General features: G+C 41.9%; 1 protein-coding gene and 1 pseudogene across 1 annotated transcript; both read right to left on the bottom strand.

Annotated features, from left to right (window-relative positions):
• Positions 1-2,764: 2,764 nt before the first annotated feature.
• On the bottom strand, positions 2,765-2,859 carry LOC149302482 (small nucleolar RNA SNORA35; annotated as a pseudogene).
• Positions 2,860-28,273: 25,414 nt separating this feature from the next.
• LOC149302481 (hormonally up-regulated neu tumor-associated kinase homolog A-like) lies at positions 28,274-58,136 on the bottom strand. The gene is made up of 10 exons (XM_089482562.1): positions 57,900-58,136; positions 51,592-51,884; positions 50,287-50,342; positions 49,903-50,041; positions 48,018-48,145; positions 47,004-47,139; positions 39,146-39,323; positions 38,334-38,520; positions 37,220-37,290; positions 28,274-28,333 (listed from the first exon to the last, which is right to left on the bottom strand). The coding sequence occupies exons 1-10, from the start codon at positions 58,134-58,136 to the stop codon at positions 28,274-28,276; spliced, it is 1,485 nt and encodes a 494-aa protein (XP_089338688.1).
• Positions 58,137-72,089: the final 13,953 nt, after the last annotated feature.

Raw genomic sequence — 72,089 nt, 5'->3', positions numbered from 1 at the left:
GCTGCTGCTCTAAGATTTGCTCCATTATGGAGTTCCAGCAGGTGACTAAGCCCTGAACTAGACAGTTGTGGGGTAAACCTGCCTTTTCATACTTCTTCCTTGGCTGCTGGCTTGCCTCCACGCTGTGGTGAAAGTGCCCGGCAATCTTGGAGCACTTTTCAATCAATTTTGGAGACCTACACAGCTCTTGCCATCAGGTGTAGTATATGTCCTGCACAATGCAAGCCCACAAAGTCTCCATCTGTAACTGCTTTCACCATGTTTGCTACCCCATCAGTAACAACCATTCCAATTTCCACAATGACACACAAGACTAGTAAAGGGAGTAAATGACACTAGAGTCCTGCCTCCAGCTGCTGCCTGAAGGACTCCTCCTCAATCATGGAGAAGGAAGCACCTTTTAACAGCGATAACCTGACCAAGCAGTTGTGTCCCGACATGCCCCTTGAATGGAAAGCCACAAAGTGTTCTAGGGTAGGCAGGTGCAGTGGATGTCCCTGCCCCACCTGCCTCACTCCTCGAGAAGGCTGAGGTCTCACCACACCTTTTGCTCTGGCAGATGCTGCTGCTAATGGCGGATGTTGTGGGTTTGCTGTTGTCAACAATGCTTTCAGTCCCCCCCTTGAATCATATCTGCACAGAATTAGTGAGATGTCCTTTTACCTTAAGCCTGCTCACTGCCTTACAATACAACTTGCACCTTGCAGTGCACCCATCTCCCACATTCTCTAATTACGCCCACAGTTTATTACTACATTGCCCACCAGGCGAGGTAGCAGTGTTTCTTCCATAATTGCATTTGTGATGGTTGATATGATGGTGCTGGTAGTGCTGTCAGTGGATGTAGGGAAACAGACAAAAATTACTGGAAGATGTGTGGCTTGACTCCTCCAAGTCTGGCTCATAATCTAAATCCAGGTCTTTATCTACAATGTCATCGAAGGAGACCATATCCTTGTCCACAAATTAGAGGTTTAGTTGGTAGCATAAATGGGCAACTATCTTAAACTATCAATATCAGCCTCTGCTGTCACTGTTACTGTCTCACACCTCAACTCTCATCAGTCTGTGACTGCAGGTACTGACAAGTTAAATTGGCACTGGCACACTTAAATATCTAATGCTTGTCCCTTCCCCTCTCATTATTTTAGCCACTTATATGTATCAGTCATTGATATGTACCCTCTTACACACAGTCCCTTCCATTTTACCTCATCAACGAGAGCAAAAATGGCTTGTAATGGAGCTAAAACAGCTTGTAATGGCAGCTACACATGCCAACGAATGGGCGAATCCTAACAAAATTTTGGCACTTTTAGAATTCGTTTTTGGCAGTTTTGGTGGTGATTCCCCTCATAATCATAGATTTGTATGAACACATGAAACAGACAATATTAAAAAAAAAAGTTTGTGAGAATATGAATGCACAAGTCTACTAAGCAGTAGTAGCAGTAGTCTTCTTATATCGTAGTGTCACAAGTGTACCCTAGTCACTGATGCATTAAAAAATTTGATAGTTAAAAGTTATTGAGGAACTTATCAAAATATGTTTTCCTTTTTTTACTTTTGAATTATTTTTTTCTTTCTTTTGCGTTATTCACTGTGCTATCCCAACAGGAGCATCTTATTCTATTAAACAAATACCCGGTATGTACTTTTAGCTTACTTTTATTGTCTGCTGTTTATTTGTCTTATGTTTTCTTAGCTATAGCTGACGCTCCACCTGCTGGTGCTATCTGGATATTTCAGCCAAAAATGTAAATACATTATTATAATTTATTGACTTATATAGCACCGTATTCTACAGTGCTATTATTTGCATGAATTAATTACTGCATTACTGTTCAACTACAAAATCATTTCTATAGATTCACAGAAAAAAAAGCACAAAAACCCCCCACAAACACCTTTCCACCAAAATAAATCACAAATTGAGTTCAGCATGGTGGATCAGTGTGTCACAAAAAGACAGTCCATAAAGACATGGTCTGATGAGCTTGATGTGGAGGAAAAATGTGCTAAAAACGTATATTTCAAAGTTGTTTGCGAATCACTGCAACAATATCCTAAGGGTAGGGCTGTTTTTTTTAATTTTTGTACCCTACGTGACTGAGGCTGTTTTAAAAATGCTGCTGTGTTTCTGTTTAACTCTAATTTTCTTCTTTTTTTTATTTTGTGTACCCACACAAATGATATATATAGTTGTGACAAGTTATAGGCGCCTTATAAGAAGTAATAGACAGTGTAAAAAAAAAACAGCTAAATAGATTATACCCAATGGTTTTATGTTTTTTTTTGCCGTTTTTTGTAAGTTATAGGGCAATAAGTACAAGTCGCATTTTAAGATTTCCAAACCCTTCCCCCCCCCCCAAATCTGGTCATTCTGCCTCCATATCCTCTTTGCAACATCTTTGAAGTCGGTTAATTCAATTTATCCCCATCAAACCATATATTTTTTAAAACTAGACACCCCAAAGGTATGCTGGTATTTTAACCCTTTCCATGCACTAATTATACAACCACACTTTGTCAAACTTTGTAATAGTAATTTTTTTTCACACAAATTGTATTTTAGTTATAAATATACAGGTCCTGGTATGTGTCACTGTCAAACACCCCAATATGCGTTCAGCAACATCTCCTGAGTACATTGATACCCGACATGCATGGGTTTTTCGGGTTGTGTAGGGGATAAAAGGTAAAATTTGGGACATGCGTAATTCACTGTTTCAATTTGGAATTTTGACATCCGGTCAAAACTTTTTTTTGTACCCAACTTTGAGAAGGGGCAGGCTACAAGAAAGCCTGGTCTTTCTCCAAGAAGGGATTTGATCTAGCAGGGGACACTTGTCAGTGCAAATAAAAGCTCATCAAAATCCAAAAAGCAGTAAATGTAAAAAAATAAAAATAAAATACAAAATACAAAAGTGGAGCAGGAACAACAACAAAAAAAGGGCAGCTTTGTGGTACACCTTGACGCAGATACCAATGCAGAGTGCAGGTTCTCCAGGGCAATCTGGACAGTAGAACGTGGTGTCCTTTCTTTCCCCCCTACTGTAGCAGACTCCGCATCTATTTTGGGGATTCTGCTTCTTCTTTGTAGGAGGAATTTAAAAAATAAAATGGGTAGCCCCAATTCTGCTAGACTCCATCACCGCCCAGTGACCAGGTGCATCTTGGTACACGAAACCTGAAATTACTTGAAGCTGAAACTGCAGAAATGACAGTTGCATTCTGGGATTTTCTTCTTTGTGCAACAAAAAAAAGCATTGTTATACCATCTTGTTATAGGCCCTGATGCAGACTGGCTTTCTTACAACCTCAGCTCTGCCACAGACAGAAATCTCCACAGTTCTCTCATTGTGGATGGTGCTCAGCATGCACACTTCTTTTCTGTCCCTGAACTTCAATGCCAAGAGCTCCTCTTGACGTAGAGCTGAGGTCTCCCCCTTTCGTAGTCAGATTTGTGCCGGATGTTGTGGGAAACCCACACGGTTCTTTCTTATAGTACCGCAAGCTACTGTGTCAAAACAACACAGCAGTAACCTGGAGGGTCAAGGTGGATATCCTTTCCCTCGTATACCTGGAAAGCCTGAGTATACCCAGTCTCGCAGAGCTTATACAATTTGATTCCATACCTGGAGCGCTTGGAAGGAAAATACTGATTGAATCCCAACCTTCCTTTATACTTCATCAGGGATTCATCCACGCAGATATTCCTTCCAGGTGTATAAGACTCTGCAAACCTGGCAGCGAGATGGGTAATTAGGGGGCGGATACAGCCTGTCAAACTGTGGGTGATACTTAGGGGGGCACAGGCTGTTATCACTAAAATGCATGAAATGAAGGATCATTTCATACCTTCTCCTACTCATAGACTGGGTGTAAACGGGGGTACTAAAGATGGGGATGGTGCTCCAGTAGGAGCGGATAGTTTTTTTAAATAATTCTCATTAGCTTAGTTAATGCCTAGAATTTAAGAAATTCTGGCACGTCAATGGGGGCCCATGGCTGATTTGCAAAATAGGAGTCAGAGTAAGGGCCAGGGCCGGTCTTAGGGGTATGCGAACTGTGCGGCAGAAGGAATGAAGAGGAGGAGCAAAAGGGGTGCCGAGTGGTCGCACATGAAAACGTTTTTAGCAACCGCTCAGCCCCCTTTGTCTCCTCTGACTGCGGTGGTGGGAGCATGAGGCCTTGGTCGCAGTGCTGCGCTTCATGATGAGCGCCGGAATATGACGTCATATCTCGACGCTCAGCGGTGAAGCTGCGCACGCCGCAGCAGGACAGTGAATCTGAGGCTTGCACTCCCGATTTCGAGGCATTTCAGTAAAAAAAAAAAGTGAAGGAAGCGTGTGTTGATTGCTGGCATGGCGCCACCATATTTAAAAGACCTGCCGTCTTTTTAAATACCTAATATAAACGCTCCGGGGAGTGATCTTACCGCTCCCTGGCGTTTTTTTTTCTGTGTTGCTGAATGCCTCTATCTCGAGGCATTACAGCAACACCATCTGAGTGAAGAAAGCAATCCTTGAACTCATTTAGCCCCATGACGTGCCAGGCACATCATTAGTCGTCACCTGACCGTTTTTGTGTGACGTGCCTGGCTCGTCATTGGACGTTACGGGGATAAGTAGTTTTATAAAAAAAACAATAGCATGAAAATGGGTAGTTTTTTGGATTTATTAAGACTACATATCTTGTCACGTGCACAGTCCACCTCAAGCTAGCTACAAATGAAAAAGCTGAACCTTTGCCCCAAAAATATATAGTTTTCCATGGATACACTGAAAACCTTTCTCGGAATCAAGGGTAAACAAAAGAATGCAAGAATTGTTGAACATATCCAGGCCCCCGGGGGAAAAAATTGGTGAAAGCCCTGGCACCAAGAGGAACTCCCTCCCTTTTTTTCTAAAAATGGATAGCTATTTGAATTTTTTTGCCTGTCATGAGAGGCATCATGCCTCTACCACTTCAATCATAGTGTTTATCACTTGTCAGTAACTCTAGCTCCTTTATTTGACAATCTTGTTTGACAATCTTCTTTGATTTGCTAACAGACATGTCAAGTTACTACCATTTTTTTGTAATTGGCTTTGTGTTAAACAACCTTAAACAGTTTAATTCAGCTACCTTATCAGGGCTATTCCATAATTTCCTAAAGCTAACCCTACCATGAATCTATCCCCTTAAAATCTATCTTCACCCACATGTGGTAATTTAAAATCTCTAATCATCTTCTCCTCCAGCCACTTTATCATTGAGGTGCAGCCCATCTCTACTGTAGAGTCTGTAGCCGACAGTCCAGTTCTCTAAATCTAAACTCAGGACAAATAGTAGAATCTAATTAGGGGATTTTTTCATTAGCTTTTATAGATAAGTAAAAGATTTTTTCAGTAAATGTTAGAAAATAATTTTCATAATTTTTCACCATATTTTATTCTTTTTTTTATAGTAAATAGTAGACTTGCGCATTCGTCTTCGGGTGAACATGTAAACGAGCACGAAGAGGCCGTTTTTTTGTTCGTGCCGAAGAGAATACAGTGCCGGCAAAACGTAGGAGAAGACGAAGACTCACAACCACGAAGAATCGAAGATTCTTCGTGATCGTCTTCATTTTTGCCGCGCAGCCGCCAAAATTTCAAACAGGATCCTCGTCTCTCAAATCAGCTCAGTCTTGTGACGTCACGCTAAGGGTCTCGTCCAATGCCTGTGCTGCTGTTTTTTGAATTCTGAAAGCGCCTTTATAAGACCAGAGCTTGCCTGAGAGATCCATTCATTTTTTCGCTGTGACTGCTTTGGCAACACTACTGTGCTGCATCCGAGCGTTACAGAGAGATTGTTCTGTTCTGTGTGAGACTGGTAAGCCTTAGCCTGCCATTTCTCACAGTGTACTTCATCCTCACTTCAGTCCTACTGAATTAATATTTAATAATAATAATTTGATTAATGTAATAATTTTTTTATTTAACCCCTTAACGACAATTGCCGGTCCTGGCACGACACGGAAAAGCATGTGCTTTACGACAATTGACGTGCCAGGACCGGCACGTCTTTAAACGGGTGCAGAAAGCGATCTGTTTTCGCTTTCTGCACCCAAAAAACGTTGCTGAATGCCTCGACCTCGAGGCATTCAGCAACGCCGCTATCGGAATGAAGGGGCCATCTCTGGCCCCTCCACGGGGCGTCAACATCCGCCATACTTTGTATGGCGGCGGACGCCCGTATTAAAAGCGTTTAGGAGGCGATCGCCGATCGCCTCCTAAACTTAAATGGTGTCGCTGGAATGCCTCGATCAGGAGGCATCCAGCGACACCAAACACTTACCTTTCGATGGGCTGTGACCGCTCCGGAGAGCGGTCACAGCCGCAGCTGCCGATGATCTTCGCCATCAAGCAAGATGGCCGCTGCCCTGTAACAGGAACAAACAAATTTTAAAAGTTCGCTAGACGGTCCAGACCATCTAGAGAACTTTGGCTCCACTTGCAGGTTGAATACAGGTACTGCATTCACCATGCAAGTCAATGGAAGCCAGCTTTCTAATCACAGTGTGATTAGTAAAAATAAATTAAAAAATAAAATAAAATTTATAATAATTAGAAAAAAAATAGTAAAAAACTAGTAAAATGTAAAAATCATTTCCCACTGATGTCACTATCAGGGGAACCTCCAAGTTGAAAAAAAATGTTACATTTTTTTTTTTAAAAAGACAAAAAAAAATATATATATATAAAAAATATATTTTTGTGAGCAAGTCCTAAAATTAGCATATTAGCTTAAAACAATTCTCGCATTGAAAGAGTTAAAATACTGGCATATTAAATGCCCGTGGGGTGTCTACTTTTAAAAAAGGTATGATTTGATGGGGTAAATTGAATTGGCCAGGTTCAACAACGTCCCAATTAACACCGGGGGAAGGATGGCCACACACCTAATTTCCAATTAGAAAAATGCACACGTACCAAATGTGGCCTTTTAGTTCCCACAAAAATGACACACCCATGCATGTGGGATATCACTGCACTCAGGAGATGTTGCTGAACACATTATGGGGTGTCGTGTGACAGCGGCATATACCAGGAGCTGTAAATTCATACATAAAGTAGGTGTGTGTGGGAAAAATACACACACAAAAATACTACTGCAAACTTTGAAAACATGCTGGTGGTAAAATGTGTGCATGCAAAGAGTTAAAATACCAGCATTTAAAATACCCTGTGGTGTCTAGTTTTGAAAAATATATGGTTTTGTTGGGCACACTGAAATGGCCCGGCTCAAAGATGTACCAAATAGGGCATGGGCAGTGGATCCCCAAATGCCAAAGTTCAACATTGAAAAATGCGCATGCCCCAAATGTGGCCCTTTTGCCCCAAACAGCCAGGCAAAATCATTCATGTGAGGTATCGCTGTACTCAGGAGATGCTGAACACATATTGGGGTGTTTTGTGATAGTGACATAAACGAGAACTTTTTAATTCATACCTGAATTAAAATGTGTGTGACAAAACAAATGCAAAAAAATGACTACCACAAAGTTTGACAAAAACTGGTGGTAGATATGGTGCATGGAAAGAGTTAAAATACTAGCATTTGGAATACCCTGGGCTGTCTAGTTTTCAAAAATATATGATTTGATGGGGTAAATTGCATTGGCCGGGTTCAAAGATACCCGAAATGGCACATGAGGGGAAGAATTACCAGATTTGGAAAAAATGGCTTTGAAATAGCAAAACGCTACCTGTACTTATTGCCCCATAATGGGTAGAAAAAAGCAAAAAAACATAAAAACATTGGGTATTTCTAAACTCAGGACAAATAGTAGAATCCATTTAGCAGGTTTTTTCATTACCTTTTATAGATGAGTAAAAGATTTTTCAACTAAAAGTTAGAAACAGTCATTTTTTTCTAAATTTTTCACCATATTTTATACTTTTTTTAGTAGTAAATAATATGATACAATCAAAACAATGTCATCTAAAGAAAGCCCTTCTTGTCCTGAAAAAAACAATATCTAATGTGTGTGGGTTCAGTAAACGGGAAAGAAGAAAATTATAACTAAACACGAGCAGCGCAGAAATGTTAAAACGGCCATTGTCACGAAGGGTACAAAAAGTAAAATCAGCCTTTGTCACGAAGGGGTTAATTTGTCATCAACTGTGTAGTGCTGTTGAGTTGACAGTTCACTCAATGCCTCACTGGCACTGGGGTGCCTTTGCCCTGGGCTGGCACTAGTGCCTACTGCCTATCCTGCTTAAATAAAATAAATAATAGAATTTATAAATAATTTAATAGAATATATTATTAATAATTGAATACATATAAAATTATATATATATTTGTCAGTTATATATACTATAGTTAGTAATAGTATATTAGTGTAGAGTGTACTGTAGACATTCAAGACATCTACTAGTGTCTAATCTAAAATCATTAATATCAATAATTCTATAATTCTTATCTTAATAGTTAATTAAATTAGCTATAAAAAATATAATTAATAATTACTACTAGCTTATAGTTCAGCTAATCTATTAGTACTGGTGCTGCAGCTCTATAGTTTGTGCTTTGTTTTAGCAACAGCAAGAGACCAAGTCAATTTTTCTTAATTAATAATATTTAGTTTTATTTCATTTGTTTTGCTCACCTCAGTCCATCAGTGAAGTGAACTTGTTGGGCTAGTGCGTGCAGCCGCATAAGTGCTGTGTTCTTTTTTGATCAGCAAGCAGTGACGTTAACTGTTTTGCAAAGATTTTCTCATTTATTTTACATTTTATTATAATTTTATTAAAAAGTACCCTTAGTGTTTTGCTCACCTCAGTCCATCAGTGAAGTGAACTTGTTGGGCTAGTGAGTGCAGCCGCATAAGTGCTGTGTGTTTCAGCAAGCAGTGAAGCTAACTGTTTTGCTGTGACATTTTATTTTATTTCTAATTTATTTTCAAGAAAAAGTGACGACAACAACTGTACTAACCAAAGCTTCAAGCTACTAGCTGTAGTACTAAAATAATTCTAATCTTTAATCTTCTTAATCTATAATATATTATATAATATAATATAAATTCTAATTCATAATCTATAATATATAAGTAATTCTTTCTAATTCATAATCTATATATCTATAATCCATAATATAAGTAATTCTAATCTATTAATATAATATAATATTATATATAACTTAACCTCACTTTAGCTTAGTGGGCTTGAGAGCGTCTGCCTAGAGTTAGACTAGAATACTAATATAGCTGTAGGTTTAGCATAGTAGTAGGATAGGCTCTTAGGCCCGTGTAAATTCAAAGTCTTTAATTTTTTTTTATCCCCCCTTTTTTTTATTTTTTTTAAGTTTTTTTAAACACTACACACACAACACAAAATTTGAAATGGATCCTCCTTTTGGGACTAAGGAGGGACAAGCTCCATCTACCACCACCAGCACCATCACCAGTTCTTAGATGCAGCCTTTGCGTCAGTCTAGTCGGCCAAGTAGGCCAAGCTCTCGCTTATCATTTGGGGAAGCATTGCTTGAAGGATCATCAAGTAAAGGAAAGGCACCAAAAGCAGGCAGTAGTAGTGCGGCTAGGCCCACAAGCTCAATGTTTTTTTACGGAAAGCCTAAACCACCAGAAGCACGTTCAAATTTAAAGGGTAGCACAACTAATACTTCTACTTGCCCAGTGAGTAAAAAGAAGTGCCTTTTGCCCCAAGCAGCATCTTCCCCATCCACAAGCAGCATGCAAGGTACCAAGCAGAGCCAAATTAGCAGCAAGACTCAGAGGGGTCCCAAACCAAAGCGATCTCATTCCTTCGTAGGGAAAACCACCACCGCCTCTACCACCACTAGTGCTGCGCCTACTGTTCCCACCGGTACCCGCCACGCCATGTCCTCCTAGTACCTCTAGCAAGCCACCAAGTCCTTACAATATTTTTGTAAAGACAGTTAGAGAGAGGGCTACACATAGTGGAACTCCACCTAGCGAGGTAGCAGAGGAGCCTGAGACTGAGAGGCCAAGTGCAGAGTCTGTTCTTCCTGCTCGCACTACAACTCGTCACGAGTCTCACGACGATATCAGTCTTAGCTCCAGCCTAGCAGGAATTCCATTCGATCTGGCTAATGAAGAACTAGACTATGAGGTAGAGGAGATGAGTGGTCAGGAATCAGATTCCTCAGGGAGTAGTGTCCAAATGACTAGTGCACAATTTTCCCCTGAGCCTCCACCTTCTCCGCTACGATCATCACCATCACCACCACCAGCAGCAGCAAAACCTAGCAAATCTAAAGTTAAAGCAATTAGCAGTCCCACTATGGCCAGTACTGTTACCACCAGTCCCACCACCACTAGTTCTGCCTCTGTTCATCCACCCCGAGCAGTAGGAGCAGCACCCAAGGCACACTCCAAGGCTATGCGCTCCGCAATTTGGGAGCACTTTGAAAATGTTGAAGAAGGGCGCTATGGAAAGTGCAAACATTGTGGGAAGCTAATAAGCAGAGGGAAAGTGTCTGGCCATTTTACCAGTGCTAGCATGAAGCATCACCTCAGCACTCAACACAACGCTGTGCTATTGGGGAAAGATGCAGAAGTAAAACTTAGTGCAGGCAGCGTAGCTGGTGGCCGTGGAAAAACCCAAACAGCTGCTTCTGAGCCAATAGCAGCAGCAGCAGCAGCAGCAGCTAGTGCTGGCAGCCAGAGACCAAGGCAGGTTGGAGCACTGCATGTCCAGCCCACCCTGGAACAATTCCAATCCAAAAGGTCAATGCCCAAACAGCAGGCCAATAAAGTAACGTGACTTATTGGTCAGTTCATTGCTGTTGGAGGGGCATCCTTCTCTATGATCGAAGGGGAGCCTTTCAAACAATTGATGGCGGCTGTGGCTCCACAATATACAGTTCCGTCACGTTCCACTTTCAGCAGGAACATTGTCCCCTCATTGTATCGGTCCTGTGTTTCAGCGGTGAAAGAGGAGCTTTCCAAGGCTGCTGGTCAGTCTGTTCATTTCACAACAGATTTGTGGAGTGCACCTAGTGGGCAGCATGCCTTTCTTTCTTTGACAGCACACTGGTGGCAGCCCGGTGTGCCCAAAGAAGCTGCTGCAGCAGGCTACCGCTCATTCCTTCTCCATGCAGAAGTGATGGATGAAAAGCACACTTCCCAAAATATTCTGCATGCGATGAGGAAAATGTTTAGCCTTTGGGTGGGAGCAGAGGCAGGCACCAATGTTGAAGTTGGTTTTGTGGTAACTGACGGAGGTGCCAATATGGTGAAAGCGCTGCGAGATGGTCATATTGTTGGTGTGCGCTGTGCAGCCCACATCATCCATCTTGTAGTGAAGGCAGCAATGTCAGAAGGAACTAATGTGGCAGCAGTAGTTCTGTCCCGCTGCAGAAAGATCGCTGGGAACTTTCACCATAGTGTTAAGGCTAGCCAACTTTTGAGGGAAGAGCAAGAGAGGTCAGGTCTTCCCGTACACTGCCTACATCAGGATGTCAGTACACGGTGGAACTCCACGTTAGACATGCTGGAGAGGATTTTGGAGCAGCAGAGGGCAATCCATAATCTTGCTTCAGAGCACAATGGATTACATCTCCATTGAATAGGGAGGATTGGACAGTGATCGCCCAGCTAGTGGCAGTCCTTAAACCATTCAGGGATGCCACAGAAAATTTACGCTCAAACACTGCCAGTCTGGCCCAGGTAATGCCAGTGTTCTCCCATCTAGGCAGCAAGATGGATGTGTTCCTTGAAAACCGTGAGGCTGTTCAAGGTGGCACTCTACATCCTGACGTAGCAGCCATAGTCAGGAAGCTGAAGGATCTGCTAAACGTACACCTTCGCAAACGCATGGAAGAGAGTCCCGAAATGATTCTAGCGTGCCTTTGCGATCCAAGAATTAAGGGAAAGCTAGCTTTGAAATTCAATGTTCTCAGTAGCTACCGGGAGCAATTGGTCAACAAGGTGCGTGACTGGCAGCGTAAAATGGGAATGCTGTCCGAGGAGGGAGAGGTGCAGGAGGAGGAAGAGATTATGTGGTCTGCTGCATTAGCAGCAGTGCCACAAGCATCACAACAACACAGCTGAGTGGAGCAGCTGCGTTTTGGGAAGAGGCACTTGGGAGTATAGTTGGACCATCTGACAGGAGCTAGCAGCAGAAAGGAGAGTAGTGCTGCTGAAATGGTCAAACTTTACCTCTGTGAAGTTCCTTCTGCGCCTAATGTTGATCCTCTTAGCTACTGGGATGAAAAGAAGAGTGTGTGGCCTGCACTCTCATGGGTTGCGCAGCAGCTTCTATCATGTCCGCCAACCACTGTTCAAAGTGAGCTCGTGTTTTCTATGACTGGAAACATAATGAGTCCACAGCGCTCACACATGGCACCTCATCTGATGGAGCAGATTGCCTTTCTTAAATTCAATCTGCCCAAGTTGGGTTACCCAGCTCTTAGATTGGAAAGATTAATTTTTTTTTCTCTAATGTTTAAGATAGTTTCTCCCCCTGGTTGCACGTGTTTGTTCTGTGGCCTCCACCGGTGTAGCCCATTTACGCTAGGGCCTAGTGTCTGAGTTCTGGAAGTCCGCTCCCAAACGCCATGGACTGACAGACTTTGATGCTTTGCCCTGGGGTGAAACAGGTGAGCGGGTCGTTAATTGCCCATTCATTCGCCTTTCCCAATGCTGCTGCTGGTTGTGGTGCCAGCGTCTCTTCTCTGCCAGTTCGCTTCCTGGCTAGTGTCATGCCTCAAATGTCCAAAATGTTTAAGGTAGTTTCTCCCCCTGGCTGCGTCTGTTTGCGGTGTGGCAACGTCTGCTACCTCCACCGGTGTAGCCAATTTACGCTAGGGCCTAGTGTCTGAGTTCTGGAAGTCCGCTCCCAAACGCCATGGACTGACAGACTTTCATGCTTTGCCCTGGGGTGAAACAGGTGAGCGGGTCGTCAATTGCCCACTCATTCGCCTTTCCCAATGCTGCTGCTGCTGGTGGTGGTGGTGCCAGCGTCTCTTCTCTGCCAGTTCGCTTCCTGGCTAGTGTCATGCCTCAAATGTCCAAAATGTTCAAGGTAGTTTCCCCCCCTGGCTGCGTCTGTTTGCGGTGTGGCAACGCCTGCTACCTCCACCGGTGTAGCCAATTTACGCTAGGGCCTAGTGTCTGAGCTCTGGAAGTCCGCTCCCAAACGCCTAGGACTGTACCAGGGACACTGGACAGCAGCGACAGCAGAGGAGCGGAGACCAGCATGCAGGAGAAACAGGCACGGTATTTAGTTAATCAGTCCCAAAAACGAAGTCAAGAAGAAGCCAAAAATCGGTACACAGGTGTAGCAGCCGTATAGTCGCCAAGGCCAAGGAGGAACCAGAAGGATAAACGTAGGCAAGCCGGGTCTGGTACACGAAGGGTAGGTAAGTAGAGGAGTCAAGGCAAGCCGGATTTGTGAGGAAGTGAGGAAGATAGACAGATCTATACAATTAGGAAGAAAGAGGCAAAGAAAGTTATAAGATCTGCCAAATCACATGCAGAAGAACGAATTGCCCTCTCAGTAAAAAATGGAGATAAAACATTTTTTAGATATATAAATGAGAAAAGGAAAGTTAAAAAAGGATTAGACTAAAAACAAAAGGAATATATGTAGAAGAGGATAAAGGTTTAGCTGACTGCCTCAATGAATAATTCTGTTCAGTTTTTACAGATGAAAATGATGGAATGGGACCTCAGCTGGGAAAAAGACTGAATCATTTGAAATATGTGAGTTTATCGAGGCGGAGGTTCTACTTCAGTTGTCTAAGGTAAAGACAAATAAGTCGATGGGGCCTGATGGGATACACCCCAAGTTATTAAAAGAGCTTGGGGGTGTACTAGCAAAACCGTTAACTGATATATTTAACGAATCATTGGTAACGGGAGTTGTCCCTGGGGATTGGAAAGTAGCGAATGTTGTGCCCGTTCACAAAAAAGGCAGTAGGGAGGAGTCGGGCAACTACAGGCCAGTTAGTCTTACATCTGTAGTGGGGAAATAATGGAAACAATGTTAAAGGAAAGGATTGTTGAACATATGAAGTCACATGGGTTTCAAGATCAAAAACAACATGGGTTTTCCTCAGGAAGATCTTGCCAAACAAATCTTATTGATTTTTTTGATTGGGTGACTAAATTAATTTATCAAGGTGGTGCAGTAGACATTGCGTATCTTTATTTCAGTAAGGACTTTGACACTGTCCCACATAGAAGATTTATACATAAACTGCAATCTCTGGGTTTAGATCCCAATGTTGTTGAATGGATTAGGGAGTGACAGACAACAGAGGGTTGTAGTGAATGGCGTATATTCAGAACAAGGTCTTGTTACCAGTGGGATACCTCAGGGATCTGTACTTGGACCCATTCTCTTTAATATTTTTATTAGTGATATTGCAGATGGACTTGATGGAAAGGTATGTTTATTTGCTGACGACACAAAAATTTTCAACAGGGTTGATGTTCCCGGAGGAAGAAGCAAAATGGCAAACGATCTAGGAAAACTGGAAAAATGGTCAGAGCTGTGGCAATTGGCATTTAATGTAGATAAATGCAAAGTAATGCACCTGGGGCATAAAAACCCAAGGGCAGAGTATAGAATATTTGGTACTGTCCTAACCTCAACGTGTGAAGAAAGGGATTTAGGGGTAATTATTTCTGAGGATTTAAAGGTAGGCAGACAATGCAGTAGAGCAGCAGGTAATGCTAGCAGAATGCTTGGTTGTATAGCGAGAGGTATTAGCAGTAGAAAGAGGGAAGTGCTCATGCCGTTGTACAGATCACTGGTGAGACCTCACTTGGAGTATTGTGTACAGTACTGGAGACCATATCTCCAGAAGGATATAGAAATGTTGGAGAAAGTTCAGAGAAGGGCTACTAAAATGGTTTATGGATTACAAGATAAACCTTACCAGGACAGGTTAAAGGATCTTAACCTATATAGCCTAGAAAAAAGACGGGGGGGGGATATGATAGAAACATTTAAATACTTAAAGGGAATCAACAAGGTAAAGGAAGAGAGTTTATTTAAAAGGAGAAATACTACCACAACAAGAGGACACAAGCATAAACTAGAGGGGCAAAGGTTTAATGGTAACATCAGAAAATATTACTTTACGGAAAGGGTAGTGGACGCATGGAATAGCCTCCCAGCAGAAGTGGTAGATGTTAATACAGTAAAGTCATTTAAGCAAGCATGGGATAGGCATAAAGCCAAGCTAGATATAGGATAAGGGCAAGTACTAAAGGGAAGTACTCAGAGGTTGGGCAGACTGGATGGGCCTACTGGTTCTTATCTGCCGTCACTTTCTATGTTTCTATGTTTCTATGGTACACGAAGGGTAGGCAAGTAGACGAGTCAAGGCAAGCCGGGTCTGGTACACGAAAATAATCAGCAAGAGAGAGCACTCAGAAGGTACGTATGGGAAGCACAATAACTGAGCACTGAGCAAAGCGGGACAGTCTCCGAGCGTGCACACAGTGTTCCCAGAATGGGAACAATAAAGTTCAGCTAGAGGGCGCGCACGCGCCCCTAGCAACACACGCTGGAGGAAGAAACAGAAGATGGATGCCGTGGCTTCCGGTGAGTCGCTGCGGCGAATCCTTAGTGCAGGACCCTGACAGATTCCCCCCCCCTAACGAGAAGCCTCCAGCCTCTAGAGAACCGGGGCGTCCAGGATGGAGGTTATGAAAGGAAGAGACCAGGTCAGGTGCATGAACTGTGGCGGCCGGTTCCCAAGAATCCTCATCTGGGTTATAGCCCTTCCAGCGTATCAGATAACGAGAATCCAGAATTTCTTCTATTTCATATTCAGGAGTGTCATTGATCAAAACAGGAGGGGGAGGAGTAGGATGCCGGCCAGGGGATGGATTGTCGTGCCAAAGTTTAAGTAGTGATACATGAAACACCGGGTGTGCAGACATGGAGCTTGGTAATTGTAGTTCTACAGCCGAGGGCGAGATGAGGCGTGAGATGGAGAAAGGCCCGATATATCTAGGGCCTAGTTTAGTTGTGGGGCATGTCAATTTAAGGTGTTTGGTTGAGAGCCAGACCTTCTCTCCAAGCCGATAGGTAGGAGCCTCTCTTCTATGACGATCTGCAAATGCTTTATAGTAACGTTGGGCATTGAGTAACGTGGAATGGAGTAACTCAAAGTTTTTGGACAGATGAGTGACTGTGAATGGGTGCACCGGGTAACATAGTCGGATGGTATCCATAGTTAGCAAAAAACGGTGACATCTTGATGGAGCGGTGTAAGTGATTATTATAAACGAACTCTGCAAGGGGTAAGTAGGAACTCCAGTCGTCCTGTAAGTATGTAGTATAACATCTGAGGTATTGTTCCAGTGTTTGGTTCGTGCGTTGCGTTTGGCCGTTGCTTTGAGGATGATATGCTGACGATAGGAAACGACGTACATGAAGTTGTTCACAAAACGCCCTCCAGAATCGCGAAGTGAACTTCCCCTGTCGGACACCACTGTTTCAGGTAAACCGTGTAAGCGAAAAATATTCCGGATAAATAGAGTGGCAGTGTCTGTGGCAGATGGGAGATGATTATGCGGAATAAAGTGAGCCATCTTGGTAAATCTGTCCACAATCACCAATAAAGTAGTAAAACGATCAGAGGTTGGTAGATCCGTAACGAAATCCAGAGAAATATCTGGCCATGGTCTAGCCGGGGCTGGAAGGGGTTGAAGAAGACCTGCCGGACGTTGAGGCACCCCCTTAGAACGGGCACAAGTGTCGCATGAAAAAACGTACTTGGTCACGTCGTCGTTCAGAGTGGGCCACCAGAAGGAACGTTTTATTAAGTCCAAAGTCTGATGAAGACCCCCGTGACCTGCAACAGGTGAGTCATGGTGTGCTCGTAGAATTTGGAGCCGGGCTGCAGGAGGTACGTATACCCGGTCTTGGTGGTAATAAAACCCCTGTCGTCTCTGTTATCCTGGGATTTTGGAGGAGTCAGCATGAGTGGAGTATCTCCGAACTGACTCCCAAATAGAGTGGGTCAAAGCAAGGAAGTGTGAGGGAGCCAAAACGGTATCTTGATCAGGAGGGGAAACAGGTGCTCCATCAAACATACGTGACAGGGAATCAGCTTTAGTGTTGCGTGAACCTGGGCGATACGTGATGTGTAGCTGAAATCGGGTAAAAAACAGTGCCCACCTAGCCAGGCGAGGTTGCAGGCCTTTAGCCGAGCGTAGGTATTCCAAGTTCTTATGGTCGGTATAGACCCTGACAGGATGTAATGCCCCCTCCAGATGGTGCCTCCATTCTTCTAAGGCCAGTTTAATAGCCAGCAACTCTCTCTCTCCTACACAATAATTCCTCTTTGCAGGCGAAAGGGTCCGAGAGAAATAAGCCACGGGGTGCAGTTAACCATCAGTCTCAACCTCGAGGGTAAATGGGTTGTGGGGATTAGGTAACTGGAGGATAGGAGCAGAAACAAATTTGTCCTTTAGAAATTGAAGAGTCTGTTGAGCACCCTCTGTCCAGACAAATTTGTTGCTTGTAGATGTGAGAGCTGAGAGAGGCTGTATGTGCTTTGAAAAGTCTCTGATAAATTTACGATAATAATTAGCGAAGCCAATGAATCGTTGCACCCCCTTCCGGTCAATGGGTGGCGGCCAATTAAGAATCGCCTCCACCTTTTTGGGATCCACCTGTATGTTAGTGGGAGACAAAATATACCCTAAAAACTCGATGCTTTGGACCTCGAACATACACTTTTCAAGTTTCGCATACAGTCCATGGGTTCGTAATCTAGCGAGTACTTGGTTAACATGTGATCGATGAAGCTCTAGTGATGGAGAAAAAATTAAAATATCGTCCAGATACACTATAACAAAGTGATCCAAGATGTCGCGGAAGACGTTGTTAATAAAATGTTGGAATGTGGCGGGGGCATTGCATAGCCCAAATGGCATTACAAGGTACTCATAATGACCATACCGACATCGGAATGCTGTCTTCCATTCATCTCCTTTGCGGATCCTCACTAGGTTATAAGCTCCTCGTAAATCGATCTTGGTGAAGTAATTCGCAGAACGAGCATGCTCGAGTAGTTCAGGGATCAACTGATAAGTTCTCTATAGTCAATGCAGGGTCGTAAGCCTCCGTCTTTTTTGTGTACGAAGAAGATGCCTGCACCGGCTGGAGATGTGGAGTGACGAATGAAGCCTCTAGCGAGATTGTCGTCAACGTATTCCTTTAAGGTAGTCAATTCAGGTTCAGTCAATGGGTAGATTCTGCCGAACGGAATGGGTGCCCCAGGATAAAGTTCAATACGACAATCGTATGGCCTAGAAGGTGGAAGTTCCTCAGCGGCCTTCTTTTCAAAGACGTCCGCGTACTGTCTATATTGGTTGGGTAAACCGGTAGTGGACTGGGTGAGACAGACCGTAGTACGCTGTAAACAGTTCTGGTTACAATGATTTGAGGTGAATCGAAAAACTCCCAGTTAATGGAGGGATTGTGTAGGCGCAGCCATGGGAGACCGAGAATGAGGGGAGAAATGGGAGATGGAACAACGTCAAAGCGGAGAGTCTCCACATGCTTGTCGCCAATCTTAAGGTGCAGGGTGCAGGTCTCTTGGATGATAGGCCCAGTCTTCAAAGGACTACCATCCACGAGCAGGATGGAAATAGGGTGTCTCTTGCGATGTGTAGGAATAGAGAGGGACTGAACATATTTTTGATCAATGAAGTTGCCACTTGCTCCGGAGTCAATCATTGCAGAGAGGTTAGCGAAGCCCTTCCTCCACTGTAAAGACACGGAGAGGGATAGGTGAGACGGGGTACTTGTAACAGGATCAGAGCGAATGTGCAGGTGTGCTAAAGATCGCTTACCCTTGTTGGAGCGGGGTCGAGCTCTACAGTCCTGGAAAGCATGGCCAGCTTTGCCGCAATAGAGACAAAGTCCTAGGGAGCGACGACGCTCTTTCTCTGCCGCAGTTAAGGGCCCTCGAACAATCCCAATCTGCATTGGTTCTTCCTGAGGTAGAGACGGCAGGGAAGTTGACGAGGATCTGGCCGGAGTCCAGGAGGGAGAGGTGGACAACCGTTCTTTACGTCTCTCACGGAGTCGGCGATCAATGTGAGTGGCCAAGGTGATAAGATCTTCCAAGCCAGCAGGAGTGGTGGTGCGAGCCAGTTCATCCTTCACAGCCTCCAAAAGCCCCCAACGGAACTGATCATGAAGGGCTGCCTCATTCCAGGAAGAGTCAAGAGCCAGACGCCTGAAATCTGTGATGTATTCTTCAACTTGTTGTTTCCCCTGTTTAAGTGTTCTCAAGGAGGTAGTAGCAGAGGAAGTACGAAAAGGATCATCATAGAGAGCATCAAAGGCTTGACGAAATGATGGCCATGAATCCAGGAGAGGACTGCCGGAGTGGATGAGATTGTGGGCCCATGCTTGTGGTTCATCAGACAGGAGAGCAATAACGGTATGGACCTGGATGTAATCAGTAGGAAAAATTCTGGGTTTCACTGTAAACAGAATCTGGCAGGAGGTGATAAAAGCACGATATTTAGTGCGGTCATCTGTGAAGCGTTCAGGTAGTGGAATTGGGGGTTCAGGAGCGGAGGCCCCCTCGGGAACTGGAGCAGGATTTACTTGAGCCGGAACAGGATTTTGTTGAAGTTGCAGCTGAATTTGGTGAATCTGCTGTCTCACATGGTTCTGGTTGGTCTGAAGTTCCTGAAGGGTTTGGTGAATCGCTGCTACCTGTTGAGTCAGTGCAGCGATAGCATCTGATACTCCTGCGGACTCCATCAGGCTCAGTTATTATATCAGGGACACTGGACAGCAGCGACAGCAGAGGAGCGGAGACCAGTATGCAGGAGAAACAGGCACGGTATTTAGTTAATCAGTCCCAAAAACGAAGTCAAGGAGAAGCCAAAAATCGGTACACAGGTGTAGCAGCCGTATAGTCGCCAAGGAGGAACCAGAAGGATAAACGTAGGCAAGCCGGGTCTGGTACACGAAGGGTAGGTAAGTAGAGGAGTCAAGGCAAGCCGGATCTGGTACACGAAGGGTAGGTAAGTAGAGGAGTCAAGGCAAGCCGGGTCTGGTAAACGAAAATAATCAGCAAGAGAGAGCACTCAGAAGGTACGTATGGGAAGCACAATAACTCAGCAAAGCTCAGTGCTCGGTTTTAAACTTGCCGCTCGCCCAATGCTGCTGCTGCTGCTGCTGGTGGTGCCAGCGTCTCTTCAATGCCAGTTCCCTTCCTGGCTAGTGTCATGCCTCAAATGTCCCTAATGGTAAGGGCAGTTTCTCTCCCCTGGCTGCGTCTGTTTGCGGTGTGGCAACGCCTGCTACCTCCGCCGGTGTAGCCAGCTTACGCTAGGGCTTAGTGTCTGAGCTCTGGAAGTCCGCTGCCAAACGTCTAGGACTGACAGTTGTTTGGATGCTTTGCCCTGGGGTGAAACAGGTGAGTGGGTCGTCAATTGCCCACTCATTCGCCTTTTCCATTTCCATTTAATTTTTTTCCGTCTGATACACAACCTACCAAACATAACACACACAATAACACATATAACACAGTGACATAACACATAACACACATAACACACACATGTACAATTCACAAATCACAAGGACCTTTCCTCCTGTTATTTTCCCTGCCCTTCACTTCTACACTCACTAGCATTAACGCTATAACTCACACTTCCATCCACATAGCTGCCAACAGACCCAACTTTTTCAGGGACAGTCCTGCTTTTTTCCTGTCCCATCAAATTTAGCTAAACTAGGTATGCTAGTACGCTAGTACACATAGGTATAGCTGGGTAGGGTAGCACTCCAACATTAAAAAAATATAATAATAAGTAAATAATAATAAATATAACTTTAAAATAAAATTCAATAAACCCATTAAAATTAAAATTAAATTATTATTTAGACATAATACATCTTTAACCAAAACAGTCCACTGCTAATAATCTTAAAATTAACCGTACATTAACCCTAAGCTATTTTTTTAGTTCTTGTCCAACATTTTTCCATTCGCATACCTGCCAACACACCCAACATTTTTGTGGACAGTCCTGCTTTTTTCCAGACAAGTTGGGTTGTTGCAAAGTATGCCATTATAAATAGGTAGCAAATGTTAGGCATGTATTACAAGTGGTCCAAAATCAATTTAAAAATGTAAAATAATCCCTATTCTATTGTGTGACTGTGTATGATACAAAGGAGGCCAAGTTCCTTGGAGCATGTGTCTAGGTCATTTTGTGTACAGTACACCTCGGTACGTGTGTGCAACTCTATTGGTCGTTTCGGCAGGGGGCTCGGCAGTTATGCAATTCATTTGTTGATGCCAGACCAGCCCCCTTCCGGCGACCAATAGAGTCGCACACACGTACCTTCACGGCGCAAACGCATCTGATGCTGCTGCTGCTCCGATGTGTTCTTAACCCCGTATTAACCCCTGCTACGCAGTCGGGAGAAAACGAAGATGAAACGAGCACGAAGAATGGCCACGAATATTCGCCCAAAAAGAAGACAGGAACGGGTGAATATTCGCGGAATACGAAGGTTTTTTTTTCTCCGAAGACAAGTACGAAGACGAACACGAAGAGCCCCCTGGTGCCCAGGTCTACTTAGAACTCTCCCATAAATGTTGTTTTTATACAGTCTCTTTCTTATTGTGGAATCATGGACACTGAGGCAAATGAGGCCTGCAGTTCTTTATATGTTAGTTTGGGTTCTTTTCTGACCTCTTGGATGAGTCGCGGGAATGAGTCGGAGGAATTTTAGATAATGACTCTCACCGTGTCTCTTGGCGTCCCAGAGCCTTGGAAATGGCTTTGTGACCCTTTCCAGATAGATGTCAATGACTTTGTTTCTTACCTGTTCTAATCTAATGTTTTGTTTAGATTGCAGCATCATTACATAGTAACATAGTTCATAAGGTTGAAAAAAGACCAAAGTCCATCAAGTTCAACCTATATACATATTGTGTCCCTACCCATTGAATTATGGGTTTTGAGATCTATTAGCCTACTTCATTTTGTTCTACAGAATTCATGTCAACACGGCTGGTAGTAATCATGCCTAAATGTGTCTAGTGAAATTGAACCCAATTATCAATTAAATTTGGTTAACTGATTTAGTAACTAGTAACGTGTCCCAGGTGGGGTGGGGTATCGTTTTTTTTTCCTTCGATACATGAAATCATAAAAAAAACTATCTTTTGTTTACTTGAATTGTCTTTGTCTAATTTAAGTTTGATCTTCTGGAGTGCTCCGAAGGCCAGACCTACAGGGGCAGCCTCTCCCCCTTAATCTAATGAAGAAAAAAGACAGAAAAAGAGGCAGAAGCAGAGCGGTGGAAAAGGAGAGAGGAACACAGAAGCGGTTGACAGAGAAGATAGGTAGACATTGTGAGCGAGCATGAATTAAAAGTGAGTGAGAGTTAAAATGCAATAAAATGCAAAACGAAAATTCACAGCTCTCTGTTTCATTTTTATTTGTTTCCTTGGTGAACCCTCCTCATTTTCAGATATCCATATGAATCCGAATGCACAAGTGTTTCAATTATTATGGACACTATGATTTTTTTTTCATGTCACAATCTAACAGGTATGTCTTCTGAAACACAAATGTTCTATGTGTGCTGAAGCCACCTCATTGGTTTACCAGAATGCTGTTTGTACATACAAATAATTGTATTATTTTGTAACGTATAGACGCAATTAATTTTTTCAGATGAGTTTAGTAAATGATTCAAACAACACATTTCCCAAAATTCAATAACTAACATATTTTCAACTTGATTAGAACCAACAACTCTATAACAGCTCTACTTCTTAAAGTACCATTTGCAAAATATTTTAAAAATCAAGGGACCGAGATTCTCATTAACTTCTGAATTACTGAAGTTTCAGTCACTTTAAAATGGTCAAGAGCCCTAAAATGGGTAGACAAAAATTTGTAGAAGTGTGTTAAGATTATTTTGGCCAATAGATGGCAGTAAATGCATTACAAAACCTTGCAAAATATTTCTTTTACCAAAATGTTTTTCTTTTTCTTACAGTAATGACCCTCAGAGCATTTTCCGTGTTACTAAGGTTACAGTCTCACAACTTTTAAAGTGATTTTAAAGTGTATTTATTGAGTTTATTAGCCTCATGATACAATCTATCTTTTTATGACAACACTTTTTTTCAATTGATATAGGCCTTGCATTACTTTCTTTATTTGTTTGATAATGCATATATGTCTCTGCCAAAAGGTCAAGGTCGCCTTTAATTCTATTTGTGCTCTCAACAGGCATCAAATGCTGAACCGTGTACATAAGTGTCAATTCTCTTATATGAAGGTAGTGGGTACAGTGCTGTGAAATCACTGACACAGACCATAACACACCTGACACCCTCCAAATAAACACAGACACCAGCATCTGGAATTTAACAGGCCACAGCATTTATTAACCTCTTCAAAATATTGTATTAGCCAAAACAACAAAAACCATGAACAGTAACCTTTTTATAAAAAAATCCCAAACTATGTAAAGAACTTAATACAATAACTAATTAACATACCTGGGAACTCTCCAGGTTTGACCCGGAGATTGCGGGTAAGTGCTGCTCCTCTGGTTCTCCGGGTCAAGACCCGAATCCTCGGGTCTTGACACTCAGGAACAGGGTCTTGACACTCACTCACGTTTGTTGCCAAGGTTTAGACATTAATGGCTGTGTGTTGAGTTATTTTTAAGGGAACAGCAAATTGACACTGTTATACAGGCTGTACACTCACTACTTTACATTGTAGCAGAGTGTCATTTCTTCAGCGTTGTCACATGAAAAGATATAATAAAATATTTACAAAAATGTGAGGGTTGCACTCACTTTTGTGAGATACTGTATATTAGGCCAAAATTCCCTTTTCCGCTAATATTCGCAACTTAGTGATCCCCACTCCCCTTCCCTCCAGCTTTCTTCATATCCAAGGTGATGTCTCCCATCTTTCCAGGACACTGCATCCAGATTTGTTATAAGGAGGTTATTTGTTGAACAGTATTGCACATTTAATCACTGTGTCCCAGAATCTCCACAGGTTCTCTAAGCTTTGTTGTTGGACACACTGTAGACCTGCCTTGCCATAAAGATAATCTTGGATCTCGGCATGCAATGGCTAATACAGCATTCAATCAGTAAATCTAAAAATATTTTTTCATAATTGCACATATACTGTGAACATCCAGAGCAACGTTTCAGGGTATGCGTGAAAACAACCCTTTTTATTTTTGCTAATTTTGCATGAGATTAGTGGTGAAATGAGATCATTAAAATGTGACAAATCATCCTACTAATACCCTGTATTGTTAATTTTGTAGGACTGTTCTGGCTTCTGTTTCTGCTGCAGTGCCAGTGTAATTGTAATTGTGCATTGAAAAATGTAGAGACTGAAAAAAGTAATAAACACCTTGTAATACTTATCTTTTATTTGCAAAATAGATGAACACCATGTCCATTGGTGGTTTTCAAGTCAAAACAAGTAAATGGATGTATTGGACTATTTGTCTTCAGCAGGATGTTAATCAGGGCCGGCCCTATAATGGGGCAGACTGGGGCAATTGCCCCAGGCGGCACTTTAGAAGGGGCGGCACTTTGCCGCCCCAAGCGCTTTTTTTTTTTTGAAGCGGAGGAGAGAGAGAGGGGCACCGAGTGGTTTTAGCTTACCCGCTCGGCGCCCCTCTCTCTCTCTCCTCTGCGGCGAGTCTCCCTGTTCGGTCCCGGTGCCGGCTTGTAATGCAGAGCGCCGGAAGTGACGTCAATTTCCGGCGCTCAGCATTACAAGCCGGCACCGTGGCAGAGCAGGGAGACTCGCCGCAGGACTGTTTAAAGGTAAGTACCGGGGGGGGGTCGTAGATTATGCCGTCGGCGAAGTTTAAAATGCCGCCCCCCCCCCCCCCCCGGCGTCGGCGGGGGGGGGGGGCGGCGTTTTAAACTTCGCCCCAGGCGGCGTTAAGTCTTCGGCCGGCCCTGATGTTAATATTTACATAATTGTGCAACGTGTTTTTCTAAATTTCTTACATATTTATATTTTTTTCTGGTGAAATGATGGGTCACATATCTAACACTAACAAAATATTTTTTCCAGGTAACAAAGGAATCCTTGGATTGAACTTTGGTCTGGTGATTCAGCTCTATGTTCTGCGCTATCGAGGAGACCAGATCAATAATGAATGGGATTCTTTGGAAACCTGATCAACGTTGTCTGCCTGTGGTTATTATATCTGAAATACGATTCAGGTTGCTTTTTCCAGGGTTGCCACTAGAAAGAATATTGGATTTCATACATGGAAGTTTAGCATTTGAGACACACCTGTCAGCAACTTTTCCATGAAGCAAAAGCTTCTTCCACAGCATATAAAGGGTGGCATTTGGAAAAATATCTGCCAAGTGCTACTTGGAAAATTATCTTTTTAATTGTTTTTATAATTCATGATACAGAGGTTCAAGCATGTCAAGGCAGAGGTCAAATGAATTGTTGCTGGCTAAAAGAGGAATTTACCGTATTTGCTCGATTATAAGACGACCCTGATTATAAGACGACCCCCCAAAATCTGAATATTAACTTAGGAAAAAAAGAAAAAGCCTGAATATAAGACGACCCTAAAGGAAAAAAGTTTTACCAGTAAATGTTAATTCATGTAAACTATTTTTTTTAATAAAAGCTATGATTGAGAAAAATATTTTTTTTGTTTTTATTTCTTGTATTTTCCAACCTGTCCCCCAGTTACGCACATCTGCCCCCAGGCTTGCCACTCCAATATGGCACTGTGGCCCATGATATGCCTTTTAACCCTCTATATGCCACTGTGCCCCATGGTATGCCTTTTGACCCCCTATGTGCCACTCTGCCTCCAGAAATGCCTTATACCCCTATATGCCACTCTGCCTCCAGAAATGCCTTATACCCCTATATCCCATTCTGGCATTTAGGGGGTTAAAATGCATATTATGGGGCAGAGTGGCATATAGGGAGGTATAAGGCATTTCAGGAGGCAGAGTGGCATTAAGGGAGTTAAAAGGCATTGTATAGAGCACTCTGCCTCCAGAAATGCCTTATACCTCTATATGCCACTCTGGCATTTAGGGGGTTAAAATGCATATTATGGGGCAGAGTGGCATATAGGTGTATAAGGCATTTCAGGAGGCAGAGTGCTCTATTAAATGCCCCCTTAACGCCACTCCAGAAATGCCCTATGCCCCCATTTAACACACACACACACACCCTATACCCCCATTTAACTAACACACACACACACACACACTCTCCCCTCCCCTCCCCTCTCAGCCCTCTCTTACCGGTGCTTCCAGCCGGGGCAGCGGGTTGACGTCGCCTTCTGCTGCAGCCGGAAGGAGGTGGAGTTGGCAGCGGGGGTTTGTATCCGTCCGTCGCGTATACTTTCCCCGGCTGTCAGAGATCAGAGTTCCCCGCACCGGTGCGGGGAACTCTGATCTCTGACAGTCGGGGAAGGTTTGCGCGACGGACGCAGACAACCCCCGCTGCTAGCCACACCTCCTTCCGGCTGCAGCGGACGTTGTCTACGCGGATCGCGTAGACGTCAACCCGCTGCCCCGGCTGGAAGCAGGAAGCACCGGTAAGTGTGTGTATGATGGGGGGGGGGGTGAGACAGGAGGATCCAGGTCCCCTGCAGCGGTGCGGGGGATCTGGATCTTAGTCTCCTAATCAGACTCTATTTGAGGTCTGATTAGAAGACGACCCCGATTAGAAGACGAGGGGTATTTTTCAGAGCATTTGCTCTGAAAAAAACCTCGTCTTATAATCGAGCAAATACGGTACTAGTTCCGTTAGCTTAGTGTCCAATTAATTCTGTAACAATCACATTTTGTGCTATATTTAATAATGCCAAAAGATTATTTTATTGACACAGAAATCTTAGATTTCAAGTAAAATACAAGAAACTTCATATAAGCTGTTGACCAGGTGGTACATGATTCAGTCAGACATTCACAGAGTTGAAGGTGTTGAAGGGATGCCAGACTACCTCCATATCTGGTGGCATTCTGGGATGCCATAATCAAAACGATTAAACAGGTAAGTGACTCAGCTTATGACCCAACCCTAGCTGTGGTTCTACTCTATCACACTACTCACCCTGTAGGTGTTGATAAGAAATATATCACAAACCATCTTTTAAATGCAGCCACTGATAACTATTTTCTGGAAAAAGATGACTGCTCCCACATATGCATAGAGTGGAATATACAAGAAGGATACAGGAATAGGTGCTTTCTGCACAAGGTTATGGTTGGCAACTAAACTGCATATGGTATTACTGGTCATTATATCTAGGCAACCTACCTGGGGGATGCTGGGCTGAGTGAGTTAAGGGGGGTGGCTACCTACCTTGCTCATTCAAATGAGCTCTCGCTCTCTGGTATGTCACGACAAATGCTAAAAATGTTACTGTCCTCTCCTTTATTCTTTTTTCCCTATTTATTATTTGGTTTAGGTTTTTGGTATATGACTGGTGACCTTTTGTATAGTATCCATTAGTATCATGTGTCTGATTTTGCTCTCTGCATAGACTTAGAATAAAAAACTATTAAAATTAAAAATGTTTAAAGCATTTTTTCACACCTCCCTAAAGTTTTTGCACACTACTGTATAAACACATTACCTGATATTTATAAGCTTATTATTGTGAGATTAGTAAAACATGGAATGAAAGATTCATGTCCAACAAAAATTTGGGGAGCTTTAGAAAAAGGGATATCTGCTGAGAAACGAGGAACAGGTCAGATCAAGGTCAGGTGGAACCTTAGGCCAGACCGGGACAGGCACATGGGTAAATGCCCGGTGGTTTGCAGGCTAACAGCCCTCATACTCATCCGATTTGCCGCTACAACAGCAGATGGAGTGCTGAAGTGTGTGACTGCTGGCTGCATATGCCGCGCACAATATGTGAGCATAAAAATGTAATGTACAGCCTGTCTTATTCAGCTACCGGCCACTGGCCTCAAAATAGCGGGGTCACCATGTTATCTCCAGTGTGGCCCAGCTTGAGGCAACATGAAATTTTAATTAAAGGCCCCTTCTAAATTAATTATGTATACACAGTGCGTTAAACCACTGGTCGTAGGATTACAACATTTTCTTTCTAGAATATATAGAATGTATAGTGCAAAATATCTTTATTGTAAAAACCAAGGGAACAAAGCCAAGTCATGATACAGAAGTCTATACCAGAAGATAAGCTGGGGCAGGTGGAGATAAGCAAGGTCAGGGTACGAATGCCAGGAATCAGGAGCTAAGAGGGTAGTCAGATGAAGCCAGGTCATACACAGGAACAAAGGCATGCACCTGGTAACAGGAAGCAACACCCAAGGGCAAAGGGACTCATGCAGGCTGCAGGCTTATATAGGCCAGAGAGGTTTAAAGAACCACCCACAGCACACAATGAAAAGGCAGGGAGCTCACAGCGCTAGAGAAATCTCATGTGTGGCAATGAAACCATGACACTTGCACAGGAATCATATTTGAAAGGACACCCTAGCCATCATATACTTAAATGCATATAACTGAGATAACAGAGAGGTCATAGTACATTTTTGTTTTGTCCTTTTTTGCAAATGCATGAGGAAATTCTGCCCATAATATGCTTTGACTCCACCTATACAAAGATATTGTAGTTATTTCTATAACCGGATGTAGGGTAACCATATGTCCCGGATGTATATTATTAAATCTCATCAACATGATTTCCAAGGCTTCCTAATAATTAATCTATAATAGTATATGTGAATTAGTGTGTATGTGATATATATATGTATATATATAATATAAAATGTATTTTGTGTATATGTGTGTGCTGCCGTTAGCAACCACTGTAATTGGCGAAAGTGCATTCATTATTATTAAAATGAGTCTTTTAAATAAGTGCATAACTGCATGCATTCAGAAAGGGCTCCAAGCATATATGTAGGTCAGCGACAGGCGGCCATGTTGCCGACTGACAGAGCCAGCATTTGGGGTGTGTGGGAGGAGCGAGAGATGGGCGCCGAGCAGTCGCTCATGAAAAGGTTTTCAGCAATCATTCGGCACCTTTCTGTTTCCTCCACTTATGCTGAGCACTGAAATATGACGTCATATTCCGGCGCTCAGCATTGAAGCAGCGAGCACTGCGGCACTGCAGGACTTAAGCAGGGTAAGTGGACTACAAACGAAGGGGTAGATAGATAGTGAGAAAGGGGGATAGTAAAAATATTGAAATAAAGAGTGAGAATGAATGAGAGAATTAATAATTAATGTGTGGATTAATTGTGTATAAATGAGAGAATGAATGAATTAATGTGTTGATGAAATACTTGAATGATTTCTGAAAATGAATTCATGAATATGTGTAAATGATTTGTGTGAACGAGTGAGAGAATTAATGATTGAGTGAATGAGTGAGTGACTCCATTTATTTTTGTTATACACTGATATAATTTCAGTGCAAATGCTAATGAAATTGAATAAAATCCTTTTCACGAATAGACCCTTTTTTCATGTGTTTTTCTGCTTGGGCAAATAGATGGGCCAAATAGTTATTATCTGCTGACACATTATATGTTTCTATGCTTAAAAAGCAAACAAACATTATTTATATGGGCAAATTGATGCACACTGTTGTGTATGGTAATTTTGTACCAGTTCGCCATTACTGATGTAGGTTCTGTGCAAAGATGTTCTGTCCTTAAAACATGTTAATAATTTATTTTCAGTCTGGACGGTTATTTTACTTCACTGCTTTTGCTTAATGCATGTTGCTACAAAGCAGAATCATTAATACCTAACCATATATTAATTGCCTACATTTTCAAGTCTAGACTTGCAAACTCTTGCAGACCTCGAGTATAGTTTATACTTAAAACATTATACCATCATTGCGCTTTTGTTACACCAACCAGCCATAACATTATGACCACTGACAGGTGAAGTGAATAACACTGATAATCTTGTTATCATGGCACCTGTCAGTGGATTGGATATATTAGGCAGCAAGTGAACATTTCGTCCTCATAGTTGACGTGCTAGAAGAAGGAAAAATTGGCAAGAGTAAGGATCTGAGTGACTTTGACAAGGGCAAAGCAGTAATGGCTAGATGACTGGGTCAGAGCAGCTGCAGCTCTTGTGAAGTGGTCCTGGTCTGCAGTGGTCAGTACCTCTGCAGTATCAAATGTGGTCCAAGGAAGGAAAAGCAGCGAACTGGTAACAGGGTCATGGGCGGCCAGGGTTCATTGATGCATGTGGCAGATGAGCTACTGTAGGTCGAATTGCTGAAAAAGTTAATGCTGGTTTTGATAGAAAGGTATCAGAACACATAGTGCACTGCAGTTTGTTGCATATGGGGCTGTGTGGCCGCAGACCAGTCAGGATGCCCATGCTAACCCCTGTCTACTGCCGAAAGCACCTACAATAGGCATGTCAGCATGAGAACTGGACCACGGAGCAATGGGAGCAGGTGATCTGGTGTGATGAATCATGTTTTCTTTTACGCCACGTGGATAACCGGATGCGTGTGCATCGCCTACCTGGAGAACACATGGCACCAGGATGATACCATGGGACACCTTCAGAGCTTTAGTGGAGTCCATGTCTCAACGGGTCATGGTTGTTTGGGCACTGAAAGGGGTACCTACACAGAATTAGACAGGTGGTTATAATTATATGGTTGATCGGTGTAGATGTTTACATATTACTTAGAGTTATTTATGTAATTGAATGAGATATTTAGAATAATAATAATTGTCACAGAAGCCTCCATGCCATGGGCTCCTGGAGGGGACTGAGTGCCAGCCTCCTTCCTACAGACTATGGGTCCTGGTACAGAGTGCCACGTTTCCCAAAGTACAAGAGACTCTAAAGACTGTGAAGCTTGGACAGATTTGGGGTTCCTGAGGGGGTTTATGGGTGTTTTACTCTCCATCGGGTCAGGACTTACAGGACAGCAGGTTTCAGCCAGAAGTCAGGGAAGCGTCTGTGTTTACCATCCTCCCCATAGACTACAATAGTGACCCCCTACTGGGCTGGGGTGGCCTGAGTGCAAATACTGAGCCGTGTGCAAAGGAGGACCTGATGGAGAACTTTGTGTGGCTTGTTGTGTCAATTGTATGTAAATGTACCCCTTGTGCTGTTTAAATACCCCTGTGTTTACAAATAAATTGAGTCCTGTTTTCACCTCAACATGAGTGTTGTCTGATGCTTGGGGTGGGCTGCTATGATCCTTTATTGTCCTTTTCAGGACAATAGCCACACTGCGTAGCTAAGCTTCGGCTCGCAGCTCCAGTGCAGCGATGCCCCCCTTCTCTCTACAACTCTGGTTCTGTCTGGTGCTAAAGGGGTTAATCTTTGGTGTCCAGGCAGGAGGAAGCAGCGTTTGGCGGGAGTACCCAGTTGGGGTACAGGGTGTCCCGTCACATTGGTGGCAAGCGGTGGGATTGCTTCCTAGTCTGAGGGCCACTTCCTTTCTACCGGGATTGACAAACAGGACGGCAGACTTCAGTCGCCATGATGAGGACATGGATGTGGCATCAGAATTCCAAGGGCTGCTGCAGGTTATCCTCTCCTACTTCACTACTGCTCTGCCTACGGAACAATACCAGGAACTGAGGCAACAGATTCAAGGGTCACTATGACAGGTGGCTCTCCAGGAGGCTGTTATATGCCGTGGTCAGTGTCTTCCATGCTCCAAACAAAGGATTAGAGACCAGCGGGAACTACGGATGTCATTCCTGGGACAGCAACCCCAGGAGTAATGGGTATGCGAATTGGACAAGCTGGTCCAACAGGAGGTAGCGCTGGAAAATCGGTATCAGACTCTGCAGTGGCATGCAGAGCAAGCGTATTGGGGGACTGCAAAAGAATGTTCTTCAGAGGGCTATGACTTTGGTGGACTGGGATTTTTATGGTATAGTCTCCAGGAGGATCCGGACTACGGCCGTACAGCAGAGTGGCGGATTGAGGACATCCGGGATTCCAAGGAATTGGACCTCCCAGATACACTAGGACTGAAAGGTGATTTAGACTTTTTAATTACACAGGAGTGGGAACTGGAGAAGGCAAATAAAAAACTGTTCGACCGTGTTCCACAGTATGCCCCAGTGTCCAGGGATTTTGTGGATTTAATTGATTTTACATCTGAGGATGTTGGTCCCTGAGGGCATGTTATTGGCTTCCCTTCCCAGTTTTCTGGGTGTAGTGGATGGGACTATGGTCTTCACTAGCACCCACCCAGCAGAAGAGCTGCCATCAGGGCAGAATGCCCCTAGCCTCTGCCTGCTCCCTTCTCTGTTTCATGAGCCTGACCACAGCAACTTTGTAAGGTCCAGTCAGGCGGCCCCAGAGACTGTGGTCTTGGATAGGACTGCGGTCTCCACACCTGGCCCAGATCCCCACTCCCCAGCCGAAGTGCAAGCATCAGGGCAGAGTGCCACTGGTCTCTGCCCACTCCTCCCCCTTGTTACCAAGTCTGACCGTGAGGCTCCAGCAATGCCTGCTCAGACCACAGCAGCCAAAGAATTGGAAACAGGAGAGAGGCAGGATGGCCCCTCTCTATCAGCAATGGAGGACCCCGCAAACCCCAGCTTTCTCCAGGTCAGAGCACAGAGGTCCCTCCACCAGAGGATGGTACATGTATTCAATACAGGTGGGTGAGACTGTGGTTGCCACCTGTTTTACGAAGAAATGCTGGGCAGCTGTCTCAGATCCCCATCCCTGGATTGAAGGGGCCCCCATCACCCTGTCACCTCCCCAGTGGTGGAGAAGACTCCAGAGAGAAGGTGCAGTTGGCAATTCTCTCCAGCAGCAAAGGTCAGTACTGCTCTTGGAGGGGCAAATTGTTTTGGAAGGGCATTGATGGGCCAAATGAACTGACTGACTACAGAGTCAACACGTTTGGGGTCTTCTCTTGGGTCAGTCCCATTCGGAAGGGGGAGAAATGTGGCGGAACCCTCCATCACTGGGGCCAATGGAGAGACCTGGTGCTGGAAGGCTTTTCAACCTTTTCTAGATATAGCCACAGTAAACAATTTTGTGAAAAAGGAACACTTCAGAATGGAAGCCCTTATGTCAGTGGCTCATCTTTTGGATCAAGGAAATTACATGGGGAACCTGGATTTCAAGGATGCCTATTTTTCACATCCTTATTCATCCTTTCTCCAGAAGATTTTTAAGATTCGCAATTCAGAGAGGAACCTCAATTCTACACTTCCAATTTTGGCTCTTCTCTTTGGCGATTGGTTCATAAAGGCTTCATCTAGCTCGCAGCTCAGTCTACATATATTAAAGGTCATCGCTTTCTTGAAAGTGCATGGTAGGATCATTAACCTCAAGAAGTCTTTTTTTTCATTCCATCTCAGAAAATCAGTTTCCTAGGTATGTGGGTAGATTCCGATGTCATAACATTTTTTCTTCCAATCAACCAAAGAAGGATTCTCAGAAGGTCAGTCCGAAGCCTACTTCATGGTTCCCGTTGCTCTATTCAAAAGGCCATGAGAGTGTTGGGCCTTATGGTGGCTATCAAAGGATCAGAGACACTCTTCAAACATTTTGGAACTCAAAGCAGTGTGGATGGCTCTTCCTTGGTTCAGTCCATTTGCAAAAAGCTTTCTGGTGCAGATCCATTCAGACAATACTACAGCTGTAGCTTATTTAACAAAGCAGGGAGGGGGGACAAGATCCAATTCCCTAGGTCAGTTTTGCGCAAAAATTATGGCTTGGTCAGAAAGAAATCTCCTGGCCTTATCAGCAGAAGCTTTCTCTTCCAAAGAGACTGGGAGCTCAGCAACAAACTTTTTGCAGAAATCACCCTCAAATTTGGTACACTTTGATTCCCCGAGTTCTTCAAAGATTTGAGAAGAAAGAGCAAAAGTCATTGTCATAATGCCATTCTGGCCCCAGAGAGCCTGGTTCACCGAACTTCTCCTTCTATCCCAGGGAAGGTTTTGGAGATTTCCCCTGGCAGCAGACATAATGGAACATGCAGAGGTTCCCCTCAGTGTATTAAATTGTTTACAGCTGACAGCGTGCCTGCTGAATGGACCATCCTAACAAATCAGGGGATCTCATCTGATCTTATTGAAATTCTTATCCAGTCTCAAAAGCCATCTATTTCCATTATTTATAATAGGATTTGGAAGGCATTTTCCACATGTTGTTCGCCTTTGGGTACATCCCCTCTTCAGGCTTCAGTTCTTCAGATTCTACAATTCTTACAGTATATCAAGGAGGGCTAAGACCGTCAACAATCGAGGTCCACTTCTACCAGGAGCCATTAGTCAGGAGATTTGTCAAATCTATTGGGAATCTGTCCCCAAATTTCCGATCTCCTCTTCCTCCTTGGGACCTCAACCTGATTCTGGATAAGCTGTGTGACCCACTTTTTGCACTCTCCCCACTCTTCTTAAAACTTATCTTGCTACATCCCAAAGTATGCTGCCGCTTGGTGTCAGGGAAAATAAATTTACTCATAGGGGTTCCAATAATTGTGCCACACATATATTTCACTTTTTTTGGTCAAACCTATGTTGTGTTTGCTATTGCTTGATATACATGAGAGCAGAGTATTTTTATGAATTTTTTGAAGAAAAGATCAAAGGGTTAAACAATAAAGACAATTTTTCACAGCACCCTTTACTCATATTTACCAAGGGTGCCAATATTTGCAGAAGGGCACTGCATATACACATTGTTGACTTTTACCCATCGGACATTTTGAGCTTTTAGAAAAGTGGTACATCAAATGATGAGTGACAGAGGAATATCTGAATTAGCAACATTTTGTGAATCATATTACTAATACTGGATTCTTATGTCTTCTTTGATTCTTTATAGTTTATATTTCCCTATGTTGGACATTATTATGTTGTCTTCCATCAAGGCCAGAATGTGGCCTGGAAAATTATGTATGTGTGCAGTGACATATCCTGGCCTAGACCGACTAGGCCCAGGCCTATGGTGGCAGGTCCAGGGGTTCGACTATCTTCTAGTTAATAACATTGTTTTAATAATGCAGAATTAGTAGATCATCTTTATCCATTTTTTATTTTATTTAAAACTTCATCACAAACATTATATTTCATGATTGACTAATTTCTCCTTAGCCATTACTTGTCATCAACAGAGGTTTAGAGCTTTTCTGATCAGACATTATTGAATAACGTATATCTAAGATCAGATAATCTGTAGTAATGCTTCTTAAGTACTTCTGTTACTACTTTTACTTGGCTTTTCATTTTATTTATGCAAACATGCGTAATTACAAGCACTGCTCTGCTACACTACAGTGTGTGACACCATGTGTAGGTGCATCAACAAGTAAACAGGACATTCCCTAGGATGGCTAGTATTACACATTACAAGTCCTATTAAATTTTGGATTGTTGGCAAAAAAAAATGGACAAACATTTTCAAAGTTTTTACCGTATTCTCTCGCAGCCATATGACACACTTTTCCTGATTAGTTACAGGAAAAATGCTCAGGTAAATGAACTTCTATACTTAACACTGTAAATGGTCTATTCCTAGTAGTTCAGGGCAAAACATTAAAAAATGAGTATTAATAGTTAAAAATATGAGACATGTTTATGCTACAAAACAGTAATTTCATACAATGATAAGCAACTTTCAATTATGTTACATATGTTGCATAAAACTGTTATATGTAATATGGAAACCAAGCAAGAAAAATGTGGACAATCCCTAAGAGGTTCCTATATTGTGGAATTATCTGAATAATAGATATATTAGAATTAATGTATATGGTGTGTAAATTGGCAAATTTTCATAAAGTAGTGTCAAATTACTATATGGCACAATGATTTTGTATGTTTCTTGTTGCTTTAAGAACGCATTGCATTTTTGCTGCTAATCATCCTATAGGAATACAGATTACATTATCTGCTATGTTTTGATATCACTGGCTAAACATAAGCCCCACCCAATTCAAAGAGTCATTTTGCACTCAGCATGTATCTAGACATTGTACTTTATCCAGAATTGCCAACTGGTACACCAGAAAAATTCCTAGTGGGTAGTTGACCCATTCCGGCAGCAGATTGGGTCCTGCAGTATGCTGCAGCAAGCTGAATATGTGAAACCGCACCCTGCTGAAGTATAGAAATGTAACATGCGATCACATCATTTGGCGGCCATAAGATACCCCTTTTTATCCCAGTTCAGCACTGGCTTTAGCCACAATATCTTTAATATTTCAAACTTTTTGATCTAATGGGTATACATGGTTGTTTACATGTGTACAATGCTCCAAGGACAGAATGTGATGTAGCGTGTGTTGTGGCATCATGACCCTTCAATATCATGCGGTAGCATTGTTGGCAACAACCAGGTGCAAGTCGCATTGAACTATAAAAAAGTGGATATGATAGATAAATGGAGGAACCAATTTACCCATTTGCTCTTATTCTTTATAAATAATGTTATATGGATAAGTTGTATACTGATTTCAGGAACCTATTTTCCAAAGTTGATAACTTACTGAACTGGAGATAGTTCCATCTATGCAAATTCTAATCTTAAAATTTCATTGTGTTGGTCTGATTTTTTTTGATGTGTGGGCAATAGAAGGGGAAGGTTTAAATCAGTGGATTTATGTGTTTGTTTTAATTGTACTGTGTTTCTTTTAACTTTGCTAATATCTAAAGGAAAAGATGGCTTTTCTTTTGAATTTCTTAAGCTTCTCACCATAATTGTTTGTTGCCTGGACATTGGGAAAACAGGTGGCCTTGAGCCATTAAAGACAAATGGTGGTGACCCAGTTTTAACATGGTGTGGTACCACCCACGAAATGTGCTTAGTAATAGGGTTCCTTAATGCAGGTTGTCTAACCCTAAGTAAAGGAGAGTGGTGCAAAGTTCCAATCGTCGCTATATTGAGACATTCTTTGTCTTTCTGCTGACTATATGCAGGTGGAATATTATTGTCCACTGATTTTAACAAGTCTCTAAATCTGGTAAACTGTTTCTGGGAAGGAGGACTCTCACATGAAAGCCTATTAATATGCTTCAATTCTTTCTTTCCAGTGTTGGAACTACCCATCTTATAACTTTGTGGTGGTTGTCTTTTTTGCATGTCAGGTTGTTGTGGTTTGCGTGAAAAATATTCCCTTTTTTTGTCAGGATTAGACGTGTTGCTTTCTTGATTACTTTTCAAATCATTAACGTCCAAAGAACAATGTTTTATATTTACATCCAATGTTTCTTGCTTTGAAGAATTTGGAGGTTTCAGGAAAACAATTTCTCTACCTGCAAATTGTGAGCCTGTAACAAATGTAAAAAATACAATAATGTAAATTTAAGCAACACTTAAAAAAACATTTCAATTGGTGCATATGTTCTTTCTAGTGTGTCCCACATATCTCTATGGTAAGCAAGAAGTGTTTCTAGGTATTTTTCCTGTACATATGCTTTAGCACTGCAGACTAAATCCAGTGGACAATGAAAATAAGATTTAAGTCTCATGTTTTATGTGCAACAGCAAAATTATGTATGCACTGATTAGTAGACTTGTGCATTCGTATTCGGGAGAACATGAAAACGAACACGAAGGATGCGTTTTCGTTGTTCAGCCCAAATACCGAATATACGAACATAGCGGCAGCAACATGTATACGAAGACGAAGACATACAACATGAAGAATCTTCTTGATCGTCTTTATTTACTAATCTCCCTGGTCTCTTCCCCATCTAGCCTACCTTATCTACGCAGCATCGCAGGGGTTAGTGGGAGCGAAAATCCATAGGTTCGCCGGCATGAGTTAAAGACCTTTAACTCTTGGAGTGGGGAGACAGGCCAAGTTCCCTGTTGGGAGTTAAAGGGCCGCGCAAGCGACACAATTGGTCGTTCGTACGGACCTTTAACTCTTGGAGCGGGGAGACCAGTGGTCTCCCCTGGCCAAATTGTGGCACCAGGATTTTAAAAGTCTGTACGAGCAACTCTATTGGTTGCCAGCAGGGGGCTTATCTGCCATCAACCAATAAAGTGCAGGTACATACCGCATTAGCCCCTTATTAACCCCTTCTACAAAAAACTGCAAAAAACGAAGAAAAAACACAAAGAATGTACACGAATATTCACCCGAACCGAACACAGGAATGGACAAAACTAACTTCATTAGATTACCTCTCTAATTAAAACTGAAGACACAGCTTTATATTAACACATGAAAACATGTTAACAAAACCCAGCAAATCTCAAGTCATTTAACAATATAATATACTAGAGGTTATTACATAACCGTTAGCTTGTGTAATGTCCAAGAATATCACACAGTGTCATTGCTAAAATGCAAAAGAAAATCTACCTTCAAAAACATTTTCTTGATTATCTAAAGTAATAGCAATTTCATCTTCTTGAATTGGCTCATGTGAAATAGGCCTCTTGTCTGTTTTAGCATCTTTTCTTTCATTTTCACTTTGCACAGTATTCTGTGTCACATCTTTTGAGGGCATAATGTGGACATTGTTACTTTTCTTTATTTCTGCTTCATTCTGTGAACAGAGACACATGTTTTAATACAATTTACTCCTACCCAGAGACTTTATCCTGTTGCTTCTATACTTAGTAGACCTTGAGAAAACAATGTAGCTCCTTATGCTGCCTTATTACCCACCTGCCTGTTTCACTTAAAATCTTATCTTATGATTGGAAATAAAAACCAAGCACGTGATGTGTAAGAAAGAAAATACCTTGTTACAATACCAACACAGGAGTTTTTTGGGGAGTGATTTGATGAACAGCTATTTAATATGTTAAAATATGTTATATAACAAGATAATTCATTAAAATGTTTTAGTAAATACAGAAATATAAATGTGCATAAAGGATATTTTTATTACTTTTCATTAAAACAGTTGATTTTCTAACAGACATTACCAAACAAAAATATATATTGTTTCAATAATCATTATTTGTTACTTGGACTGATTGTTAATGATAACTTGTGGTATCAACTGAATATATTGGAATAAGTCATTGGAACCTTTGCTTTTATCTGATGTTATTACATTTCTACGTGTTTCAATTGCATGGTTGAAAATGCTACACCTTTTTGGAGAAAACCACATAAAAAAATAATTTGCTTATACCTTCATATTATAAAACCAAGGCTTTTACCTTAATAATTGTGTGCTCTTTTTGATGCATCTGCAATTTCTTCAAAAGTAAACAATAAGAAGCCATAATTGGTGATGGTCTGTTATCTGCTAATGTGTTAACTATCTCAGAAATGTCAAGGTCCATAGTTTCAGTCATATAATTCAAAACAAGGGTGTTTAACTCATCAGGTCGAAGTCTGAGAAAAGGAAATATAGCAAATATTATAGCACATTAAAACAATGATTAATGATTGGCCATTCATCACAAGAGCATAAACCATTATTAATAATAATAACATTGCCATACAAGTTTATTAATGTCACAGTTCAAGTTCCCCTAACAGTGAGGGGTTTGTGTTTCACTTTTGTGGGTTTCTGTTACTGTAATATATGTTGTAGTATGATGTTATTTTAATGATTTATTCTAAGCTTTCCATTCCCTCAGCTCTGATCTGCCCCTTTAGCCCCCCCTTCAAGTTGACCCAATGCCTCCAGCTCTGTAGGTATTTGTGCCCATTCAACCAAAAGAGCATTTGTGAGGTCAGGCACTGGCATTCCAAATCATCCCCAAGGTGTTCAATAGGGTTAAGGTCAGGGTTTGTGCATGCCAATCAAATTCCTTCACACCACAGGGGCACAGTCATGCGGGAACAGGAAAGGCTCTTGCTAACTTGGTGCCACAATGTTGGAAACATGTCTTTGTATGATGTAGCATTAACATTACCCTTCGCTGGAAGCAAGGGGCCTAGTCCAAACCCTGAAAAACAGCCCTAGACCATTATACCTCTTCCACCAACCTTTATAGTAGGCATTATAAATTGTGGTTGGCAGAATACTCCTGGCATCGCAAAACCTTGATTTGGCAATGAGACTTCCAGATAGCAAAGTGTGATTGATCACTCCAGAGAACATGTTTTCGCTGCTCCAGAGTTCAGTGGCAGTGTGCTTTACACCATTCCAGCTAAGCACTGCAAATAGTGGAATTTGGCCTGTGTGCAGCTGCTTGGCTATGGAAACCCATTTCATGAAGCTTTCAGGCACAGAGTTTGTGCTGATTTCAGAGGCAGTTTGAAACTGTACTGTGTAATGCCTCTGATGTCAGTCCTGGCCGCGTCCCGCAAGGGAAGACTCCAGGTAGCCGGAGCCCAGAAGTCCCCAGGTATGCTTTGAGGACAGGCTATTTTTAATCGCTTCTCTCAGCTCTGTGAGTGTGAGTGGTCTATCACTATGAGTAACAATAATAGACAATCTCCCAATGGAAATGCCATGCCTATGCACTTATTTATACACCTGTTAGCACAGATGTGGCTGAAAGATCTAAACTTAATAATTAGGAGTGGTGTCCACATACTTTTCAAGTGTATGGCGTTAGAGTGTTGTGTTTGTTAGTGTATGGTTGTTGTGTGAGCATGTAGTTTGTATGGTGTGTATGGTGAGTAGGTGTTTGAGGAAGTTTACATATTAGTATGTGCATAGCTTTTAGTTACATTGGGTGCCTCAAAGAAATAGTACACCCAAGTGTCCCCAGCCCTAAGCTCACCCCAGTGAGGGTATGTGGAATCAGGTGAGGAGAGTAAAGTGATGAAAGGAGAGGGTATGTGACACAAGGGAAGGTGAGGTGAAGTTAGGAAATATTTGTATAATTCTATCAGAGTCCCCTCTGAGGGGCCGTTATTCTAAACTAAACTGATTTAAATTTCTTAACCTTTCTTCATAACTAAAGTGTTCCATTCCTTTTATTAATTTTGTAGTCCGCCTTTGCACTTTTTCTAATTGCACAGCACATTCAAGGTTTGGTCTTACCATTGATTTATAAAGAGGCAAAATTATATTTTTATCCTGTGCATTAATGTCCCTTTTTATACATGACAATACCTTACAGGCCTTAGCAACTGCTAACTGACATTGCACATTGTTGCCTAGTTTGTGGTCTATAACAATTCCCAAATCCTTCTCATTTGCCTAATTCACTGCCGTTTATGGTGCTTGTGCACTTCCTTATATCTTATATAGGATGCCTCTGATTTGTTTGAGTTAAATGTTTTAAAAGCCATTTTCTTATTTTATATTTTCTTGGTTTACTTCCCCACTATGCCACATTGGTTTCAATCTGGTACATACTGAGAAGTGTACCTTTCTAATATTTGTTTGAAGATATTCCATTTTTCCCTCAGTGTTTTTTCCACTAAAGAGTTTATGCCAGTCAATATGTTGTCAAGCTGCCTTTAACTTATTGAAATTGTTCTTTTTAAAATTATATGTTACATTGTTTGTTTATAACAAGATCTAGACAAGAGTCCTTTCTTGTTGGTGCTTGTATACGAAGGTGTCATTTAACAGGTTTAAAAACCTAAATCCCCTTGCAGAACTACTAGTCCCTCTATCCCAATTTACTTACGTGTAATTAAAATCTGCAATACTTAACGTGCTACCCAGATGTGCAGCTTTCTCAATTTGCTCTAACACCTTTTCTTACTCATCAGTATTAATATTAGGTGGTTTATAACATATCCTAACCAGTAATTGATTTCCTTTTTTGCCCCAAGCTGATATCTACCCATAAAGCTTCCACATTTTCCTTGTCACAGTTTACTTGCTTAATATTTGACTTTAGCTCATTGTTGACATACAAACATACCCTACCACCTTTCCTGTTTTTTCTTTGCTTCCTAAATAATGTGTAACCATTTAAGTTAACTGCCCAACCATGTTTCCCTTATGCCTATTATGGCATATTGCTTTGTGTATGCTATTGCCTATAGTTACCCCATTTTGTTATTTAGGCTCCTTGCATTAGTAAGCATACATTTAATATTATCATGAGTCTCTTGTATTTTATGTGAATTTTTATTACTATTATTTATGCTAACTCATTCCTATACACTCTTCATACTCTTAATGTGTACACTGTCAATCACTCTTCGTACAAGCTGCCGCACTACTAATGCAGGGTCACATAGAGTTGTGTTACGTGACCCAGTTGAGCACCACGTTATAAGGATGCCTGGGTGTGGTGTCTCTGCGTTAGTAGGCCCTAAATAGAAACATTCACACATTAGTACCAGTGTAATGGTCACTACCGTATTTGCTCGATTATAAGACAAGTTTTTTTCCAGACCAAATGCTCTGAAAATTATCCCCCTCCTCTGGCTGCCCCACTAGACACCAGGGAGTCTGAAGCACGGGTCACAAGTAAAGAGATGCACTGGTAAGTCGGGGGGGGTTAAGAGTGGCATGGGGAGTGTTAAAAGTGGCATGGGGGGTTTCAATGTTTTTTTGGAGGCAGAATGGCATATGGGCGTTAAAAAGCATATCAGGGAGGCAGGGTGGCATATACGGGGTATAAGGCATATCTGTGGGCAGAGTGGCTTATTAGGGAGGCAGAGTGGCATATAGGAGTATAAGACATTTCAGGGGGCCGAGTGGCATATAAGGCATATCTGGGGGGCAGATGTGCATAACTGGGGCAGACTGGCAAATAAAAGGAAATCAAAACAAAAAAACTTTTTTTTTTTTATCATAGTTTTTATTAAATATGAAAAAATACTTTACATGTAAATTAATATTTACTAGTAAAACTTTTTTTCCTATAGGGTAGTCTTATATTCTGGCCTTTTTTTCCTAGATTAAAATTAAAAATTTTGGGTGTTGTCTTATAATTGAGCATATACGGTATTTTGAAAACCAGACTGATAAGGTACAGGTCATTGTAATCTAAGATGGTGATACATTCATTAGATCCATTTGAAAAAACTGTTTGGGAAAGCGTGTGCGAGTGGTGCAAATCTGAAACCCTGAACTATTTTAATTTTTTTTTTTAAGTACAATTTTAAAACTATCAATATATAAAAAATAACTATTTAAGTAACTCTACAACCTGATTTATATTGAGTTTAAAAAAATAAAACAAATAAAAGTCATGTTCTACAGCCAAGTCATTTTTGTCTGCAAACACGTTAATAACCATTAGAATTGATGCAGTCTATCAGCCCAGCTGGTTTTAATTGCTTTAACAGCATAATCCTATTCAAAGACTTGCATCATAGCAACAAACATCTGAGAGTTTACTTAAAAGTAATTACATAAAAAAAAAAAAATATATATATATATATACACACGCATATATATATATATATATATATATATATATACACTAAATATAATTCCTGCCTTTAATTTTATTCTTTTTTAGTTAAACATAATTAAGATAACTTGTAATAATTCACTTTGCTGTCTCATTATCCCAACCATTTTTTTTGTAACGTTGCCCTTGTCACCTCGAGCAATCCTCTAAAGTATGGCAATTCAGTTTTAGTTTCTTTCTTTTTTATGATATCACGCTTTGCAAGTAACAAGGTGTTATAAAAACAACATGGTTTTTACGACTTCCTGCATTTAAACCCAAACATTTAAGCAACGTGAGTCTTTACTATGGTTATTATCATCTCATAACACCTGCTGTTGAACTCATGACTTCCAAAGTGTAAATGTGCAAATACAAAATATAGTACCTTACTCACAAAATAATACTTTCCAAAGGCATAAGAAAACTGGTAGGGAATCTGTTCTACATCATTTAGCACTGTACACGATGATGAATACCAGCAGACCACAAACGGTTTGCTAACATTTCCTGTACCCACATTTACAACCCTCAAACACAGGACAAAAACACTCACCTGGGTTTGTTTTATTATCCTATTTAAATTACGTGCAAAAAAATGTCACATTAAAAAAATTCAGCATAGATAAAAACACAATCACAGATTCGGACAGTAGATAGGTCCGATAGATAGATCAAGTCTGGCCACCTTAACACTTGGGAAAAAAAAATTAAACAAATCCATCCTACCATACATTACAAAAAAAGGTCTTTTAATTAGTGTTACAGAAGTAGAATATACTACTGTATTTGCTAGATTATAAGACTACCCTGATTATAAGAAACAAGAAAAAAAGAAAATATAAGACGACCTTATAGGAAAAAAGTTTGACTTATACATTTTAATTCATGTAAACAATTTTTTTTATATTTAATAAAAGCTATGATTGAGAAAAATATTTTTTTTTGTTTTTATTTCCTTTTATTTGCCAACCTGCCCCCCCCGTTATGCACATCTGCCCCCAGGCTTGCCACTCGGCCTCCCTGATATGCCTTTAACCCCCTATATGCCACTCAGCCTCCCTGATATGCCTTATACCCCTGTATGCCAGAGTGGCATTTCTGGAGGCAGAGAGGCATATAGGGGGTTAATGGGCATTTCTGGAGGCAGAGTGGCATACAGGGGGTTAAAAGGCATATTATGGGGCACTCTGCCTCCAGAAAAGCCTTATGCCACCCATACAACACTCCCCTCCCCGACTTACCATTGCTTCTGACTCCCTGGTGTCTGGTGGGGGCAGCGGGTGGTCCACCGGAACTTCTATGAGCACCGGAAGGTCATGTGACACCGGTGCTGCGTCATAGAAGCTACGGCGGAAGTACAAGCAGTAGCAGGGATTGTCTGCGTTCATTGAGCGGACGTTCGCCGGCTGGCAGAGAAGAGAACTCCAGAGGTTATCAGACAGGAGGATCCAGGTCCCCTGCAGCGCTGCGGGGGATATGGATGTTTGTCTCATAGACAGACCTCATTTGAGGTCTGATTATAAGACGACTTTGATTATAAGACGAGGGATATTTTTTTCTAAGTATGGTGTTATCTTTGTGTAGAGTAGATACGCTATATGGCGAAATGTATTGGGAACCCTGACCATTACACCGACGGACTTTTATAAAATTGTTCTAAATACATAGACATTAATTTACCCCCCCTTTTGCAGCTACACAGCTTCCAAGAACTGTTCCCACAAATTTGGAAGCATAGTATTGTCCAAAATGTCTTGTCCTTTTCAGCATACCAAGGTTGGACAATGCTATGCTTCACACCTTGTGGTTAACAGTTTGGGGAAGGCCTTTTTTCATTCCAGCATGACATAAAGACATGGTTGGATGAGTTTGGTGTGAAAGAACTTGACTGGCCCGCACAGAGGCCTGTCCTCAACCGCATTGAACACCTTTGGGATTATCTGGAACGGAGATTGTGAGCCAGGCCTTCTCATCCAACATCAATACCTGACTTTACAAATGCTCTATTGGAGTGGAAATGTCTATGTATTTAGAATGCAATGTCATAAAAGTCCCTGTTGGTGTAATGGTCAGGTGCAGTAGCGTACCTAGCGGGGGGGGGGGCGGTCCGGGTGCCGCTCATCAGGGGGGTGCCATGGGCTCGGGTGACCACATGTCCCGGATTGCCCGGATCCCTGGCAACCTCGTCACTTTTTTTTTTTTTTTACGTGGAGGGGCGCCTTGCAACCGCCCGGTGCCCCTCAGTCTCCTTCGCGAGGCCTCTAACTCCGTCGCGGTGCCAGCATGTCATGCTGAGCGCCAGAATATGATATCAGGAAGCAGGGGCAGAGTAGGAAGCAGCGGCAGAGCAGGAAGATGGAGGCGTCGCGCTCCCACCGCAGGACTTCTTGATGGTAAGTCCAAAACATTCAACTACAAAGGGGGAAAGGGTAGATAGTGAGAAGGGATGGAGATTGGGGGTAGATAGTGAGAAGGGAGGGAGATTGGGGGTAGATAGTGAGAAGGGAGAGGGGGTAGATAGTGAGAAGGGAGGGAGAGGGGGGTAGATAGAGGTGGGTAGATAGTGTGAAGGGAGGGAGAGGGGGTAGATAGTGATAGCTGTTAGCAATCGCACTCCTATCATGCCAAGTCAGCTAGTACATGCTGGAATCTGGGTATGCCTTGGCATGATAGGAGTGCGATTGCTGTTAACAATCATATATATATATATATTAATATTGTTATTGATTTTATGGTGGGGGGTCATATTTGGTTTTGGACAGTTAAATGCTGCGTTTTCGGTTTCAGTCCAGAATTTTCGTTTCGGTGCATCCCTAAGCCAGACAATATAGTGATAGGTGTTATGCTGTACCACTGTCGTTGTCTGTCTCAGTATATAGTGATAGGTGTTATGATGTACCCCCGTCAATGTCTGCCTCACTATATAGTGATAGGTGTTATGCTGTACCACCAACATTGTCTGCCTCAGTATATAGTGATAGGTGTTATGCTGTACAACCGTCAATGTCTGCCTCAGTATAAAATGATAACAGTTATGCTGTACCCCGTCAATGTCTACCTCAATATATAGTGGTAGGTGTTATGCTGTACCACCGTCAATGTCTGCTTCAGTATATAATGATAACAGTAATGCTGTACCACCAATGTCTGCGCCAGTATATATAACGATAGAAGCTATGCAGTTTTAAAGTGTTTGTGTGTGGGGGGGTGCCACATACAGGATCCGCCCCAGGGGCCAAATACTCTAGGTACACCCCTGGTCAGGTGTCCCAATACTTTTGTCCATATAGTGTACTTGTGTATAGAACTCGGTTTACTAACAAGTCCTTATGTTAAATGTAAGGATCATTTTACTGAATTAATAACTGCATTTTATATGTGCTTCTTTTCAAAAAATCTGGTGATAATGCATATTAAAAAAAAAATGACATTTTATAGAGAGACATAAAGAAAACAATATGCACTATTCTCTTGTAAATCGCCTTTCAATGAATAGTAATTTAATAGTAACTTTGTATGCTTTTTAAAATTTCTATTCAAAGATGGAAACTAACCAGGTTCACAGGTTAGTGTCTTCAAAATCTGACCTTTTCTGCTCATTTCCCACCCATTGAAAACCATACTGGTGATTAGCCCAACCACTATTCAAACAAAATCCTGCTGTTATTTAAAAAAAAATGTTTCATGGTATTCCAAACAGTATCTAGATCTTATAAGTGCTAGGTCAATAAACGGACTAAAAAAGATTCACCTGTTTTTATATGAAACAGAAATGAGAGGTTTTCGTGTAAAACCTTCATTTAGCCACTTGTCTTCCATGGCTTCTTTAACAGTAGGACGTCTGGAAGGGTCAGCCTCTAGAAGGGTATGAATAAATTGTACAGCTCCTATGTATGAACAAAAGACATAAACATAGTTTAAGACATTATACAGTAGTATAAACATCATTAAGAGGTCAATTCACACTGCTCAGTAGCCATAGAGGAGTAGCAAGGGTGGAATATCTATTCATACACAGACACCAGTGTCTGTGATAAGACATCTTAAACTCCAAGGACCTGCATATAAACTGTAATGTATCTGTCACTGATTGTGAAAGACTTTATTGTAGAAGTAAACATGGTATAGTGGTCTGCACAGATCTTGTAGTATCAAGAAATTTTCTTTTGTCTCCCCAACAGACCCACTGAGAGTATACTAGGGAGGCCAATAGGGAATCAGTTCCTCGTATAGAAGTCTATGGGCTTCCTCCTCTGGATCTGCCTGCCTAAGCCAACACCTAGTTAGAATAGGCAAGAACACATAACTGAATGACACAAGCAGATATCTGAAATTATAACTTAGAAGAGTACAGTGTAGCACTTTTTACAGCAAAACAAGTACTGTTTCAGTTACTTAACCATAAACATAATGGGCTTGATTTTATTACCAGTGATAAATGTATATCTTTGGAAATTGAATACCAGTTCCCCTATAGAGGGGATTTATTTACACAAATAAAAACCAGTTATACAATCCAGCTCATTACTTTGTATTATTATGATTTTATACTGCATTAAAAAAAGACAGGGAAAATATGAATTAAAATTAAGGAAGAAGGAAAGAGAAGAGGGCCATAGAAATGAACGAGATTACATCAGGTCAGTATAATGTATGGTCACAATGTGTGAAGTGGCACATATATATATATATATATATCTGTAAATATAAAGTATATACTGTACAGGCACACAGATACCCAAAGACAAATTAGTTGTTAGAATACCTGCAGAAACATCAGGTGGGATGGGGCTGATTTCTCCATTTATCATTTTTTGATGAAGCTGTTTAATGTTGAATGGCTCCACAGTAAAAGGAAGTGTACCGGTTAGCATTGCAAACATACTAACACCTCTGTAATAAATAGGTAATGTTTTCATGAAATTGTCCTCTTGGATAAATACATTTTTTTTAAGGTTGAAAGTGAATCAAGTTAAAATACAAACATATCAATATGATTTTATTATTATCGTTATCACATATCATTATATGTAGCTCCGTGCAGGGTTGAGAGCAAATTAAGTTTGACATCCAGGCAACATTTACACATAAATATATAATGAGTAATTAAGATCCAGTTTACAGGATGACTAAAAAGGTGGATTAAAAAGTGTAAGTGTTTCATGTCATGTCAAGAACAAAACCTGGTGTCACAGCATACAACAGAACAGTAGAAATAAAGCCCAATAAAATAAATATAGTTCATGGCATATACCCTATTCACTATAAATATAGTGATAATAAAATTGTCTAACACAATATATATATAGATCAATTTGCGAAACCCGAATAGTTATGTATGCTGCCCTATCATTAACCTAAACAGTATAATGGAAACAAAAGATCGCCATTACAAAAACAACCTTTTAAAAGCTTATAGTAAAAAAAACTAGGGATGGGTTGATTTCCAAACAGGGTTGGCCCACTAGTGGAGAGGGGGGCTAAGTGGGCCCATGAAACATTATGTAATGACATTAAGTGATAATACGGTAGCTGCCCCAAAGACAGGTTCAGTATTTGCTCAAGGCAGGTGAGTGGCTGTTTGTGTCTGTGCATTACAGTGAGTGTTTGTTAGTTTGTGTGTTATTGTCTGCCTGCCAGCCTTCCACTGATTAGTCATAAGAGTATTCCACTAAATCGGAGAGTGAATGACTTATGAGACATAGATGGTAGGAGGGAGGCACTTGTGGATTTTGTATATTATAAGCCCCCTACCCCACTGCACATTAAGTAGGAAGAAGAAAGGGGGCACCACTCTGTGGCAATGCACAAGTAATTGAGTTTTATTTTTCTACATTTTCCACTGTATGCAAGTTTGGATTTCCTAAAAGGGTTTCCTACAAGAGAAGGAGGGGTTTGCTTGTATTCCTGTTCGATGCTAGTTTGTGCAATCATAACAGTATCCAGAGCCTGACTTGCAATCACAAGGCGGTCCTGGCACTTTAAGGCCAGTGGCCACTTTATGGCTTAAGTGAGGTGCTTGGCTGCATGCTCTGTACTTATGCTCAAGTAGCATGCAGCCAGGCAGATTCAGCTACTGGTGAGTATAGGGCTTCAATGGCCAGTGGCACACTGGGCATTTCCCTGGTATGCCACATGGCCAGTTCGGGCCTGGCAGTATCCACCATATAGAAGGTGCATCAAGTCAGTTTCAGTAGGGTTTGCATATTCAATAAGACCAACCACAGCATGGAGTGATTTATTAAGTTGGTCTGTCTATATTTATTTTTTATGGATTTAAAGATTGTTGCAATTAAAGTAAAGCACCGGGAACTGTTCATAAAACTGTTTTATTTGTGTAGGAAAAATGAATCAAGATGCAATATTAGTTTTCTGTTTTTAGAGATTATCAGAGAAATGTGTTTAAGCTACATGTTCAAAGAAGTACATGGTTACATAGTACTTAAGATTGATGTTAAGTTAATAATGTTTAAATGTATGTTTGAAGCTTTTCTATAACCAAGAAAGATGTACGAAACTACTACTTGCAGCGTACCATAACATAATCTACATTATTGCAAATAATTACTGTCAAAATCTTGAAGTAAGATTAAAATGTAAAGCTATATGTTCTTTTGAAAATGATATAAATGTGGCTGAATTTTACTTACATTGACCAGACATCAACTTTTGGACCATATTTTTTATTGGCTAATAGCTCTGGGGCAGCATAGGCTGGACTTCCACACTGAGTACTCAGTAGCTCCTGGGAAAGGCCTTCAAACCTGATTGTATTGCTTAATCCAAAATCTGTGTTTAGGAAATTAAAAACATGACATTTCCTATTAGTGCTGTTGTGTAATATATTAATCTGTTCATATATGATTATGCTTTGAATGTGGCCACTTTTAAATGCGCAAATAATAGCACTAAATTCATTTTTGTGGAACCTGAAGGAATGCATCTCTTCATTATAATTTGGCTAAAGCTGTATATTTGTAAACTAAAAATACCAATACATTTTCATGCAATAAATTTCATATTGATTCACATACCAACAATTTTTATGTTGTTATTTTCATCTAGTAGAAAGTTCTCAATTTTCAGATCTCTGTGAGTTAAAAAGAAAAAAAAAATACAAATATATCATAACTTGTAAACAGATATAAATTTGAAAAATAGGAAAAATGCTGCCGAGTTGCATTAACCTATATTTATTAAAAATCCTCAAAAGGAACATTGTTGGGTGCTTTTAGTACTATTTCTGGATTGTGGGAGTTGTTTGCTAAATTTGGATAACTGCTCACCCCTTGCAATGAAGAAGTTTTGTACGAACCTAAGAATTTGTTCATTCAACCCGAGGAACTCTATATATATTCCAGTCAAGATAAATCCTAGAATTGTAAGTATAATGACTGAATGGATAAGGAAAATGAAAACATAACTTTTATTGGATAATCCATCAATTCATGTTCCATTCAGGCAATAAATTCTATGAGTTTGCCCCTAAGTTTTCGAATTAAACTCAATTTCTTGTTTCTCTAGGCAGAGGAGCGACATGTGGCCAGCCTTCACCCATGTTCTGCCTACTCCTCACCACTTTTTCCTGCTCCCCACCCAGTTCCCTTGCACTAAAAGCTTTCTGAAGCTAAGCCAACCCATGCCCTTAGAGGCATAATGCAAAAGAATCTCTTACCTGAGAGGGTAGTCGAAAAGTACAATAGCCTCCCAGCAGAAGTAGTGGAGATCCTATTTAACTGGAACATAAGCAGCTATATTCATGGGTAGTGGCGACACGAGAGAGTTAGTCTGATGCATGTAGTTTCCCTCAGCTGTATCATTAAATAGGTATCTAGGCTGAGGTTTCCAGTTCTAAAACAGGCATCCAGACTGGGCCATTCTGATGTGATGCTGCATATAACAGATATATGTTGCTTTGCCAAACTTTATTTTATACTGATTAGCTATTTATGTTCCTTAAGTACCTTCTAGCTCTACATATGATTTGAAATGTGTTGTTCCTCTTATATGTATCTTAAATTATATCTCCTAGCATATTAAACTAATACAACTCAGCTGGCCTGTCAACAGCACACATATGTTTAAGTACCTTTTTTGGCCTGCTTTTGTGTCATATGGCAAGCATTCCATAAAAGATCTAAATGAGGCAACATTACATAATTAAATAATTATTTCAAGAAAAGGAGTTTGGGCATTCAGCAGTGGTAAGAATGATGCTCCTAATGCTGCATTTAGTTATTAACGTGTTAAATTCGGCTAGTATTCTTCATGAAATTACTTCATCATTCACTTTAATAAAGATTGATTTAACAAAATGGAATCAGGTTATGCCATATTACCTATGAACAATTCCATGCCGGTGTAAATGCTCCACTGCGGACATGAGCTGTCTGGCATACTTTCTAACATCTGTCTCTTCAAGTTTCTTTTTGTCACAGATTCTGTCCATCAGATCCCCTCCTAAGCACAGTTCCATCACCATATAGTAAGAGTTTTCTGTCTCCAATGTATCGTAAAGCTGAACAATATTGGGATGTTTAATCATTTGATGAATCTGTGGCTCCCTTTTCATGTTCTTTAACACATAGGAGTCTTGCTTGGCTTTCTTTTTGCAAATGACTTTCATGGCCACCTATAACACAATTAAAATGTACTTAACATTATTCAAATCTTACAAATTATCTTCAATGCCTATGTGAGTGCACGATGTATTAGGTTAAATAGTATGATATACTTCTGCATCTGTTTATAGAATGATTCCTCTTATGTCTCTCCCATAAAATGACCCCCACACCAATATTATAGCTCCGTTTGATCAATCTAATTTGCATTATGTTTACACCTTTATTATTAATTGAACACCTTGCATGTATTTTGATTTGTTAATATGCATGATTTCATCCATTGAGTAAAAGTATCATCTCCTTGAACCTGTTAACCGCTCGAACTTGCTAACCCCTGCCTGTCCACCCAAGCGTGTGCGGTCCTGGGTTGAAAAAGTGAGGTATAACATTAAACTTGCAGAATTGAATTACATGATGGAAAATAAAATGCAACTGTAAGGACCTTGGGCTAGGTTATACTTTTACCCTAGTGGCAACTAACATATTTGTAGACAACTGGATGTGACCCTTTGTGGGCAGGTCCTGTTCCTTGAAGATTTGCTAATGGAGGATTTCTGTTAAGTGGTATTCCTATGAAGTGCTTTCTATAGTCACAGTGAGTGTTTATCTGTTAGCTATGTGCCATTACCTCCACTGACTCTCATGTCCAGTACTATAATAGGCTATTCTCGCTTATCGTTAATGCCGTTTTGTGATCTAGCCACTAGTAGCAGTGTCTATTATAATTGTCATCTCCTGTTGTGACCTGATTTGCTGTACTGATATTATTTCTTACTTCTGAATTCAATTCTGAAATCAGTTAGTTCCTGACTATATTGCTCCATTCCTGAACCTGGCTTGTCTTAGTTATGGTGTATCAACATCAGTGACTGGCTCAGTATAAAGTAATGGGAGTTATAGTGTACCACTGTCAATGTCAAGCTCATTATATAGTGATGGAGGTTATGCTGTACTACCCTCAATGTCTGGCCAGTATATAGTGATGGGGGTTATGCTGTACCACCGTCAATGTCTGCCTCAGTATATAGTGATGGGAATTATGCTGTACCACTGTCAATATCTGGGCTCTTATACATTAGCTAATCAACTGTAAGTTTTAAGGTAAAGGTTTATGTTTATAATAGTTGGTGAATTTCTAACTGAGAAGACCTATTTTGTGTCAAAATCTTTCAATGAGCATTTGCACTACCTAGTTATAGTTTTTGTTTACAGTGATAGTGAAGATATTTTTCAGATTGAATTTCTGTATTTAAAATTACTTGTGCAATATTGGTATATTTTCCATATGCCCATATAATTTAACATATATAAGGAACATCATTTTGTGTTGTGTGAAAACCACAAATTCATTTTTTTATACTATTTAACCCCTTAATGACAAAGCCTGTACATGCACTGGCTCAAAATGCATTGTTTTCAATGGGTTTAGGGACCGCCCATTGTCCTTAAGGGGTTAAAAGGTATATTTTTTATTACTTAAAATACTGAAAAAATTATATGTGGGGATGTAACCACAAGGGAGGGCTTAACCAGGGGGAGGTGTGGTCATGATAGGGCATGTCTAAGGGATGGGCATCACCACAGGGGGCCCATACATTTCTGTTTCTGGGGGCCCTGTAAGGTCTCAGTCCTCCCCTGCCGTTTACTCACCAGATTTTTAAAGAAAAACCCAGGGACATATGTTAAGGAATTATATGTTACTTAATTGCTAACATTTGGTTCAGAACTGCTGAACAGAATGTGAATTCAGTGAAATTTTGTGCCTTGGGCACATTATCATACCTGAGAACTTTAAGGCCCAGCTACCCGGAGCCTCACTTGCGGGATGCGGCCAAGACTACCCACTGACATCAGTCAGTGGTCCTGCTCAAGGCACTGGCAGTCCCATTAACATCAGTGGGCATTCCTGCCGATGTCGGTGGGCTTTACCACTAATGTTGCAGGGCACACCCTATTTAACCCCTTCGTGACAAAGGCTGATTTTACTTTTTGTACCCTTCGTGACAATGGCCTTTTTAACATTTCTGCGCTGCTCGTGTTTAGCTGTAATTTTCTTCTTTCCCGTTTACTGAACCCACACACATTAGATATTGTTTTTTTCAGGACAAGAAGGGATTTCTTTAGATGACATTGTTTTGATTGTATCTTATTATTTACTACTAAAAAAAGTATAAAATATGGTGAAAAACTTAGAAAAAAATGACTGTTTCTAACTTTTAGTTGAAAAATCTTTTACTCATCTATAAAAGGTAATGAAAAAACCTGCTAAATAGATTCTACTATTTGTCCTGAGTTTAGAAATACCCAATGTTTTTATGTTTTTTTGCTTTTTTCTACCCATTATGGGGCAATAAGTACAGGTAGCGTTTTGCTATTTCAAAGCCATTTTTTCCAAATCTGGTAATTCTTCCCCCCATGTGCCATTTCGGGTATCTTTGAACCCGGCCAATGCAATTTACCCCATCAAGTCATATATTTTTGAAAACTAGACACCCCAGGGTATTTCAAATGCTAGTATTTTAACTCTTTCCATGCACCATATCTACCACCAGTCTTTGTCAAACTTTGTGGTAGTCATTTTTTTGCATTTGTTTTGCCACACACATTTTACTTCAGGTATGAATTAAAATGTTCTCGTTTATGTCACTATCACAAAACACCCCAATATGTGTTCAGCAACATCTCCTGAGCGCAGTGATACCCCACATGAATGATTTTGCCTGGCTGTTTGGGGGCAAAAGGGCCACATTTGGGGCATGAGCATTTTTCAATGTTGAACTTTGGCATTTGGGGATCCACTGCCCATGCCCTATTTGGTACATCTTTGAGCCGGGCCATTTCAGTGTGCCCAATAAACCCATATATTTTTGAAAACTAGACACCCCAGGGTATTTCAAATGCTAGTATTTTAACTCTTTCCATGCACCATATCTACCACCAGTCTTTGTCAAACTTTGTGGTAGTCATTTTTTTGCATTTGTTTTGCCACACACATTTTACTTCAGGTATGAATTAAAATGTTCTCGTTTATGTCACTATCACAAAACACCCCAATATGTGTTCAGCAACATCTCCTGAGCGCAGTGATACCCCACATGAATGATTTTGCCTGGCTGTTTGGGGGCAAAAGGGCCACATTTGGGGCATGCGCATTTTTCAATGTTGAACTTTGGCATTTGGGGATCCACTGCCCATGCCCTATTTGGTACATCTTTGAGCCGGGCCATTTCAGTGTGCCCAACAAAACCATATATTTTTGAAAACTAGACACCCCAGGGTATTTTAAATGCTGGTATTTTAACTCTTTGCATGCACACATTTTACCACCAGCATTGTTTCAAAGTTTGCAGTAGTATTTTTGTGTGTGTATTTTTCCCCCACACACCTACTTTATGTATGAATTTACAGCTCCTGGTATATGCCGCTGTCACACGACACCCCAATATGTGTTCAGCAACATCTCCTGAGTACAGTGATACCCCACATGCATGAATTTGTCATTTTTTGGGGGAACTAAAAGGCCACATTTGGTACGTGTGCATTTTTCTAATTGGAAATTAGATGTGTGGCCATCCTTCCCCCGGTGTTAATTGGGACCTTGTTGAACCTGGCCAATTCAATTTACCCCATCAAATCATACCTTTTTTAAAAGTAGACACCCCACGGGCATTTAATATGCCAGTATTTTAACTCTTTCCATGCGAGAATTGTTTTAAGCTAATATGCTAATTTTAGGACTTGCTCACAAAAATATATTTTTTATATATATATTTTATATTTTGTTGCCTTTTTAAAAAAAAAATTTTAAACATTTTTTTTTCAACTTGGAGGTTCCCCTGATAGTGACATCAGTGGGAAATGATTTTTACATTTTACTGTTTTTTTACTATTTTTTTCTAATTATTAATTTTATTTTATTTTTTAATTTTTTTTTTACTAATCACAATGTGATTAGAAAGCTGGGCTCCATTGACTTGCATGGTGAATGCAGTACCTGTATTCAACCTGCAAGTGGAGCCAGAGTTCTCTAGATGGTCTGGAGACCGTCTAGCGAGCTTTTAAAACTTGCTTGTTTCTCTTGCAGGGCGGCGGCCATCTTCCTTGATGGCGAAGATCACCGGCAGCTGCGGCTGTGACCGCTCTCCGGAGCGGTCACAGCCCACCGAAAGGTAAGTGTTTGGTGTCGCTGGATGCCTCCTGATCGAGGCATTCCAGCGACACCATTTAAGTTTAGGAGGCGATCGTTGATCGCCTCCTAAACGCTTTTAAAACGGGCGTCCGCCGCCATACAAAGTATGGCGGATGTTGACGCCCCGTGGAGGCAACGCTTTTTGGGTGCAGAAAGCGAAAGTAGATCGCTTTCTGCACCCGTTTAAAGACGTGCCGGTCCTGGCACGTCAATTGTCGTAAAGCACATGCTTTTCCGTGTCGTGCCAGGACCGGCAATTGTCGTTAAGGGGTTAAGGGGTAAATGGGTGAGTGTGGAATGTCAAGACCCCACTACTGCAACACGGAGGATTTGAGTGTCAAACCGGAGAAACTGCGCTCCTCCCGGAGTCTACAGACAAGAAACGTTCCCAGGTATGCACATGACTTAACCTAACTTTGCTGAATATGTACTGAAACAATATTTAAAAGGTAATGTTCAATCATGTCTTTAAATATGGTTATAATATTATAATGTTGTTGACCTATTGAGCCTATTTGTGGACTAAATTAAATCGTTAGGGTTGAACAAAAACAGTAGCTGGGAATGTAAGCTTAAGCCTGTGCCTTCCATAGGAAAATAGGGACACCTCTGGTCACCGTAACATTTTTATCAGCTTCATATAGGAGCAAATCATTGGTATTAAGGCTGATAGAAAGGACCATATGATGAAAACAGAAACAAAAATTTGTATGCAAAATCACTGGTCTTAGTTTTGCCATTAACTGGCTGCTTGATATCTAGAGCATGAAAACTGTTTTATGAAAGTACTCATGACTAAAGAGCAACGCATAACAAAACAGGTAACCAAGGTGCCCACATAACTAATAGCTAGTGAGTTTACAGCCTGACGTTGCTGATGTTCTGGTGACAGAGAGAAATACCATACTTGGATTTTATATTTGAGTGCTTACAATTGTATAAATCACATGTGCAAATTGTGAAAATCAGGCATTTTAGCCAACGCCTGAATGCTTCAGAAAAATGTAAAGAAAAGTTCATCCAACACAGGAAAAAAGTAAATATAACTTGAATTTAAATTATAATAATTGTGTATTTTAAGATGGGTTATTTATATGTAGAATTTCAAATCCTTGCTTTGTTATAAGTCATATTTCCTAATGAAAATGTCATGTGCCAGAACTTTTTTACATGTCACAAGGCAAAGGTATTTCAGAAATTTCTTAATCTTTGAACATCTGATATTCAAGGATTATTAATTTATATGCACATATATTTGGTTATTGTAGTGCATTTCACATAGAACAATAATGGAACAGTAATCAGTAGAATATGATGTAAGGTTGGGTGGCTTAATTATAGGGGTCCCAGTGTGTGCCATTGAAACTTGGCCCTGAGGTTCTGGAATGGTAAGGTAAAAGGGAGATCTATGCCATTTTCACCTAACTCTTCTCTCTTGCTAGTTTTGTAGAAAGAATGTGCATAATTTGTTTGCCCACTTTACGACTTAAAAAGAAATACAGGTGTATTTGGCGACATACTATTTGTGTACATCATACATTTTTATTTACTTGTTTGCAAGCTATATAAAACATTCCTCTGTTTTATTAGTAATGAAAGATAATACCTTAATTAATAAAAAAAATACACATGCCCTAGGTACGTGCCAAAAAATTAGGCCTATTTTACAGTATCCACTGATAGTTTTTCCTTGTGTTTGCCAACTGTGATGCAATATTTTAGCACAAATAAAGCAATGCAAAATCAAAGGTATGAAAATCGCCCCCAGTCCCAGCCCCCATTTGTCTGCCAAGCAATCCCTTAAAATAATTTAAGCCAGCGAGTTATTATATACCTTTTGTCCTGTGGGAATATGCAGTCCTTCCATAACCTTTGCGAAAGATCCTTTGTTGATCATTTTACCAACCAAGTAATGTCCTACTCTTTTAGTATGAGGGAAGTTTTTCAGGGACTCACGAGACATCTTTTTAAAACAGGTCAGTACCTGCATTTCTTTGTTTTGCTTCACCCATTCTGGGAATATCCTATCCGGTTTAGTGTTATCCAAGCCAGGATTGATAGCAGCTGGCATTTTCGAACTCAGATTGACTAGGTGACTAGTTCATTAGGCTAAGTGTACATGTACGAGAAGAATACAGTTCTGGTTGTTGTTGTTCCTTGAAGCATATCAAACATCTTTCAATGAGCAGAGACATCTCTCCTCTGATCCCCTGGACAGAGCCATGTAGGTTTGTTCAAGCGGATCCAAGCTGTAGATTATTAGACACACCTGATACACTACTTCAATTAATAGCACGAAGTTGCAGTGACATCTAACACCAGCATTAACATGGAATGAACTATGCATTTTCACATAGTACAAGGTGAAGGGGACCTAGTGTTAAGTGCACTGGCAGGTAACACTAATAAGATAGATTAGTACAAAGAACCTATAAATTGTTTTAAAATAGATATGATGTGTGTTTTCTTATAATGAGCCAAATGTATCCAATGTGAAAACTTTTATTATGCTAATGGCATTACGGGGGATATATATATAAAATGTGATTTTGATACAAAATGTGGATTTACCACCAAAGCAACCAACATAATGGTCTGATGAGCTGAAATATTCTGTTGGATGGTAGCAAAATATTTTCCAAACATTGTCCCAGGATCATCATTTTATCATTATATAATAAGATAATTTTATTATCATCATTTCAAGTCGACTTTTCTTGACTGCCAACATTGCTGCAATGGAAAATCTTATAACCTGTGTTTTCAGTAGAAATTAATTTGAGTTGCTTGTTGGTTAAATAAACAACGACGACGACACTATTTCCTTAATCAACCCTGATGTTGGCAGAAAACGTTAAAATAGGAAATCTGTAGTGTGAAATATCTTTCCGTAGCTGTCAAAAAGCTATTAAAGCAACTACATGCATTTAAAAATTATAAAATGTCCCTAAATGAACAGTTCATATGTGTATAATCCCAAACATCATATTAGAGTCATAGGCGCAGGCTACTTGCTATTGCATAGAGAATGGTTTGCTTGAATGGGACAGAGAGAGCAAGACTACTCTTGCCAGGGTCAGAAAGCCTTATATATATTTAAATATATATGACATTCCAGGAGAGCCTTGCTGACTAACAGATAATCAGGAGTTGTAGGAATCCTAGATTTTGATAAGCACTCACGTCAGTATTTTTAAACTATATAATTTACATAATCTATTTCGTTTTTGCTGCATTTGGTAATATTTGACAATAATAAGCCAAATGGCAAGACAGAAAAATATTTTCTGTTAGCAGTTGATATATGCCACAATGAATATAATGTGCTGTCATACATACATACCTTAAATTTAACATGACGGGGGCATGTCTGACCGCCGAGAAAGATGGCCGCATGATTTGACTGCTCCGCCGCCGCTTGCCTTCTTGCTCCAAATCTGCCATGGGCCGCTCACGGAAGGTAGCCACAGACTCCTCCACCCCGGGTGAGTGTTCTCGGTCGTCCTCGGCGCCCTTACAGGAATATTTCCGGACCCCTGCGGACTTGGCCTCGCAGGCCCCTGACGACCATGAGGCTGGATTGCCTGCCAGTTCCTCCTCTGTGGACGACTCGGCCTCTGTGGCACGACCGCTCTCCTCATCTCATCCTCCGGAGGTTCTGCAGCTTTTCTCCTCCGCACCCTGGAAGTCTGACTTCTCCTTGCTCATCACGGAACTAAAGCAAGTGGTGCGTGATTACGTTTCGGGTCTTCGCTAGAACAGAGGGTCCTGGCCCTAGAGGACTCCTCTTCCCGCCATCTCCGTGCCACGACACATGCTCAACAGGCGAGTGACCGCCACACAGCTTACCTGAGAGAGCTTCGTCGTCGCATAGAAGACATAGACAACCGGGGCCGCCGGCAGAATATACGTGTCCGCGGGGTGCCTGAGTCGGACACCCCTGAAGACGTCCTGGTGATACTTAGCGAGCTGTTCAACGGCCTCCTGAACAGGTCGCCTGATACCCCTGTGCCGATAGACAGAGCGCACCGAGCTCTTCGTCCTAGGGGCGGACCGGGAGCGATGCCGAGGGATATCATCTGCCATCTGTCTGATTTTCGCCTGAAGGAAGCCATAATGGCTAAAGCCCGGAACTTGGAACCTGGCCGCTGCAAGGTCACCAGATATCCGTCTTTCAGGATTTGTCGGACCTCACCCTGCAGGCGAGGCAAGCCCTAGCACTGTTGACGTCCGAATTGCGGAGATGGTTTGCTTCTGTTCTTTTGCTCTCATTCTCCGTTATATGTACGCTCTCCATTATGTAATTTGTTTTGCTGGGTTTCGTGACGGCATGGCGTTCTATGATGATTTGCTAGTATGCGTTCTACGCTGATTCCCTGGAATGTGTCTTTAGGGGTTTTTTTTTGTGTGGCCTCTGAGTCTCCATTTTGGTGCCGGGTCTGCTGGTGGCTCTTGCCACGCGTGGTTTCTCTTGCACAACACTCCACATTCTGTCCACGAGTGCCTGTTTGCAGCGCTTCTGCGGCGCTTGCCCTCTGTGGCGGACCACACTCACTTCTACACCATCACACTTCTACGCATCTGTCCCATCATTATACTTCTGCAATGATGCAATGCTGCAAGGTCACCAGATATCCTTCTTTCAGGACTTGTCGGACCTCACCCTACAGGTGAGGCGAACCCTAGCACCGTTGACGTCCGAATTGCGGAGGCTCCAGATCCTGTACCGTTGGGGTCATCCCTTTGCCCTGGTGATCAGGTCCGACAACCGGTCCCTCACCATCAGACACCATCACGACGTCCCTAATATTCTACAACACAACACCTTGGCTTGCCGGATCTACAGATCTCGGACTGGGTCGACATGGATGCGGCCCTCGGTGCGACCTTGCTCCCCAGACCGCGACCTCAACGGCCTCCTCGCCCTGATCCCACGCGACGGAATTCCCCACCCGGTGCTCCCGCTCCCATTCCCATCTCTCGCCGCCTAGGCGCCATAGAGGAATAGGTGGTCGTGAGTAACTCTGTTTATTTGTGACGCTGCGACCTCATGCATCACACCGCATACATCACACCACTTATACAAGTGTTCAGGATGGATCCGCTGCTGTCGTCACGTTTACCCACCTGGGTCCTCTCCTTGGCGATGACACGCGTCTTTCCAGTTGTTCCGCTGCTTCTCTTATCTGCGTGACTGCTCTTCACTGGACTGCCGATGGCTGTTGGTCATTACTGATGGTTTGCTTCTGTTCTTTTGCTCTCATTCTCCGTTATATGTACGCTCTCCATTATGTAATTTGTTTTGCTGGGTTTCGTGACGGCATGGCGTTCTATGATGATTCGCTAGTATGCGTTCTATGCTGATTCCCTGGTATGTGTCTTTAGGGGTTTTTTTTGTGTTTTTTTTTTTGTGGCCTCTGATTCTCCATTTTGGTGCCGGGTCTGCTGGTGGCTCTTGCCACGCGTGGTTTCTCTTGCACAACACTCCCCCATTCTGTCCACGAGTGCCTGTTTGCAGCGCCTTTGTGGCGCTTGCCCTCTGTGGCGGACCACACTCACTTCTACACCATCACACTTCTACGCATCTGTCCCATCATTATACTTCTGCACACATAGGTTGGGGTTTTTTTTTTTTGTGACATCTGAATCTCTGTTTGGTGCCGGGTCTGCTGGTGGCTCTTGCCATGCGTGGTTTCTCTTGCACAACACTCCACTTTCTGTCCACGAGTGCCTGTTTGCAGCGCCTCTGCGGCGTTTGCCCTCTGTGGCGGACCACACTCAATGATACACCACCACACTTCTAGGCATCTGTCCCATCATTATACTTCTGCACACATAGGTTGGGTTTTTTTTTGTTTGTTTTTTTGTGACATCTGAGTCTCCATTTGGCATTTGGTGCCGGATCTGCTGATGGCTCTTGCCACCTAGTGGCTACTGCCACGCATGGTTTCTATTGCACAACACTCCACTTTCTGTCCACGAGTGCCTGTTTGCAGCGCCTCTGCGGCGTTTGCCCTCTGTGGCGAACCACATTCACTGATACACTACCACACTTCTACGCATCTGTCCCATCACTAAATTTCTGCACATACAGGTGTCGCTGTTCATTATATGGCCTTATAATATTGTTGTGTTATTGTTTTTTTCATTTTTACTTGTGATGCCTGGTTTTGTGCATGATGTACTTGTTGGAGGTACTGGGGACTCTGCGATCTCCCACCCAGCTCTGCTGTCTCTGAGACTCTTGCCCCTCTCCTCCTTTTTGGTGGGGCATACAGGTCTTGGTGTCACTGCCACACCTCTGTGCACTGGCTCTGCAGGCCGAGCTGCTATTTGTCACATGTCCACCCCCCCTTTTTTTTTTTTTTTTTTCCTCTGTGCCAACTGAGTCTCTGTATGGGGCCGGGCTTGCTGGGGGTTCTGGGGCTTCCCTTCCGTGCCTCCACCCATGTCTCGCACCGTTGTTGCCTGGTGGCTGTCCATATGCACGGCCTCTTCTGCACCACATTGCACCACCTGTTTGCTAGTATCTGGTTGCGGCGCTTCTGCTGCGCTCGGCCTCTCGTGCAGCCACTGCTCACCCATAGTCTGTTATACTTCTCCGCGTCTGTCCCATACTACAGACACATGGTTCCTACGTATGGGCTCAGTCTTATCGGTTGTAGCGGCATGGACTCACTTATGCACCATTACACACTACTTCACACCCGTCTGTTTGCCAGTATTCGTTTGTATTCTATGGTCGATTGTGCTTCTCATATCCGTTTGTATTCTATGGTATATTGTGCTTCTAATATCTAACGATGTGTGTATCACAACAGACGCATGGTTTATTCCTATATATGGGTTTCGTCTTCCACTTGTAACAGCGTGGACATGCTTGTGCACCATTACACACTACTTCACACACGTCTGCTGTCTCCCCCACCCCTCCCCCCCTTTTTTTTTTTCTTTCCTTTCTCTCGCCCTTATCACTTTTGTGATGTCTGGTCGCCCTTTGTCGGAGCGCCCTATCACTGTTGCTACTCTCCTATTTTGCTTTTTTATCACTCTGTGTTATTCTACGATGCGAGCGGCGGCTCGCGTTTGACTGTTTATTTTTACGGTTCTTGTTTGTCCTTGATTGTAGCTCTACCCAATTGGTTGTGGTAGATCCTTCCCCTACACAGTGACGCCATTGGTTGCCAGGCAGTGGTCCCTGGCAGGCGTAGTTTGTGTCTACTTTGTCCCCTTCCTATCCCTTTCCCCCTCGTTACCGTTCCCTCCCTCTCCCTTCCGGCCTTGTCCTAACTCTTCTCCCTCTCCCTTCTTTTAGTCCTTCCCTCCGCCCCTCCTTTTTTTTCCTCTCCCTTCCGCCTTTCTCTCTTTTCTTCTTTCTCTTTCTTTTTTCGTACTTCCTCTTTTCCTTTTCTTGCTTTGCTCTTCTTTGCACTATGTCAACTCCGGCGCCTGGCGAGCTGACTCTTCTCTCTATCAACGCCCGTGGTCTGAACACCCCTGAGAAACGTTCCACCCTTTTTTGGGAGCTCAAAAAGCAATGAGTTGATATCGCGTTTGTGCAGGAAACTCACTTTTTTGAGCCTAAGGCTCCCAGGCTTCACAACCGGCTCTATCCCACCGTGTTTCTGAGTAACAACCCTCTCGCTAAAACTAAAGGGGTGGCGGTGCTTTTTTCCAGTCGAGTTCCTTTCCAGGAACTGGATTCTCGGGTAGATCCGGAGGGGCGATTTTTGCAACAGGTCTACACCTTTGCCAACCTTTACCTGCCTAATCGGGGGCAGCATCTCGCCCTGCGTGCCATTCTTCCCGAGCTTGATAGCTATCAGGAGGGGTTGCTGATCCTTGGAGGAGACTTTAATGTGGCTCTGCACCCTGCATTTGACACCTCTGCGGGCAGTACGCGGACTCCTCGTCATGTAATGAAGAGAGTCGTCTCTCTTCTCACAGATCGCAAACTAGTTGACTGTTGGAGGGCTCTCCACCCTGCTGACCGGGATTATACCTTTTTCTCCACGCCCCATCGCTCCTACTCCCATATTGATTACTTTTCGCTTCGCACCACTTTTGCGCCGGTCCACTATCGGGATCTCTACTTGGTCCGATCACGCTCACCTCTCCATCTCCTTGGCTTCTCCTCTGACCCTTCCTTCCGTGCGTTCCTGGCTCCTTAAAGAGTCCATTCTCTCTGATGCGGCGTTTTGCGCTGACACTTCTCAGGTCCTTGAGAATTTCTTTAAGGACAACCTGGTTCCCGAGACCCCCAAGTTGACTGTATGGGAGGCTCACAAATGTGTGGTCAGGGGTAATTTTATTAGTGCCTGATCTCTGCGGAGGTGCCGCGAGGCGGAGAGGGTCGAGGAACTCTACCAGCAAATAGCTCTGGCTGAACTGGCTCACAAAACCTGTCTGTCTAGTAATGATCTTCAGCTCCTTTTATCCCTACGCGGCGAACTGGCCACTCTTCTTAACTCTGAAATCCAGGGCCTTGTTCTATGAACATGCCAATAAGACAGGTAAATACTTGGCCCGTGCGCGTCGCGCGGGTCGGAGATCCACGTATGTCTCCAAACTCCGCTCTCCTGATGGCCTGTCCCGCTCTCTACCCTCGGATATCACCAAATGCTTTCGGGATTACTATGAGGGATTGTACAACCTTCGCCCTGCCGCGCCCTCCCAGCACCCACCAGGGGTCTCGACAGAACTTTATTCATACCTGGTTAGGACGATCGGTAAGAAACTGACAGTATAAGAGGCTGCCCTTCTTGACTCTCCGATCTCTTTACCGGAGGTTGTCCTGGCCCTTAAATCCTCTCAGTCTGGGAAATGTCCCGGCCCCGATGGGCTCTCCTTGAGATACTACTCGGTGTTCCGTGAGCTTTTGGGTCCCCACTTTGTGGAGGCTTTCAACTCCATTTTGGATGGTGGTTACATCCACGATCACACTCTGGCGGCCTCGATCGCCCTGGTGCCCAAGGAGGGTAAGGAACCCTGAGCTGTGTGGAAGCTATCGTCCCATTTCTTTGCTGAACGTGGACCTGAAGCTCTTCGCGAAGATTCTGGCCAATCAGATGAAACCCTTCATGACTTCTTTGGTCCATCCCGATCAAACTGGCTTTGTGCCTGGCCGGGAAGCGCGGGACAGCACTATCAGAGCCTTGAGCCTTATGCACAATGCGAAGCATACCTCCGCTCCGACTCTGCTGTTATCCACCGACGCGGAAAAGGCCTTCGATAGGGTGGACTGGTCCTTCTTGCTGTCCACCCTGTCCCATATGGGTTTTGGCCCTGGCCTGCTCGCCTGGATAGGCTCTTTGTATACCACTCCCTCGGCTTGCGTCCGTGTCAATGGCTCCCTCTCCGATCCCTTCTATATCTGGAATGGGACTCAACAGGGCTGCCCGCTTTCCCCGCTTCTCTTCGTGCTCGCTTTAGAACCGTTCCTTCAGGCCATTAGGATGAACCCGGATGTCAGCGGGCTTCAGGTTGGGAGGACTCATAATAAGGTTCTGGGCTACGCTGACGACCTTTTGTTTATTGTCACCCGGCCCACCATCACCCTCCCCAATCTTCTTCGGGAATTTTCGGTCTATGGTAAGCTTACCAACTTCAAAATCAATGCCTCCAAATCAGAGATCCTCAATGTAAATTTGCCCCCTGCTGTTGCTTCTCCTTTGAAATCCTCGTTTCCCTTCATTTGGTGTTGCCCCAAGCTTAAATACCTGGGTGTGTGGCTGTCTCCCCACTTCACCCAGCTCTTTTTGTATAACTTCGCGCCTCTACTGACTGTCATTCAAGCTGATCTCCGATCGTGGAAGCGGTTAACAATCTCCTGGGTTGGCAGGATAAACACGATTAAAATGAATATCATGCCCCTTGTATTGTATCTCTTTCAGACCCTCCCTATTGCTATCCCGTCTTCCTTCTTCGCCTCGCTCCGGACGGCTTTTATGCGATTTGTGTGGAACAAATCCGCTTCACTACTCTGATTCTGCCTAAGCCCCTGGGTGGGCTGGCCTTACCTTGTCCACGCTCTTATGATAGGGCCTGCCACCTGCTCCGAGTGTTGGAGTGGTATCACCTCCCGGGCCATAAGCAATGGGTTGAGGTTGAGTCCACCCTGCTGGGTTTTCCTGCGAGGGTACTGCCCTGGCTTTCAATTCCGACGGCTCGATCTGCGGCGCTGCCCCACCCTTTTATTCATGCTACCTTGAAAGAGTGGCTCTCCATTATATGGAAGTCCCGGTTGTCTTCTATCCCCTCCCCTTTGACTCCTTTGAATCCCGACTTTCCACCTGGGGTGGGTGCCACCCTCTTCGCCTCGTCTCCTCCTGTGGAGAGGTCTGACATACGCTGTTTTGTGACTGCAGAGGGTCTTAAGCCGTTGGGTCGGCTTGCTACCTGTTCGCCCCCTCTCTCACTGATCTATTCCACTATGCTCAGCTGCACAGCTTCTTTCGCTCATTGACTCCTCAGCACAATGTGTTGCGTGCCCTCATGAGGTTTGAGGACCTATGCGCAGCGCCCTCACTCCCTGTTCACGGTATCTCGCGTCTCTATGGCCTGCTCCTTGAGGCCTCTAACCCTGTCCACCCCCTGTTTATGGGGCGGCGGGAGTCTGAGCTTCAGATAGTTCTCTTCAGAGTAATGGGGGAGAGATCAAGAGATGGCATATAAATTGCTTGCACGTTGGTACCGGCCCCCCTCTGTCACGTCCATATATCACCCTGACTGTCCCCCCATCGTTCCTTTCTGGAAATCTATTCATCTTCAGCTAGCTCATTTTACTGATAGAGATATACCATTTACGCCAGAATTTTTTCTTCTTCATCACATCCCATACTCGGCGTCCTGGTTCCGGAAGTCGGTTGTCCGTCACCTCCTCACGGCAGCTAAAGCTTTGGTCCCCCTGCACTGGGGTGATCCTGCTCCCCCTACTACCAAGGAGTGGATCCTTCGGGTGGAACAGATACGGGTGTTGGAGGAGTTATCCCTTTCGGCCACGGGGACTGCTGAGAGATATCAGAAAATGTGGTACTATTGGTTGGTATTGGTTGGACTTTATGTCTGGTCCCCTGGTTCGCTCTCTGCTTACCTAAATCCGCAACTTTTGCTGTCTCGCCGGTTCTCCTGGCTTCCCCCTTTTTTCTTTCTCTCCCCCTTCTTTCTTTTTCTCCCCCTTCTTACCCCCTTATTTTTTTTTCTCTCTTCTCTCCCTCTCCTTTCCCCCTCCTTCCCCCCTCCCCTTTGTGTCACTGTCGCTCCGTGGTCAGGTTTCCCGGTCTCGCGGTGCCACGACAATTGCTATCCTTTTATGAGCCCTCTCCTATGTGCCACTGGGCTCCTTCTTTCTCACACGTTTGACCCGCTGGTCCTGGACCTTATCTCATGGTCCGCTTGAGCTGTTTCTGCGACCCTGCGGATGCTGCCTTCATTTTCCTACTTTCGCCCATTTGCCTCACGCACGTTACACTACCACATGGTGTCCACCTGCTCTGCTGTTCTGGAACTTGTGTTAACATTCACCTGCGTGCTTTTGGATTCCTCAATGTTGTATCCTCTTTTTGATGGACATGTGCCTGGTCCCTTGTTCCGTTGGTATTGCATATGTCATTTCGTGTGATATTGTTCTTGCATTTTATCATGGCCCTTCTTTTGTTACGCGTCGGCATGCTAGGAACCACTCCTGTAACCTACTGTGATGCTACCTATGTGCCCCCCCTCTCTTTTTTTCCTTTCTGTATCCCTTCCTCTACTGTTTGAAAAATACAATAAAAATTTTTTATTTACCCTAAATTAAACACGAACTGAAAAATATTGCCTACATTTCAAATTTATAAACTGCGGCCTTATCCATGCTTCAAAGAAAAAGCTTTTAGGAACATTGCGGTTAAATTACAGTTATGCCAGTAGTTAAGATATGAACTCTTAGAAGAAACTGGTATTTAGATAAAAAGTAGTGATAAAATGTAAAAGAACTGAGTTTTAACCAATATGCATCACACCCATGCCGCTTTCTCAAACACAAAAGAGTTTATCTCCATATTACACAGTGCCATCATCTGGATATTATTATAATTGCATCTGTAAAGTGAAATTGTCTTTAGTTTGCAACTCATCTGAGTCGATGCAATATATTTATAAAATATAAAAAAAAAGCAAATGGCTATAATAGCCAAATATACTGATTAGAAGTGGTGTCAATATACTTATGATCCTGTATTATACAAGAGAAACACTGTTTTTTAGGGATTTTGTGTTTTAGTAATTTCAAGCTTTTGATATTACTACAGAATAGGATTTATTAAGCTTTGACAGTCTATTCCCTAAAGAGTAAATGGTCAGTTTAATGGATTGGTTCAACTGACTTACCATAACAGCGTTCAGCAAGCCAAGCTGGAACATCTACTCTTCTGCTTGTGAAAATTGAGTTATTGTAAGCTGAATTGACTATTGTTGAGTTGGACATTTTCAATCCCTACTGTGTTGCTGATAAGCATCATTGAGATGGACCCAGCAGATGTTCGATTTGGAAGGCAAGTTGTCAGTGCTGATAGTCCACAATGACGGTCAAGCTGGTGCTGAATTTGACAGTGTGTTTGATTTTTGAGGTTATGATTGCCTGAACTTTTCATATAAAGCTGATTTTGACAATTTTGTCAAGTTGAAGTACGATTACCTTGAACAACTAATTTGACTGCAACTTAAACCACCTGGACCAGTCTTTCCTTCTGTCTTATTATGTTTTAACTAAGTAAGTAACTAAGTAAATGTAGTATTATATAAAGTAAGCAACGTTTATAATTTTATTATGATGTCATTGCAGTCTAGTATTTTTCTGAAAATCCACACAAATATTACTGCTTTCACAGAGAAGTGTGTGAATAAAATGTAAAGAAAACATTTATTTATTTATATTGTGGAAAAAACAAACAAAACACATAGTATATAATATGACATTGCGGTATAAATAACACTTTTAAAGGAATATACCATTATACCATGCTTGGAAATGTAGCTGCAGTGGCCTCACCCCAAGTGGACACTTCTTATGTGGTCAGATACGAGTTACACTGGATTATTTGGAAATCCATCCCAGGCCTTCAAGACTTCCTCCACCTACTAACCTGGCCATCTGTATTAATCTCCACTATATCTCCCTCTCTTACAGGTATGGTATTATCATTAAAAATGATCCACCTCTGAACCCCAAATCTCCTGCTGTTTCCCCTTGGCTTTCATCTGGTATGCCTCTATCCTGCCTGTATCCATACCCTGCTGAATTCAAAAGTTAACTTTGGTACACTCTTATCTATCTTATTTGCAATTGGTAAGGTGAGGTGTGAAACATTTGCATCCCAAATGCAATCATTTTATCTGACCACTTGTGAGGTAGTCTTATAAATTCCTAGGCCTCACTTGGAAACAAGCTTGCTTGGAAATGTAGCTGCAGTGGCCTCATCCCAAGTAGACTCCTCCTAAGTGGTCGGATAAGAGTTATATTGGAGGGAAAACTGGAGGGAAACTTCAGGGAGTGCAATACAATCTTCCTGTGCAATCAGCAGTCATCATCCTAATCAAGCCATCCCCCTCTACCGCAGAGCAAGGCTCTCTTCTCCTTTTGTGCCAGTTTGTTGTTGTGTGTGATATTAAATGATGATGATGATCCATTTTAAGTTATTGTTATATAGTTATTTTCATTTTTAATATTGTCTCCCTTCTGGTTATCCTTACAGCGCCTGCTTTCCACATCACACTATGAAGTCTACTCATTTGTAGAAATCTTGCCAACTGGGATATTTACTACTGCCTCCCATAATTCTGTTATAATCCCTTAGCCTACTGGGAATTGGAGAAAGGGTGAGAAGTGCATAGAGGCTCTGTGCCCCCCTCCACAAGTTATTATAGTATACTCTCCCACTGCATACAGTTTCCCAATGGATTTTAATATTATTGTATTTTGGTTATTGAGCTTGGTAGCTTCAAGATTCTACTGAGGTCTATTATGTTTTTCCAAAGAATTTAAACTAAATTTGTGGATAAACCTTCTAGTTACACACAATGAAAAGAGCATAAGTCAAAGTACATCATATTTTATTCCAAGCCTACTTTTATATACACAGAGTAGACTAAGGTATGTACAAATAACAGCATTCAGCAGAAAATTGAAATAAAAACTGATCAGTTAAATTAAATGTCTTGTTTCAATATAAATAGTTTTGTTGGACTCCAATTACATTGGGTACATTTTCATCTGGGCTGCTGTAAAAAAAACCATCAAACAATAAATTTAGCATAGCTATAGATCTAAATTAATAAATAATCGTTATGTAGTGAAAAGCCAATGAGTGCAAGAAATCTGACTCCTTCACCTTACAGAAATAACTAACCCCATAGCACTGACAGTACATATTCACTGATGTAAACTGCTTATGATAAAGACATTACTAACAGATACAAATACCAGCAATTTTAAATGCTCTGTACAATTAGAGTGAAAATTGGCTGCTTGGTGTAATTAATTGCCATGTGGCTCAAAAAAGAGGTTGAGTAAAGCTCTTCTCAACTGAACTGGTAATGCAGAACGTATGCAGAGAAGCCCTAGTTCCTTCTTCCAAATTGGAAAGTAGAAGAAATGTGTTGGAAGGTGATGACAGAATTGAAGTTAAACAGTTGTTTCCTGATCCAACTGCCAGATGTGTCACATACTGTGATAAATAAGATTTGTGTCTTACACTCCAGATATTGGGGGAATATTGCAAGCGTTTATTATAATGAGGTACGAGAATTGCTTTGTTTCGCCTGGAACCAAACAGAGAGCGGTTATTACACAATGCCTGAAGCTGTTAATTCTTTTGTTTAGGTTGAAGCCAACACGGCCTATTAAAAGCTTAAGTTCAGTTTTATTGTTCAGGTATTTATTAACTGATTATGAAACAACATTAAAAAAAGTAAAAATTAAGCTACCAATTGTTCTTGACTTTCAATATTTTTTATCCTTTTTAAATGTTCACTTTATGTCACTGTATTTATTTTTGAATTTTACTTCAGCAGCTGGCCCCTTAAACTAGTAACCACAGTCCTTAAACAATAAAAATATAGCTATAACCACAGAAGTTAAGGATTTTACAGGAAAAAGTATGCTGTTTTACTTGTCACATGCTTTTTTTCTCAGCTGTAATGGTCTTCCTATACTACACAGTACTAAATTTAAAATAAAGAGAACCACCTGACACGTATAGGATTTTTTTCACGACTCAGTCTTGAAGAACTGTGGGAAAACATAGAAGTTTTAATGTCACACTTTTCCATATGCAACTCCAATGAAATTGCTAGAAAAAAAAGATAGTCTTGATGGACCATATTATTGATTTTTTTTCTCTGTGGTTTAGACCACTAAATATGGCATTGGTTTACACACATTTACTGATTATGTGAAAGAGCAATACAAGGCTATATTGTATATTTTCTTGCAGGCAACTGTTCAAATATTTCTTAACCCATCACAAAGAGTCTTTGTGACTTCCTAATGGTGGCAGTCAAATGGCTCAATTCTACTATTCCCTATTCTACTTAAAGCAGGAAGAAAAGCACCAAATAGGAAGCTTAGAAATGAGAGTAGAATAAGCTGGAGAACTCCACACCAGACTGGGTGACCCTGAGAACCCACCCATTCACCCTAAGATCCTAAAATGAGTGCAAAAATCCTGAAAGTAAATGTCAAACCCTCTGTGTTTCTTTCTTAGATGTCATATCGGAGCTCACAAAAATCAAATTATTATTCATATTCTATCGCTGTAGCGCTGCAGGGGATCTGGATCTTAGTCTTGTAGTCAGACCTCTATTTAAAAGTAGACCTCAAATATAAGACGAGCTCTGAAAAAAACCTTGTCTTATAATCGAGCAAATACAGTAAATTAGATGCCTTCAAAAGAGGTCTGTTACAGCCAAAATGTGCTACAGGTCCTTGCCATGTAAAACAGAAAGAAGAGTACAGCCAAAGTGGTAGAAAAAATATCATGATAAA

This window comes from Sceloporus occidentalis, unplaced genomic scaffold (genome assembly GCF_023333645.1).
Source record: "Sceloporus occidentalis isolate IW3139 unplaced genomic scaffold, rSceOcc1.0.p SCAF_19, whole genome shotgun sequence".
Classification (NCBI taxonomy): Eukaryota; Metazoa; Chordata; class Lepidosauria; order Squamata; family Phrynosomatidae; genus Sceloporus; species Sceloporus occidentalis.
Note: the sequence above shows the minus strand (reverse complement) of the source record. Positions and strands in the feature narration are given on the sequence as shown.

Coding starts and splice junctions, on each gene's coding strand:
- LOC149302481 (XM_089482562.1), bottom strand. CDS start 58,136: ATGCCAGCTGCTATCAATCCTGGCTTGGATAACACTAAACCGGATAGG. Junction 51,885..57,899: donor ATATTCCCACAGGACAAAAG/GTATATAATAAC, acceptor ATTGTGTTATAG/GTGGCCATGAAAGTCATTTG. Junction 39,324..47,003: donor TCTGTTTCATATAAAAACAG/GTGAATCTTTTT, acceptor TCCTTTTCTCAG/ACTTCGACCTGATGAGTTAA.